A 72,089-nucleotide genomic window follows, 5' to 3' on the forward strand; every position below is an offset into this window, starting at 1 on the left:
GTTGTGTTACAATACGTACAATATACGTACATAGGTACAGAAGCTATACATAGTCTAACACTACTACAGACTCCGGATAAGAACCGACCGTGTGTGTGTTACGTGTGGTCCGCCCTAACATGTGTCCCTTCGATGTCTGATGGCGCCCTGTGTCTTGGGCTACATCCGGCAAAACCACGGACGCTCGAATGGGGGTATACATGAGCTGATGGATCCATACATGATACATGCATGGGTCGGGGTCAGGGTCAGGGGTACGGCCGGTTTGCCAAGTTGGCCTGCCCAATGATTCGAGGTCTCATCCAACTATGCCTTCACATGCCATTCGTTGTCTGAAGGGTCCAGATAACCTTTTGATCTGGCAATTTTATATGCACATATTCTCTGGAAAGGCTGTGTTGTTGAGCACATATGTCTTCCCTTCCACAAAACTTTATATATACTCTTCGCGAGTGAGGGGCCTCCGAAGAGGACATAATGAGGTGCTTTTTATCGCGACTGATTTAATTTCTTCTTGTGTGCAGGTGCAGCTATATGTTGCGGCTGTGAGCGTCGTACAATCTTTGATTGATTCGGGTGAACCATGCAGAAGAAAATCAAGGACACGGGACATCTCCCTCTCTGGAAAGGAATTGCTTTCCATCGCTGTATGGATTTCCTTTAATCATTCTTTTTGAGGAAACTTCATCTGTGGTCCGGCTGTGGTCATGCTGTGCTGATTGTTTCGGGTGCGCAGCATATCATGTGGTGATGTGGCGGATTGATCGATCGCCCTGGTCTAGCTGCTGCCTAGGCTAGCTCCTAGCTAGCTGGGGTCATGCGTGCTCATGCAAATCAAGATCCAAATCGTCAACGACCTGCCAAAGCAACAGCGTGGACATGGTACCGTACAAAAGCGGTGGTCGGAATCGGATCACGTCGATTGCATCGGGTCAGCAAACTGCGGACGCATTGAAGGACCATCGAGTTGGATCTGTTCTGGAAGTAAGTAGCTGTTCGGCATGCATGCGTGCTGGTGCTATCGTCTTCGAACGTGTAAGCTGAGCTGCAAATGCACCATACATACATGCGTGCATACGTCCGGCGGGATAGCATGCACGTGAATGGCAGACCGGCACGTACGAACGTACGCACGCTACGTAGAGGTACGACTGTAGGTTGTAGGAGCACGCAGCACTACACGGCGTCTCTTCGCGCGTCGTGTGTCCTTATCCAACTCGTACCTACAGGCTACAGTCCTACCCCTACTGGCGGCCTGGCCGGATGTGGTCAAACATAGTCAAACCCATGCATGCATGCATGCGCGCCGATCCGTCTCAATCGTAATCGGGTGACCGACGGCTCACGCGGGCTCGGCTGGTGGGCTGAAACGGGGTACGGCTTCTGAACAGATCAGCGCGCGCAGCCGTACGTACTGCGTGTACACATACGCGTCGCCTAGGCTACATATATACCGTGAGGTCTAGAAGATATACATTGATGTACGTAGACGGGCTCATTGAAGCCGACCGTGCATGTTATAGCTAGTATATACGTGTATGTAGAGCGTCGACCGGGCAGTGTGATGGCGGTGTCATGGAAGTCTCGGCTCTACGTATATGTACGTAGATGCGTATTATTGATCATGCCATACATAGTACATGTACAGGGCAGCCGGCAGCGAGGAATAGCTGGCTATGGCACGTAGAGTATAGATGCATTTGTGGATCACGTGGCAATGTTCATCCGCCCAGAGCATAAAAGTTGACCCGATGGATGCAATGGCATCAAAGTTTGTTGTTCTTTTTAAAGTTAGTCAATGGCTTCCAGGGTGTATATCCAAAGGCAGAGTAAATTGCACAGAAGTACCACAATTGGGGCATTGGAAGCAGATTGGTACCAAGATTGGTAATTTTTACATGTCAGTACCAAGATTGGGGCGAGCCGTTGCAAAAAAGACTAAAAGTGTGTTTTATACGTATTGACAGAAAAGCTGACCGGTTGGGCCCGCCCGTCAGGCGACATGCTGGCCAGTGCGCGCGTGCCCGCGCGCTGACTGGGACGAGGCCGACTCGCACCGTTTAGGTTTTGCTGGTGCGATCGAGCCAGACCCCGACCCCGCTCTGCCCTCTTCCTTCTCCTCCTCGCCGGCGGCTGCCTCCCCGCCCGCCCCGCCGCCCGCCACAGCATGCCACCGTAGTCATGGATCGAACTGCTTAGGCGTTGTCACCTCACCCGCGGCTGCTCGTCCCCCGCGCCCTCCTCTCCCCCGCGGCTGCTATGCCCTAGGCGACGATGGCCTCGGCTACCCCGGTAGGCGACGATGGCCGGGGCGATGCGAGCGGCGGTGACCTCCCCCGCTAGGCCTCGATGGGAGTGGCTGCTACTCCAGCTCGGAGTACAGTAGCGAGGACGAAGATTTTGCGGAGCCGGCGTTGTCGATGGAGCAGAGGCTGAAGATGGTGCGAATTTGGGTGGCCAACCCTAGCACCGCCCATCAGTGGACTCATGGCATAGGTGGTGTTCTGTAAGTGTTCCATTGTTCCATCTTTGCAAACTGAAATTGGGGATTAGGGTTAGGGTTTACTGCCTGGTTTACTGTCTGCATGTTTAGCACTCTAATTGCTAGTTCCTAAGTAGAGCAGAGAAGTATAGTGGATTACATGAGTCCTAACTAGAGCAGAGCAGAGCAGCATTAGTGGATTACATTGTTATTTCTTAGTCCAAATTGTCAGAGCAACATTAGGTGTTACCTAGTTAGAGCAGAGCAGAGCAGAGAAGCATAGTGGATTAAATCATTCCTAACTAGAGCAGAGCACCATTAGTTAACTTAAACAAAGCTTTGTTTATATGTTAACTTAAACAAAGCTTTGTTTATATGTTAACTTAAAAAATTCCTAACTAGAGCAGAGTCCAAATTATATGTTAACTTAAACAAAGCTTTGTTTATATGTTAGCCTATCTGTTAAGTAAAAAAATTTATTAGTCATTTTTTCTGTTATTTCATTTTGCAGTTTGTATGATGACATTTTGGATGTTAGGTTCTATTTTGATGCTTCAGAAATGTTTGAGCTGAAGCTCTGCAGTTCAGATGTAACATACCTGAATATGATTGCAGTGATGGAAACCCAAGGATTTAGTGAATATGATCTGCTGTTTCACATTGAGAATCCACAATTAGGGGAGAAAGGATTGGAGATGGTAGAGTGTAATGCTGAGTTGCAATTAGTAAAGAAGCAGGTTGAGGAGTCTAAGGTCTTAAATTTGCTAGTGAGGGCATGTCCACCTCCTTGCAGCCAGTTTGAGAAGCAAGAATTATCCACTGTTGTGTATGAAGAGCCTGTGTTATATGATCTCAGTGAGCCACCCATCTATGCTTTTAATGAAGAAGGAGTTGCATTTGAAAGTCAGAGTAGCAGCTGCAGTGTAGCTCATGGTACTGGTGTTTGCACACAAGAGAGCAAGAATGTAAAAGGAAAACTGAAAGCTATTATGGAAATAGAAGAAGAAGAGGGATATGTTGGCAGTGGTGGTTCTGATTGTGAAGGTGAAGAGGACATTGATGTACCACCTTTTTATATGGGTGATGCTGATGACATAGAGATGGCTGAGGGAAAGAAACAGAAAGAGTATGATGAAATGGAAGAGGAAGAAACAGATGATGAAGAATCTGAGGAGGAAGAAGTTGTGCATTATGAGGGTGACACAGAGGTTGAGGAACCTTTTCAAATGGATGAAGATGACAAAGTTGTTTCACAGGATGAAGAAACTGTAATTGTACATGAAGAGAAGAAGAAGAAGAAACAGAAGCTTCCAGTTAGGAGAGGGCCTACAACAAGGTCACATTCAAGTGTAGTACCAGAGGAGGAACCTGATTTCAAACCTTTATCTGATGAAGAAGAGAAAGGATTGTTGAAGGAGGCTGATGATGATGGTTTTGAGCCATTGTCATTTGTGCTGCCAAAGAAAAGGAAAAGCAGGGCAAAGCAGAGGCCTCCTAGAAAATGGTACAATGAGAAAATGGATGCACCACATGAGCAATTATGTCTACACATGTGTTTCTTGGATCAACATCAATTCAGAGAGGCTTTGTTGAACCTACACATCACTCAAGAAAGAAACTTCAGATATCATAGGAACTCAGATCAAAGAATAATTGTAGAATGCAACCAAAAAAATTGCAACTTCTTTATGGTGGCAACAGTTATAAAAGGTGAAACTACTTTTGTAATTAAGAAGATGAGAATTAAGCACACTTGCCCTACTAGTACAGAGACAACAAGGGTAAGTGCCAAGTGGCTTGCACAGAAGTATGAGTCACTGTTCAGATCTGATCTAACAACTGGCATTCAGAAGAAAGTCACAGTTGGGAGAGGGAGAGGTGCATTCTCTGCCCCAAGACAATCTGGTCCCTCCACATCTACTGCTCCCTCCACATCTGCTGCTGGGAGAGGTGCTGGTGGTAGACATACTGGATGGGGGAGGTACTTCTATGCAAGTGGTAACTAGATACTTCATGTGGTGGTGTACAATGTCATCTTTGCTTTGGTGGTGTACTTTAAGAATCAATGTTATATATGGCTTTTGTTGATGTGGATGCAACTTATGAGTGAATGCCTGGAATGGACTATCTTGATATGCTGGAGTTATTGATTATGCAAGCTTGGATGGTTCTTTTTATGATTGATATGTTGTCTATGACAAAAATGGTTCTTTTTATTATTGATATGTTGTCTATGCTCAAAATGGTCCTTTTTATGTTGTCTATGTTTTGGTGGCTCGGGGTCGACGGAACCACCTAAAGCCATCATTTTGGGTTTTGGTGGCTCGGGGTCGACGGAACCACCTAAAGCCATCAACTAGGGTCTAGGGTGTCTCGGGGTCGACGGAACCACCTAAAGCCATCATTTTGGGTTTTGGTGGCTCGGGGTCGACGGAACCACCTAAAGCCATCAACTAGGGTCTAGGGTGTCTTGGGGTCGACGGAACCACCTAAAGCCATCATTTTGGGTTTTGGTGGCTCAGGGTCGACGGAACCACCTAAAGCCATCAACTAGGGTCTAGGGTGTCTCGGGGTCGACGGAACCACCTAAAACTATTCCTTTTGCAAATGCATTTAAGCATTTAAGCATCACTCTAACATATGTAACTATTCCTCAAATGCATTTAACCATCATTTTCAGTCTAACATAAGCAAATGATACTAACTGGAGTTCAACACATTATAGGAATACACAACCATTGTTCACATTACATAGTGGAGTTCAAATGCACAATCCATCCTTTTCTCACAAAAGGATGAATAGCATATTAGTAGGTACATAAACAACCAGAGTTCACAATTAGTTCTAGAACCATACATTACACTATCATAATTCTAAGTTACTAGGCCATTGCACATCCATCCTTCCCAAAAGGTCTGCAATGCCCACTAATCTTAATTCATCTTGTTCATTTCTCCAGGATGGCCTGGATCCCCTTGATCTTCTCCTTCAGCTTCTCCTCTGCCTTCATGAGCTCAGTAATCTTAAACTCTTGCATCTGCTTCTCTTCATTATGGTTTTCCTTGAGCTTCAGCAGATCAGCAACCTGGAACTTCAACTCTAGCTTCTCTTGGGTGAGCTTCTCCTCAAACTTTGTGAACTCTGCATTCTTCAGCTCCAAATTCTCTTGAGCCTCAATCCTCAATTGCTTCTCTTTCATATTCTTCAACTTGAGGTTTTGGATGGCAGTTGCTTGAGCACTTGTCAGGTTGCACAGGATTTCAAACTTCTGTTGAAGCTTCTCTAGAGCTGCATCTTTCTTTGCCATTTCTGCATTCATACCAGCCACCAATTCAGCTGTGCATTGATGCTGATATGTGACAGCTGACTGCAGATAACTGAAATCCACAACCCTATCCTGCTGAAAGTCCACAAGTTGATGCACATCTTTCACTAACTTGTCATATTGTGCATCCAGCTTCTTATTTTCTTCTGTCAAATGGTGAATAGTTAAAGAACTTTGAAGATTATCATCCACCCTAGCAGACTTGCTCTCTTCAACCATTGACCAAAGCTTCAGCAATGCATTCTCCATTGTTGGGGGCCACTGCTTATCAACCCACTGAACAAACCCACAATTCTGACCTTCCTGGAAAAATAACAAGGCAAAATTTAGTACAATACAACTACTAATAGTAGTAAGCAACAATTAGTTCATGCCAGTAGCTAATGTTGGTACTGACCAACACTGAATTTGCACATCCATGTGCTAAGCAAGAGGGTGATCAGTATATAATTAGCAGAGTAACACTACATTCAACTTTGCATAATAACCAACTTACAATTGTCCATTAATATAATGGAATCCTACATTAGCCTAGCTAAATACACTACATTAGCCTGCAGGAACAAACTAGCTAATGACAGTACCTACTGTCAGCAGTAAGCAACAGTTACTTATTAAGAGTCACACATCAGCTAATGGCTAATGTGAGTACTAAGCAACATTGCATACAACAGAGCATTCATGTGCACACAACAAAGAATGCTTGAGCCTATATTTAGCCTAAATGCACTCCACTGACCATAATATTCACCATTCCTACAATGAGCACTACAGTATGGCATATATGACTAACAAAATTACCAATCACATAACTGAATAACAATTGGCAAACAAGACTATGTGACTTCCAATGAACATATCCTGTGCATAATCAATAAGGCAAGAAAATTACCGGCTCTGCACATGCTAAGAACCTTCTCCCAGTCATTGTTCCTTCAAATGCAACAAGCTTCTCTGATGGCTTCCCATGCTTCTCGCACAGCACTATCAGATCTAGCTCAAGACCATTGTAATCCGGGTCCTGAAGAGAGAAAGGCACCTGCCCAAGCAAAATCCAAGTTAGCATCATGTGCAGAGGACGAGGACAAAGCAAATCAAACGAAATCCTCACAGCAAAGATCACCTAGACAGAAAAATCCCCAAATTTTCCTAAACCTAGCCCTAACCCTAGCTCCAATTGAGTAACTGACCTGATTGAGCCCATCGGTGGAGGTTTCGGAGTGCATGCACGGGAGGCTTGAGTTCTCGTCGCTGCTCTCTTCTTCAAAAACCATGGCTGCGGCAGCGTCGTGTGGCGGCCGGCGGGGGCGGGCGCAGCCGGCGGCGAGGCAGAGAGAAGGAAGAAGAACGCAGAGCAGAGCGGGGGGAGTGAGCGGGGTGTGGCTCGACCGCACCAGCCGCGGACTAAAAGGGAGCCGGCCTCGTCCCAGTCAGCGCGCGGGCACGCGCGCACTGGCCAGCGTGTCGCCTGACGGGCGGGCCCAACCGGTCAGCTTTTCTGTCAATACGTATAAAACACACTTTTAGTCTTTTTTGCAACGGCTCGCCCCAATCTTGGTACTGACATGTAAAAATTACCAATCTTGGTACCAATCTGCTTCCAATACCCCAATTATGGTACTTCTGTGCAATTTACTCCTAAAGGCATGCTGGGTGTTTTGTGGCAGTTTATCTAAAACTAAAAGAAGTCCAGAAAAGAAGAAGAGAGGTTTTGCCGTGCGATCCATCCATGCATTCATCAAGCGATTCAACATTGAGGCACAGATCGACATGGATGCGTGTCATTGATTCGAGCTGCTCTACGGCTGTGGTCGGAACATGGAATTCAAAGTGGCAAAAGTACGGCAATTCAAAGCTGCAGGGCGGTGTGCGCGTGTGATCAAAGGCCCGCAGAAAGAGGTGCACGCATGCAGAGTTGGTGCTTGCTCTCGGCGGTACCCCGCCCCGCCGCACCGGCAATGTTGACGGGGGCGATCGAGACAGCCGTGGGGAGAAAACGGAGTGAAAGTATCTCCCTGTTCGATGCTTGTGCCCTTCTTGTTAGTACTGCTACCTGCTATTGACACTAAAATCATGCGACTGCACATGAAAACGGACGCAACGAAATCGTTCCGGCGTTTCTGAAGGTCGTGCAGCACAGTGCTGTCTGCCTGTACGTGCCCTTCTTGGTTTGATGGAGCCTGGCGTGTTGCTTGTGCCGGTCCCGTTCCTGCCGTCGGTTCCGGCACGGCAAGGCGTCCCGAGCTCTACCACCTGATCTCTCTTGTCCCCTGGTCAATACGGAGTACTACTTGGAAGAGTTGGACGGGTCTACGCACAGCGACGTGGGCGGCAGACTGCAGGGTTTTGTTCAAGACCTTGATGCTTTCACCTGTCAATTTGTAGTGTCAATTATTGTCTCTTTTCTTGTTGAGTCAATTTGTAGTGTCAATTATTGTCTCTTTTCTTGTTGAGAGGGTCAATTATTCTCTTTGTATGTGAGCATTGCATATGACCTTGACGCTTTCACCTGTGACTGATTTTACGGGGAAAAGGCCAAGGCTTCACCTCCAGCCTCCGGGCTTATGTCCCCATTGCCGATGCGTGCACGCTGAATATTGAAGAAAGCTAGAAAAGCCATGGCTGCTTCTAGTACCTGGCCATTCGTGAGTTGTGGCCATGACGCGGATAGCTTAGTGCCTGCTGAAAGATAAAAAATAATATGTTCACTGAAACGAACGCATCTCGGTGCTGGGAAATCAGCAACCCGATTCTGACTCAAATGATCGTAGCGTGCTGCCGTCCAGGAGAGAGGAGAGGGGCGCCTTATTGTCGCTGGAGGTTACGACGGATATCGCATTATCGCTGCTTCCTTTTCCCTCCCCGTTGTTGCTTGTGAGCCGTCACCGCTTCTAGACGAACAACCGGCGACGCAACGCGATGGCAATGGATCGTACCGTATGGGCCGGAGTGTAGCGTCCTTGGGCGACAGCGGCGCTCCCAGACACGCCGTTTCGCCTGTCGTTTTGCTGCTGCTTCCGTCTGATGCTGATCACGACAGTGGCAAGGCCAAACTTGGTTCTTTCTCCTTCATCCGAACCCGGTTCGGTGACTTCAAAAATTGACGCTGCGGTTGGTGTACAACGCACATTTTCAGTGGCACGGATCAACGGATATGTCCATTTTTTACGAAAAAGGGCTATATCCTGATCACTAAACAGCTAGGCAGAAACCATGGATCAGAGGCTCCGTGCAGGTTCGGAGCTGCGGCCGGTTCCAGTAGACATGCCACTCTCCTTCTAGAAGAGCATGCATGGTCCCTGAAATGCAGTTAGAAAGAATGGGCAGCAACGGGGCTCTTGGCTAAGCTCAAAAGGGGTGTGAAATGACTTGCATTATGTGACAAAATTAACTGTACAAAGTACAATGCCATTCACAGGAAAAATGCCAGGATAACTCCTCACGCGCCCATATACCGTTACCAAAAAAGTGCACTTGGGGGGTTTCAGGTGTACATTGCTGAAACCTGCAAGGCTATACTTCCGGGGTTCTTTGGTTGGGAGGTTTCATCAAGCCTGGCGACACGGACATGGCCTGTAAAGAATAGAATCTAATACTCTTTGGCCTTCTTCCGCAGCTCGCTTAGCTCCTTCTCAATCTCCGTGTCTCTGAAAGGGCTGCTCGATTTGCTGGATGTGTTTCGGCCTGGAGGAAGTTCGCCTTTCTGTATGTCATGAAACTATAGTCATTTATATAACAGAATGGGCGGCATACAGGCTATAGCACATTCATTTTTGCATTTATTACAGCTGGCTGGGATCCATTTTTCCATATTATAATCTGGTGACGTGTGTGTATGTAGCAAATTGCCAATGTCAAAAGAAGACCGGTTTCTTATTTTTACTTGAAAACCACTATATTTTGAGTCCAAAATGAGAAAACATACCAAAGAGCTCCCGGACAGTTCTTTTCTCATTTGTGCAAAATCATCATCCACCGATGTAGTCTCAAGCATTGCAAACTGTGCACGAAACTATGAGTCAGATCTTATTACCACAATGAATATCTTTAGAAATTAGTACGCACTACCCAGTTTACCTTTCCTTCTAGATCATCAGCACCTAACTGACCAAGGGCCTCAGCTTGGGATTCCATAGTCATAACTGACAGGACAAAACATGTAGCTATTAGTAAGAATAAAATATACAAATAATTTATCACCAGATACCACTGGTCGGCTCGCTGATAACACAGCCAGTAAGAGAAACTAGTGGCACATGTAATTTCCCGACCAATAGAAGACACATAACATTCACTAGACAAGCAAGAAAATTAAAACATAATTTACAAAGGTCATACTCATAACAACTCAAATAGGACTATAGGAGATGATACAACACGTCAATCAAAATATTCATCATAAAACGTTAGATTCTGTTGAAATCATCAGCCTTTGTGCAAGTGGCCAAACTATCCACTGCTTGAAAACTAGATGTGTAATGTAACCATTCAGATGATTTTTGGCAACAACAGAAAAAATCCAGATGCATTTTGATGATACAGCAACTGGCAAATGTGACAACTTATGGAGGAAAAAACAGTACCACTACCAAGTTCCAGTTGCTACCTGATGCATTTGAATATTAGGCCACTGATAGTTTGACATATTTTGAGGTTCGACTCTCTACTGGGTCATTAAGGTTGCTGAGTGAGTACTCTAGCATCTTTTGAGCTTGCATCTGGCCTAAGCCCATATCAGTTCATACTAACTGTGCAAACAAGAGGGTACTTAACAAGATAAATAACACTAGAGGGAGAAAACCACTAACGAGGAAAGTACCTTTCTCCTCCATCTTCTCAAATGCTGACAGGGCACCACTTGTATTTACATTTCCCAGCATTTCACTTACTTTTGTTGCGGTCCTAAAGAAAAGCAAGGCCAATTATCACATTAACAAAACTAGGAAGTAATAGGCGCCGAAACAGAACCAACGAATGAATGATGCATACTTTGCTGATTGAGCACGGGCTTTTAGGGTATCCTTTTTCTGCTTGGCCTCTGCTATCTTGCTCTCAAGAAGCTACAGAATGACATATTATACATGTTTTAAAAAAGATGAAAATAAAGCCAAAAAAATACAAATAGGTAGTGTTCAGAAAAAATATAAATTTGTATTCAGAAAAAGAGCTTTCCTGCAGTTAAAACTAATAAACTCACCCTGGTATTTGAAACAAGATTTTCAACGACACTCTTCTGCTGATCAAGCTGCGCCTTTAATGAGCTTGCATTTTCCTAAGCACAGAAACACATAGCAAACTGTAACACAAATTTAGCATACGAATTAACACAAGTTGACATAAGATATATATAGCACATACATGTTATTGCCAGTCAAGGAATTGGAAGGCACAAATGTATAATGCAAGCATTCGATAGGAGTTTATTCTAATATAAGTTGCAGTCTACACTCTAGTAACAGTGTGACTGGGCAGACATTTGATCCAGCACACCAGATCTACATGACACTTACAGCATATGATTTACGCCGTTTAAGGGCTTCACGAGCAAGATCCTCTTCACCCTTTTGAAGAGCAAGTTGAGCCCTCCGATACCTAAATTTAATAGAAAATGGCACTGTAAAACAAACAGATGACAGGGGTCAATGTAATCTTTTAGTTACCCATAACATTACCAATCAGCATCAGCTTGTTCGGCAGCTTTATACTTGTTCTCAAGCCGCTTTTGAGATGCCAAGACCTTCCAAAACAAAAATCAGTGTTATCAGGTTGAATGCAAAAGAATATTGTACAATAGGCTTGTATTTCCATTTTACATCTAAATACATGGCACCCTCTGTGACAAGAAGATCCCACAGAAGCTAGAGATTCAAACTAACAAGAAGCTGGTAACACAAGAGGCAGCTAACCAAAACTAGCATCAACACCACAATTTTTTGTATTAGTGGCAACAACAGCAGAACTGAAGTTGTTAAAAATGTACTGTCACTGGTGAAATTTCAGGATTAACAATAAACACAACAAACCTGTGCAGTGGCCTGCCGCATCTTTGTTAAATCATCATTCATCTCCAAGACCGCTTGATCTAGGATCTTCTCAGGGTCCTCAAATGAACTCAGAATTGCATTTGCATAGGACTATAAAAACCAGCAAGGCACAAGCACTTAGTTAAATAAACACAAAACTATGCTTACTGTGTAACAAAATATTGACAGAAAATGGCCTTACTCACCCTGACAACCCTAGTTAGTCTATCGAAGAGGTTACTCCGTATGGCGTTGCACTTAAATCTGTTGACATTTGATTGGCGTACTTGCACAGCTCGAAGAGAGACTGCAGAGGATTTAGTTAATTAGAGGTCACCAACATGGCCATTGGCACAACACCAAATAGTACAAATATGCAATTCGATAAGCTCTCTACTGCAAACATATTAATGTATGTTACCAGCACGAGTGACTGCCTGACCATGTAAGCGAAGAAGATTAGCAGACATGATAAAATGTAATATCTGGCATGCTCTAACAATACATGCTTGTTTGTAGTTGGAACCGCAAATTAGCACGCAATGGCTTCAATGAACATGCTATTGGAGATTTGGAGGTCAACCCGGTTCGTTTCAGAGCAAGTTCCACAACCATAAGGAAATCACAATCTCCCAAACCTTCGGCCTATCAGCCTTCCAATTTGGACCTCTGTGTTAACATACATGTGCTCACTAGCTAATCGAATCTACAGCTACAAGTTTATCACAGCAATCTCTGCCACAAAGCGCATGAAACATGGGGGGAGCAGGGCACGAGCTCGAGAAACGCACCGCTGCTGTTGAGGAAGGAGGTCCGGAGGGAGGCCGAGCGGAAGCTGGCGGTGGCAGGCGGCGTCGCGAGCCTGAGGCTCGTCGGCGGGGCCCTGATCTCCATCGATTCGGGGCGTAGCGGAGGACCAGACAGAGAGGAACCCTAGAGTTGCAGACCCTGGGATTTCAGAACCTATGAACCAATGGACAAGGAAAAGAGGAGATCGTGAAGAGGAAGCGTACCTGGAGCTCCTGTGGCCGGAGATGGAATTGGTTGGGGCTTGGGGTCGCCGGAGACTGGCGGCGCGGCTCACCTGACAGGGAGAGCGGGCGGCTTGGGTCGATTTCAAGGTTTGTTTGGTGAATCGGCTGCGGAACGGGGGCGTTGTCGCAAAAGTGGCTGAACCCTCTCCACAGCCTCGATCTGGACGATACACGCTGATCGGACGGCACACGAGCTCGCTCGGTGTGCGCCGGTGCACCACGCAGTGAGTTTTTTCTTTTTTTTGAGGCAAATCACGCAGTGAAGTCAGTGCTTAAAAAAAAATCTATTTTGCGCGCGCCGGACCGGGCAAAGACCCTCCTGGAAATGCTAAGCCTGGGCCTGGCATGATGGCCCAAAAGAACGCATTGCCTTAGCCCTAAGCATTTTGGAGACATTCTATAAAAAATAAAAGCATTTTAGAGACATTAATTTTATTATTTTATGGTAAGTGGATGAATTATATAGAACTAGCAGGAAAGCTTCAATGAGAGGTATGGCAAATCACGAGAAAGGTGAACACTCTGTCTTGAATACCCTGGCAGCTGGTTGGCGCACCCGACTTTCTGCCATGAACGAAGAGACTCACAACTTGGTGTGGTCCGCGATTTACGACACTACTGGACGCCATGTGTTGATTGGGTGATCCGCCCCGCCCTCTCACCCCCCCCCCCTCCCCTCCACTATTTTATGATACACATTGAAGATTTTTTTTGCCCAAACAATATTATGTTGGTTTCACATTTTTATGCTTGAATATGGTAACCACCATTAGATGACTTAATAGATATGATGTTCTGGCGAAGTTTTGGCTCCTGAGCTCATGTGCACCCAGATAAACAAAATGCAAAAGTAGGGATTAACAATAAACATATGTGCATGTTCTAGTTGCGTGCAAATTTTCAAGGAGAAATGACATTGACATTCCTACATAAAAATTATAGTGCTACGAAATGCTTATTAGAAAGTTTTTAAAGCACCTTTTTTTCCCAGACCACCACAAATGCTATTTCTTCACCAATTTTCGCACAATCAAAACAAGCATACAATTTAGTTACCAAAAAAATAGCATTTTATTTTATTTTATTGCCATTTTCCTTGTTGCTCCATAAAAATTATAGTGCTAATAAAAGCTTATTTTGAAAGTTTTTTACAACACCTTTTTTCTCTCAGACCACCACAAACGTTATATCTACACCAATTTTTGCACTGTCAAAACAAGCATACAAGTTAGTTACCAAAAAATTAGCATTCTATTTTATTTGTTCGTCATTTTCCTTGATTTTATTGTCATCCGGGTGCACATGAGCTCAGGCTCATAATTGAACTTTTGTTAAAAGGTCTAACAATATTGCACACTAAGATGATGGTTTATAAGGTTGAACTGTATTGCACACTAAGATGATGGTTTGTAAGGTCGAACTATATTGCACAAACCGATATTGTCAACAGAATTTCATGTAATAGTAAAAAACACAGTGCAAACTAAGCATTGACTTCCTGCTAAAAATACAATTGCACCTCTGGCAAAAGTACTCCCTCTGTAACTTAATATAAGACGTCCTTGCAAAAAAAAACTTAACATTAGATGTTTTTTTTACACTGTCATGGACTTTAATAACGTCTTATAAAACGTCACAGATATAGTACATGGTTTTCAGAGCAATTAGTCGCTTTGGGCAGTGGCTTACATTCCCTACTTGCATTGGTGACCTGTGATGTAAACAAAAAAAAAAGCAGTGATTTTCAAGTAGTCGAGGCGGAGATAGCCACGTCCGGCTATGCTGCAGCAAAATGATCCGAGGGACAGGAAGGCGTTGCGCCGATGGACTAGAGCCTGATACTTGCCGTTTTTCACGTAACAGTCAAATAGGGTGGTTCGATTCAAGCTGCACGGATCAAGGCGGCGTCTGTTATCCGATCCATCCTCCCCTGTTGACTAGGACAGTCGTTGCTCTCTCTGGAGTGCTAACCATCCTCCTCTATAAATAACGGAGCAAACAAGAGTATACGCAGCTGAAAGGCGGCTTCGATCGATCGGTCAGATTAGAAACTTTCGAGAGAGAATCATGGCGGCGATGAGCATGAAGACGATGATGGCGCTAGCGCCGCTCTTGTGCCTGGCCGTGGCCGTGTCGCTGGGCGGCGTGGAGGCGAGGAAGCACCCCGGGAAGGAGACCCTGGGGTACTACGAGCTGCGCAGGGGCGAGTTCTCCATGGTGGTCACCAACTGGGGCGCCACCATCCTCTCCGTCAGGCTCCCCGACAAGAACGGTACTGCTTCCTATTACTACTTCGAATTCTCTCTTTTTCCTCTTAAGATGAGATGGAGATGGAGATGCTGATGCATGCATCCATGGTTAATTGGCAGGGCGCATCGACGACGTCGTTCTTGGCTACAAGACCATCGGAGGCTACGTGGTGCGCTGCTTGATCTTGAACTGTTGCTTAACTCCGGTGGTGCCGCCGACATTGATTAGTTTGTTTGATTCTTTCTTTTTTCTTGATTGGCGCAGAATGACACCACCTACTTCGGCGCGCTGGTGGGGCGGGTGGCGAACCGGATCGCCGGCGGGCGGTTCACGATCAAGAACCACCCCTACCACACCTACACGAACGACGGCAACAACACGCTCCACGGCGGCCACCGCGGGTTCAACCAGGTGTTCTGGTCGGTGCGGGAGCGGGCCACCGGCGCCTTCCCCTACATCACCTTCTACTACCGCAGCGGCGACGGCGAGGAGGGCTTCCCGGGCGCGTTGGACGTGCTCGTCACCTACAAGATCGACGGCGACTACTCGTACAGCGTCACCATGTACGCCCGGCCCGTGGACAAGCCGACGCCCGTGAACCTGGCGCAGCACACGTACTGGAACCTGCGCGGGCACGGGCGGGGCACCATCCTCGACCACTCCGTCCAGATCTTCGCGTCCGCCGTCACCCCCGTCGGCGGCGACCTCATCCCTACGGGCGCCGTCACGCCCGTCGCCGGCACGCCCTTCGACTTCCGCGCCCCGACGGCGCCCGGCGCGCGCATCGCGGAGGTGGAGGGGGGCTACGACATCAACTACGTCCTGGACGGGCGCGACGCGGACGGGCAGGGGGTGCGCAAGGTGGCGGTGGTGAGCGAGGCCACGTCCGGGCGGGTGATGGAGCTGTGGGGCGACCAGCCCGGCGTGCAGTTCTACACCGGCAACTTCCTCAAGGGCGACGAGGGCAAGGGCGGCGCCGTGTACGAGAAGCACGGAGGGCTGTGCCTGGAGACGCAGGACTTCCCCGACGCCGTGCACAACCCCAAGTTCCCCACCGAGATCTACCGCGCGGGCCAGGTGTACAAGCACTACATGCTCTACAAGTTCTCGATCGCCGGCAAGTAGCCGGGATCCGATCCGGCCGGCAACAAGTTTTCGATGTTAGTACGTAGTGTACTACGTAGCAGTAGCTAGAGAGGATACTTGACTTGATCATGCATGTTGCCGGTGGAATAAATAAACATTACGTTACGGCCGGTGAGGGCCCCCTCATGTCATGTCTCACTCGCTCGTCCTCCCGTGCGCTCGGCCCTGCTGCCGATCCGGGGAGCTCGTCATCGTGCCCTGCTTGGCGTCTAGGATTGTGTCCTCTTTTGTTCAGAACCTCAGATGGGCATCCATATTTTAGAATTCACGTCGATCGTGTCTCGCATATACCTTCGGCCTTACTGTCTCCGTCTCCCCAGTCTAATCCTAGCAATCTCCCTTACACTGCCACTCCCGCACACTTTGAATTTAAAGCACACTAGGAGAGGCAAAAGCCGAATACCCATGTGTTGCCACAGAATAATAAAAATATAAACACATCGATCAAATTATTCTTTCAATTTTGAAATACGGGTTAAGCATGGTTACATCCGGTTTTCATCATGCAACAATGATTATAAATTCTCTTCCACTTTTCTCGACAATCTCTCTATCTCCTTAACCAGCCAAATCACTCGCCACCCAAGAACTTATAATTGGATATAGATCGTCCATTTTTATATAGTATTAATACTCCCTTGTAAAGAAATATTAGTGATCTAAGCGCTTCTATTTCTTTACGGAGTATCAATCAACTTCACGCATCCACGTGTCACTATTACATGGTACACAAAGATTGGCACTATTACAAGGTACATAAGGATTGACAAACAGTGGCGGAGCTTGGGCCTAATCTTTGGAGGGGCAATGGGCTAACACTACTAGGGAAAACCTTATACACAGAATGTTACCAGTAGCGTTGTACAAAATCATACGCTACTGCTACTTAATAGCAGCGCGCGTAAATAAACCGCGCTACTGCTATGACTTTAGCAGTAGCGCGTACTAGCAAAAAGCGCTGCTGCTTTGTTTGACATGGGCGCACATGGCTAGCCCAACCTAGCAGTAGCGCGTATACTGGCCCAGCGCTACTGCTACTCTCCTTAGCTGTAGCGTGCTTACGTGTAAGGCGCTACTGCTAACGGAAATAAAATAAAGTGAAAACAAGTAGAAAGGTAAATGAAAATGAAAGAAATAGAAAAAGGAGAAAGGAAAAAAATAAAATGTAAAGAAAAATAAAAGAAAAAAGGGAAAAAAGGAGAAAGGAATAGCAGTAGCGGGTTTCAGGAACGCGTTGTAGCTAAGTTAGCTATAGCGCGCTTTCGGAAACGCGCTACCGTTATGTTTCACTTAAACAGCAGTTTCCCCCCGCCCCCGGCCACCACACACTTCTTCCCCAAATCCCTCGCCCTCGCCGTCGTCTCCCCAATTCGCCGTCGCCCCACTTCGCCGCCGTCTCCTGCCGGCGTGGACGCCCGCAACCTCATCGTCTCCCCCCGAGGCCGCCGTCATCCTCACCGCCGCCGCCCGAGGCCGCCCTCAGCCTCACCGCCGCCGCCCGAGGCCGCCCTCGATGTCACCGTCGGCGCCCTCCACCTCACCGTCGCCCGAGCCCGCCCAGGACCGCCGTTGCCCGTGCCCGAGCCCGCCCTCTTCGCCCCTGCCTCCGTCACCTAGCACCTCCCCGCCACCATCTCTCCCCTCTCTGTAAGTCCCCCACCCCTCCCCCCCACTCCTCTCTCTCTGCATTTTAGAGAAAAAATTAGTAGAGCAACAATTTGTTTATAGCAAAAAAATTAGTTTAGAGCAAAGGATGTTAAGTAGTAGATGTTAGAGCAAAAATTAGTTTAGAGCAAAAAAATTGGTTTAAAACAAAAGTTAGTTAGGGCAGTAGGGTTTAATTAGGGTAGATGCTGCTTGTATAGTATATAGTGATACTAGTAGATGTTAATTAGGTTAGGGCAATAGTGCTACTAGTAGATGTTAATTAGATGTTTTTCAGTTAGGGCACTAGAGTTTTGCTAGGTTAATTAGGTTAGTAGTGTTGCTAGTAGTAGTGGTACAGTAGGTTAATTAGGTGGTGCTAAATGAATAACCTAAATGAATGAAATTAGTAGTTAACTGAATTTTTTTTCCTTTCATCATTATAGAGCACTAAAGTTAACTGAATTTTATTCTATTAGTAGTTAAATGAATTTTCTTCTACACATTGTTTTTGAATTAGCTTGTGAAATTTGGACATGTGGTTGCTCGTGTATATTTGGACATGTGTTGCGGTGTCGAAGAGGGATATTTGAACACTGTTTCCAGGGAATGATGCTGAGTGGCCTATGTTTTGCCGGAATGTTGATTCATTTTTGTTCCGACAAATTTCAGGTTTTCGATTTGTCCACTTTTTAGCAAAGGTCATGCCGAAATTTTCCGTGAATTTCGGCATGACTTGTGCTACAAACTAGGACATATCGAGTGCCCGGGATTTGCCGCACCAGGAAGGAGTCAACATTCCTGCAAAACAATAGGCCTTTTTTATGTCATTATTTATTTTATTAGGTCTAGAATTAATTGACTAGATTTAATCATAGGAAACATGGCTAGCAACGATGAAGGATAGGGTTCTGGTGATTGCGACGACGTCTACCGGGCGGCAGACGAATTTTTTAGCCTTACCGACGATCAACCAATGTTGTTGCTGGGCTCACCGGTGGCATCGGGGACTGAGATCGAGACACAGACCGGTGCTGAGACTGAGACCGGCGCTGAGATTCAGACCGGCATCGAGACCAGCGCTGAGACCGGTGCTGCCTCGGGGAGCGGAGCTGGTGTAGAACCGAAAGCAAAGAGGCAACGGATTCCTAACAAACTCAGGACTACTAGACTGGTGGTCACGTAGGTGGACGACGGCAATTTTGAGCCAAAGGCGCCTGAGGAAGCGCGCACGTGCTACGGCAATCAAATAGGCTGCATCGTACGGACAACCGCCACCATCAACGATGAGAAACTTCAGAAGATAGAAAATATGAGGAGCTCCCTCCTAAAGAAGTTTCACCAGATATTCTTGTTCCCGGGCCGGAATGAGAAGGATTATGAAGATGCAGACGAGGACCCGACAATGAAGAAGATAAACAAACATGCCATGACCAAGTTTAGCGACGCGTTGGCCGCCTGGAAAAATCGAGTGAAAGCAAAGATCATCGACAGGGAACCCTACTCCGAGATTGTAAAGGATAATCCGACAATCACGGAAGAGCAGTTTCAAATATTCAAGGAGGCTTGCGAGGCCGAAGCTGCCAAAAAAGTCTAAGTACATGAAGGGGCTTCAAAAGAGGAACATTGGGAGCCACCACCTCGGAAGCCGTGGTTACGGCGGAAAGAGGTCCAAATGGGCCAAGGAGGACGCGGAAGCCACGAGTCTGGGCATCCCAGACCCCTTGGCGGATTTCACCGTCCCGCAGGAGCGTGACGTCCTGAGGGCCCGGCACCATTGGGACCCAGTGAAGAAGGTTTACGAGACAACACCGGTCATTACGGAGTTCATGAGACTGCTGGTAATTTTAGTTTCTAATCAATTCGACTGCACATGTTAGTCATATTTGTAAACGATCCTTGTGCCTTTTGCAGAGAGAGTAGCACCGGATTGCGGCTGAAAGCGACTCGCCGTCTGAGGCATTGGCGAGGCCCAAGTGGGACACTCCATTCAACCGGGCGTTGAACAATTGAAACGACAACCGGTGGATACTCGATCGTCGTATGGACACGTGCACAGTGTCGGAGACGGCGCCACGTGGAAGAAGTACTACCGTGAGACCACGGAGGAGAGAAAGGAAAGACGGAGGTTAACTGAAGAAAACATCGACAAGAAGGTTGAGATTGCGGTTGAGAAGAAATCATCTCAGACAGTCGCAACAGCGGTAGCTGCCGCAAAAGAGGTGGTTGCAGATATGTCTACTTCCTTGGTGACGGGCGTTTTCACTTGGACAAGGCAAAATCCAGAAAAAAATACAGAGGACTTTCCCCTTGCTGACTTCTTGGGAGCACCGGCTCCCGCACCTGCTCTCGGCTCCCGCACCGGCTCCCGCACCGACTCCCGCACCGGACGTGCTCGGTGGTGCCTCGTCTTTGGCTGAGCTCGACGCCCTCACGGTATCTGTCACACCGGCCCCCTTCAATATAAATATATAATCTCCCGTTTTCGTTGCCTTTCGGATGTCTCACGTCGCAGACTTTTCTTTGCAGGCCGACGAAACCCCGTGCACCATATTGCACACCATCGGCGAACAAAAGGTGGACGTGGGGAAGGCGACGATAATGAAGCCGAAGGAACCATTGTTCCACAGCAGGCCGATCCCCCCGAACGTCTTCAAGGTTTCCGTGGCCAGTGTCAAACCGGGCCACAAGAATTTGCCTCCTCTAATACTAGTGGGGGATGACGACGAGACCCCGCGGCAGCTTGGTGACTGTTGCAATGGGTGGGTCCTGTTGTGGCCAAAGAGTCTGCTTCGTCTGGAGGCGGCCGGGAGCACACCCACGAGCACACAGCCTCAGCAAGGTATGAACATCAACACCCCACCTACCCAATTAGCGTCGGGTGTTGGGTTGGGTGATAGCGGACGGCGTAAGGAGGAGGCTCCATTAGTCGTTGATGACGTCGCCATGGATGAGGATGAGGATGACGATGGCGCTGAATAGTATGTCTATACTAGCGCCTCCTCAGGGTTTGAGCGTCATGAGTCGGTGCCTGAATTACCGTCTCAACGTATTATGGACGACCTTCCGATAGTAAAGAAGTCTAGGAAGAGAGCGAGGAAAGGTAAAAAAGCTGATTCTATGATCCAGCTGCCTCAGCAGCCTCGGCTTCAGGACCGTATAGATATCCCCGATGCGGATAAATGGCATATCCCCGGTCAACCAATCCTACCTGCAATAGCGCTATGGGCTAGATTCGGCGATCTAAGGAGACTTCATGACGATGTGCTGTGGGTAGAGAAAGGCCTCATCGCCTCGAAAGATCCAGGATACCCACTCTACGTGGTTAACGTTCCACGGCAAATGTCGTACGTCTACAGCATCCCCGCGGATAAGTTCTTCCTCCGATTCGATTACATATTCGGCATGTTTCATGTGAAGAAGCTGGATTTTATGTTTGTCCGCCTTTATGCCTTGCACATGAACTACATCATTGGGGTTGACCAGATACGTCATATCTGTGTCGCTGACCCGTACTACATGCACGAGGGCTTCTTGAGAGTCTGCGCAGAGCAGCGTGAATACGCGAGGGATTACATCATCAGTTTCATGCTCGCCAATAAGGACAAGGAGGCGATTCTCGTGCCTTATCATCCCGTGTAAGTCATCCGCGCTGCTATCCTTCCTTCGATTTCAATAATTCATTTGCACGGTGGAGGCTAATTAATTTGAGGTGTACTTATTTTGCGCAGCGGCGGGCGCGCCGTCCTCATCATCCTCTACCCCCGATTCTCCCACGCTCTTTACTTGGACTCGTCGAAGAACATTCACAAAAAGGATTACACCCACATCAAAGATGTTCTCGACAGTGCTATGTTTTACTACCAAGCAAGGGGTGGAGAGGTTAGGGACAAGAAGAGTAGGGGCGGCAGGGTCGCCTTCAGCCATAAGACCGACTTCTGCTGTATCCAGCAACTGAACGATTCTCTTAATGATGGATTCTATGTCCTACACCACATGCTGGAGTACAGACGGGATCACCAGAACCTTCACATGTCACCTAGATCTGGCGATGCCCATATTCTGCAATGGGCAAAGGACATAGGAGATATCGAGGATCATCGACTTCGAGCTGAGTTCTATAACATCCAGCATGAACTTGCCCAAATCATCATGAAGGAGGTCGTCGGAAAAACAGGGATGTTCTACGAAGAAGGACAAATGTCGTGAGAAGACGTCCGAACATGGGTAGCCGCTCAGCGTCTCGACCTGAAGCCTTTCACTAGGCTCGGGGACTATCTCCCTGACGTTGATGGATGGCACGACATGTTGGAGTGATTGTCGATATATGACAATGTGTCCGTTTAGTCCATACTTTCTGTATGACAAAACTTTGAGTTATGCACGGTGAAACTTTATTTGTGATGTAATTAAACTGTCCTCCTCCTCGACTAGCAAAAATCACTCTAGTTAGGGCATTTTGGGTATGATGAACTTTGTTATTTATGCTTACGATATGTTGTTTCTATTTTTGCCAAGTCTGTCTCTTTCTGTTGCTCAACTATATATGTTGCATATCATCAACTCATGTGACGATGCAGGTGTATAGATCATAGATGGCGAAGAAGTGCTATGCCAGGAGTATATATACGACAAGTGGCCGGAGTGTCAGGCGCAGGTGTATCGGTTTCCGGTTTCCGAGCGAGAGGCAGTAGTTAGTTTAGGTTCACGCTAATGCGAGAGAGGGATACAAACTCATGTACTCAAAGTGATAGCTCTTCTTGCGTATATCATTGTTTAGATGGATGACGATGTATTTGCAAGTAATCAAGACTTGTATCGCTATTTTCAAGATTGATGACGAGAGACCACTTTGTGTTGGATGATGATTATGATGATGACATGATTTGATGAGACTAATTGTATGTATATGCTATGATTACATTTGTATGTGTATGATATGCTAAAGATTATTGTATAAAGCCTATTCAAATACAAAACAAATATGCAGGAAAAAAACTAATAAAACTAGTAGTAGCGAGGGGGGGAAATTTAGCAGTAGCGCCGCCTGACCAGTAGCGCTTTCCTGTAAACAGCGCTGCAGATAATATCAGCAGCGCCCTTTCCTAAAGCGCGCTACTGCTATTCATGTATAGCAGTAGCGTGGGACAACAGGCGCTACTGCTATACGTTAGCTGTAGCGCCTTATTAGTAGCGTCGGCACCCGCGCTACTGAGAGGCCCAAAACCCGCGCTGCTGCTAGGATTTTCCCTAGTAGTGTAAGGAGGGGCAAAACTATGAGGTTTAGCCTGTTTTTACTTAACATCCAGCACAAAAACTAATGTGTATTAGGTGAATTTTTCTTGGGCTGGGGGGCCACTAATGAAGCCATGTACCTAGGGTAGGGTCATGGACCTGTCTAAGGTACCCTCCCCAAGGACACCTCTAGAAGAAACTGTCTTTCAGTCGACCTGGAAGGATTCCACTCGACGGACTTGAAGACAGTCGACCATGAAGACTCACTCGACCACCAGGAGATCTAGGGTCACTCTGCATCCAAACGGTCTGTTATTAAGTAGTCTTTATGGCCATGATATCGCTTTATGTAAGACGTTACCAGTAACGCCAGGCCTTTATGTACATTGAACCCTTTGCTACGTGGGCTGGCTTGGGTCCTGGCGCACTCTATATAAGCCACCCCCCTCCACAGGCAGAAGGGTTCGCACTCCTGTAACTCACACGCATATAATCCAGTCGACCGCCTCCGGGCACCAAGACGTAGGGCTATTACTTCCTCCGAGAAGGGCCTGAACTCGTAAAACTCTTGCGTGTACAACTACTCCATAGCTAGGATCTTGCCTATCCTTTAGTACCCCCCTACACTATTGTCATACTTAGAACCACGACAGTTGGCGCCCACCGTGGGGCGGTGTCTTAGCGACTTATTGGAGAAGTTGCAATTTTTTCCGATCTCCTTCATCATGGTTTCAGGCGGAGTTTTGGTTGAGGGCCGCGAGATCCGTCTCGGCGCGCTCACGTTCGTCGCCGACGACTCTGCCTGACTTCAGGAGGCTCCGCTCGACGTCGACGCGCTCCCAGTCTGCGGAGCGACACACTTCCGCGCGTGCGTCCGCGGCGTCCTCCTACGGCAACCGTCGACCTAGTATCGACCGGTTTTTGTGTCATCCTCCCTCCCAGCTTCCCGCATGCGCAAGCGCTCCGGTCGGTCGAGGCTTTAGCGGTGGGTGAGGCACGCGGTGGCTCGCCAGTCGACCACCGCCCAAGTCGCGGCAATCGAGCCCGACAAATCTCTCTACGGCCTGTTCGACCTGTCGACTGGCTCCGCGGGGACTGCATCCGAGTGCGACAGCAGTGATCCAGCGGCAGAGGTCCTGATGGTCAATGGACCACATGGTCCCCCCGGCTTTCCCGGTGCCGAGGTAGGCGACGGCGGAGGCGATCCGTCGCACACCCACGAGGAATACCTCCCTGAGCCCCTCAATTCGCTGCAGAGGGAAGAACTTCGCCGCCGGAACATGGATGCACTTCACACTCCTATCGTTGGAGAAACCCCTGAGGCTCGCGCCTTAGAGGACGCACGCTTGGCCAACCTGGCTGAGCACACTCGACTGGAGAACCTTCAGCAAGCACTCGATGAGCGTGCGCGGCAACGGGTCCCGGATTCCAGTCGATGTCAGCTCTTTCCACCTCTGACTCAGGTATATCGAACTCCAATTCAGAATTTAGCAGCTGCAGCCCGTATAGCAAAATCAATTCAGCCTTCCCAGTCAGAGGCCGGTAGAGGCTTGATGCAGATCAGAGATTTGCTCCGGGAAGCAGGAGATCAAAATTCAGCTATATCACAGTCGCGGAACAGGATTCATAGCAGATCCGTGGCTGCGAATACGGTCCAGTCGGCTCATAGCCCCAGATCACCCCCGAGGCGTGAAGGGCGTGGAGACCGGCACGATCAGTACAAGAACCGTGAGCAGTATGATCACCGATCCGATCACGATGATCGACGTCGAGTGCCCACCCCTCCCCCTAGGGGTGGATCCTACATACCTCGACAGCAGGATGATAGACGCCAACACAGTGGCGGGCGAAGAATTCCGGTCGACCCAAGGGAACCAGGCTTTGATGCGAGATCCATCATCGTTCAAGGTCTGGTCGACCGGAACAGAGCTCACAGAGAGGGTCACAACAGAGATGTACCCACCAGCAGCCAAGTACATGTCTCCGGACCAGAGTGTTTCAGCAGAGCCATCAGAGCCGCAGTGATTCCTCCCAACTTCAGGCTGGCGACTGGAGTCAGTAAGTTCAACGGTGAGTCTAAGCCCGATACTTGGCTTGAGGACTACCGAGTGGCTGTCCAGATCGGCGGCGGAAATGACGAGGTGGCCATGAAACATCTGCCTCTTATGTTGGAGGGATCAGCCAGGGCATGGCTGAATCAGTTGACACCCAGCAGCATTTACACGTGGGAAGACCTCTCCCGAGTGTTTGTCAGAACGTTCGAAGGAACATGCAAGCGACCAGCAGGACTGACAGAGCTGCAATCTTGTGTGCAGAAGTCGAATGAGACTTTGAGAGATTACATCCAGAGATGGATCACATTGCATCACACAGTAGAGAATGTATCTGATCACCAGGCAGTCTGCGCCTTCAAGGAAGGCGTTAAGTACAGAGAGCTAAGCCTGAAATTCGGTCGAACCGGAGACATGTCTCTGAGTCGAATGATGGAGATAGCCACCAAATATGCCAATGGTGAGGAAGAGGATCGGCTCCGGAGCGGCAAGCACAAGTCAGTCGCCCAGGAAACCGGAGGAGGGAACTCCAGTCGGAAGCAAAAGCGGAAAGCCGAGCCAGCTGCTCCTGGAGAAACCTTGGCCGTGACTCAAGGAAAGTTCAAAGGAAAGCCCAAAGGGCCTTGGAACCCCAAGAAAGTGAAGGATAAAGAAGGAAATGACGTGATGGATTTGCCGTGTCACATCCACACGAAGAAAGATGAAGAGGGTAATTTCATTTACCCGAAGCATACCACTCGACAGTGTCGACTTCTGATACAGCAGTTCCAGGGGAAACAGTCCAAGGATAAGGAAAAGGAGTCAGACAAAGTTGAGGACAAGGGGGATAGTGACGAGGAATACCCTCAGGTCAATTCCACTCTGGTGATTTTTGCTGACGTTGAGAGCAAAAGTCGACTGAAAGTTATAAACCGAGAGGTGAATATGGTTGCTCCGGCGACACCCAATTATCTGAAGTGGTCTCAGACGGCCATCACATTCGACCAGTCTGATCACCCGACGCACATAGCCACCCCTGGGAGGCAAGCTCTGGTGGTCGACCCAGTCGTCGAGGGCACTCGACTGACTAAAGTGTTGATGGATGGCGGCAGTAGTTTGAATATACTGTACGCCGAGACGCTGAAAGGGATGGGCATTCCGATGTCCAGACTCAGCACAAGCAACATGAGTTTCTATGGAGTCATTCGTGGCAAGAAGGCCGCATCACTCGGCCAGATTGCTCTCGATGTGGTTTTTGGTGATTCCAAGAACTTCCGCAAAGAAAAGCTGACATTTGAGGTTGTAGATTTCCAGAGTGCCTACCACACTATTTTGGGCAGGCCAGCTTATGCACGTTTAATGGCTCGACCATGTTATGTGTACCTCAAATTGAATATGCCTGGCCCTGAAGGCGTGATCACTGTTACTGGTAATCGCAAGAAGGCGGAAGAGTGCTTATAGAAAGGCTCAAAGATCGCCGATGCTCAAATGGTGGCAGAAGAGTGGCAGGAACACCAGAGGAATGCAGACCCGAGTGATTTGTTGCGAGCCAAGAAGCCCGCTACGAAATCAGCGTTTCAGTCGTCTGGTGAGACAAAACTAGTTCACATCCACCCGACCGACCCCAACGCCGCTCCGACTAATATCTCCACAACACTCGACCCCAAATAGGAAGAAGCGCTCATCCAGTTCCTCCGTGAGAGTTGGGACATCTTTGCATGGAAACCTTCTGACATGCCAGGTGTACCCAGGGGGCTGGCTGAGCACCGTCTGCGAGTCGATTCAAAGGCAAAACCTGTCAAGGAACATCTGCGACAGTCCACCGTCCAGAAAAGGAAGGCTATTGGCGAAGAGGTGGCTCGACTCTTAGCAGCAGAGTTTATCCGAGAGATTTACCACTCCGAGTGGCTCGCCAATGTTGTCATGGTCCCCAAGAAGGACAAGTCACTTCGCATGTGCATTGACTTTAAACATATCAATCGGGCCTGCCCGAAAGATCATTTTCCTCTTCCCCGCATCGACCAAATAGTCAACTCGACTGCAGGATGTGAGCGACTGTCTTTCTTAGACGCCTATTCCGGGTACCATCAGATCCGTCTGTATGGACCCGATGAGATCAAAACAGCTTTCATCACCCCATTCAGGTGCTCTGTTATGTCACCATGCCATTCGGCCTCAAGAATGCCGGAGCCACGTTCATGAGGATGATTCAGAAGTGTTTGCTCACTCAAATCAGTCGGAATGTGGAAGCATACATGGATGACATTGTGGTCAAGTCACGGAAAGGTTCCGACCTGCTGACTGACCTCGCTGAAACATTTGCCAAGCTCAGGAGGTATGATATCAAGCTTAATCCATCCAAGTGCACATTCGGAGTTCCTGGCGTAAAGTTACTCGGTTTTCTTGTTTCCGAACGAGGAATCGACGCAAACCTAGAGAAAGTGGGCACTATACTCCGAATGAAACGACCTGTGCGTGTGCACGATGTTCAGAAGCTTACTGGTTGTTTGGCCGCTTTAAGTCGATTCACCTCTTGTCTCGGTGAGAAGGCATTACCTCTTTACCGACTAATGAAGAAGTCAGACAAGTTCGAGTGGACTCCTGAAGCTGATGCAGCGTTTGCAGAGTTAAAAACCCTGCTTTCCACCCAGCCGGTGCTTGCTGCCCTGATCAGCAAAGAGCCTTTGCTGCTTTACATTGCAGACACAGGATAAGTCATCAGTACAGTACTTACTGTCGAGCGGGAAGAAGAAGGGAAAACCTTCAAAGTTCAGCGCCCAGTATATTATATTTCTGAAGTCCTGACCCCATCAAAGCAAAGATACCCTCATTATTAGAAGCTTGTATATGGGATTTATATGACCACGAAGAAAGTTGCTCACTATTTCTCTGACCATACCATCACAGTCATCAGCGACGCCCCATTATCAGAGATTCTGCACAACAGAGATGCAACTGGTCGAGTGGCAAAATGGGCGATTGAACTCCTTCCCTTGGATATTAGATTTGAGGCAAAGAAAGCTATCAAGTCCCAAGCAATAGCAGATTTCCTCGCCGAGTGGACTGAACAGCAATTGCCGACTCAAATTCACTCGGAGCACTGGACCATGTTCTTCGATGGCTCTAAAGTGCTGAATGGTTCCGGTGCTGGGGTAGTGTTTGTTTCCCCCCGAGGAGATAAGCTCAGATATGTACTACAGATTCACTTTGACTCCTCCAACAACGAAGCAGAATACGAAGCACTTTTGTATGGGTTGCGTATGGCCATTTCACTCGGTGTCCGTCGCCTCATGGTCTACGGTGACTCGGATTTGGTGGTTAACCAAGTGATGAAGGAGTGGGACATCAGAAGCCCAGCTATGACTGGTTACTGCAACACAGTAAGAAAGCTGGAAAAGAAATTCGAGGGGTTAGAGCTTCATCATGTACCCCGACTGAAAAATCAAGCAGCTGATGACTTGGCGAAGATAGGTTCCAAAAGAGAAGCCATTCCCAGTGGCGTGTTTTTGGAACATGTCCACGTGCCGTCAGTTCAAGAGGATCCTTTCACCGAAGAAGCCCTGCAGCCAAAAAGTGCCATGAATCCGACTGAAGTTGAGGTCCCAGCTGTGGTCGACTTAATCATGGAAGTTCTGGTTATCACTCATGACTGGACAGTGCCTTACATCGCGTATATCATAAGGAAAGAGCTCCCAGAGAATGAAGAAGAGGCTCGGCAGATCGTCCGTCGATCCAAGGCCTTTACTGTCATGAAGGGACAGTTGTACAGAGAAAGTGCGACTGGAGTCAGCCAGAAATGCATAACGCCGGAAGAGGGCCGAATGATTCTCACCGACATCCACTCGGGGACCTGTGGCCATCATGCGTCCTCTCGGACCATCGTGGCTAAAGCATACCGAGCGGGTTTTTACTGGCCAGAGCAAATGAAATGGCGAAAGAGATAGTCGACAAGTGTGAAGGATGTCAGTTCTACTCCAATATGTCACACAAGCCCGCCTCAGCCTTGAAGACCATTCCAATCGTCTGGCCTTTCCCTGTTTGGGGGTTAGATATGGTTGGACCACTGAGAACTGGTAGGAGCGGCTTCACCCATGTACTGGTGGCAGTCGACAAGTTCACCAAGTGGATCAAAGCCAAGCCCATTAAAAATCTTGATGCTGGCACTGCCATCAGCTTCATCAGAGAATTGATATTCAGATATGGAGTTCCGCATAGCATCATCACTGATAATGGGTCAAACTTTGATTCCGATCAATTCAAAGCCTTCTGCGCTTCTCAAGGCACACGGGTCGACTATGCTTCAGTCGCCCGCCCCCAGTCGAATGGACAAGCAGAAAGAGCAAACGGCCTAATTCTCAAAGGACTGAAACACCAGTTGATGCGTGACCTCAAGCACGCAGCAGGCGCGTGCGATGAACTTCCATCAGTTCTTTGGGGATTGAGGACTACTCCAAATCGGTCGACTGGGAGAACTCCGTTCTTTCTGGTCTACGGAGCTGAAGCGGTTCTGCCAAGTGACCTGCTTCACAATGCACCGCGAGTCGAGCTCTACTCTGAAGTCGAAGCAGGACAAGCCCGGCAAGACGCAGTCGACCTTCTGGAAGAAGAAAGAGAGATGGCCATGATCCGATCGACCATCTATCAACAAGACTTGCACCGATTCTACGCCAGAAATGTGAAGAGCCGAGCCTTCCAAGAAGGAGACTTGGTCCTCCGAGTGGACCAACAAAAGACACACAAACTCGCCCCTACTTGGGAAGCCCACTTCATTGTTACCAAAGTTCTCCCCAACGGAGCATACCGTCTTTACAACGTCGATCGCCAGATTGACGAGCCACGAGCTTGGAATGTGGATCTGCTCCGCCCCTTTTATACTTAAGTATTCACTCGGATGAGTTGTAATAAAAGTACTTCTGTAGTTTATTTATCAAAGACAAGAGTTTTATAATTTTCCCAGTGATTGTTGTTACTTTTGTCCACATAAAGCAGTCCCCCAGTGGGTGGCTTAGCTGCGAATCCGTTTCGCCTAAGTTTGTAAAAAAAAATCCTTACCGAGTGGTGAGCCAGCCTCCCACTCGGAGGCTTAGCTGTGAATCCGTTTCGCCTAAGTTTAAACAAAATCCTACCGAGTGGAGAGCAAACCTCCCACTCGGGGGCTTAGCTGCAGCCCAGTGCTCGCCTAAGTTTTTGAAAATCCTACCGAGTCGAGAGCAAACCTCCCACTCGGGGGCTTAGCTGCAGCCCAGTGCTCGCCTAAGTTTTTGAAAATCCTACCGAGTGGAGAGCAAACCTCCCACGCGGGGGCTTAGCTGCAGCCCAGTGCTCGCCTAAGTTTTTGAAAATCCTACCGAGTGGAGAGCAAACCCCCCCCTCGGGGGCTTAGCTGCAGCCCAGTGCTCGCCTAAGTTTTTGAAAATCCTACCGAGTGGAGAGCAAACCTCCCACTCGGGGGCTTAGCTGCAGCCCAGTGCTCGCCTAAGTTTTTGAAAATCCTACCGAGTGGAGAGCAAACCTCCCACTCGGGGGCTTAGCTGCAGCCCAGTGCTTGCCTAAGTTTTTGAAAATCCTATCGAGTGGAGAGCAAACCTCCCACTCGGGGGCTTAGCTGCAGCCCATTGCTTGCCTAAGTTTTTGAAAATCCTACCGAGTGGAGAGCAAACCTCCCACTCAGGGGCTTAGCTGCAGCCTAGTGCTCGCCTAAGTTTTTGAAAATCCTACCGAGTGGAGAGCAAACCTCCCACTTGGGGGCTTAGCTGCAGCCCAGTGCTCGCCTAAGCATGACGAGGTACAAGTCGGTTGCAATTTGTGCTTCGTCCCTACCTGCAAAAGTGCATCACAAACACTAGTATATATTCCGAGCGAAGGACAATGATCGTTCGAAGGCGGATGCAAACATATTCAACGGCAAACCCAAGTTCAGATAGCGTCCTACGGATCCAGAAGTGCTCAGGCACCAAGCCTGTTAAAGTTTTATCAGTTACAAAAACCACTCGGCATTCCGAGGCAAAGTTAAGGCATCAAGCATAGAAGTTTTTTACTCCTCCTGCGGAGGACTGAAAGGCGCAACGAACTCGTCCAGGTCGATTCCATCTGCGATCCGAGTGGCAGCAGCAATGAAGGTCTCCATGAAAGATTGGAAGTCATGCTTCTTGGTATTGGCCACCTTGAGAGACGCCAGCTTGTCCTCTCGCGCATCCTTGCAGTGAACACGGACCAGAGACAGAGCAACGTCGGCACCACACCTGGCAGAAGACTTCTTCCATTCTTGCACTCGACTTGGAACTTCATTCAGTCGAGTCATCAGAGACTCGAGGTCATTCTAAAGTGTTTCTCCTGGCCAGAGTGCTGTGTCGATGCGCGATGTTGCAACCTTCAGTCTCGCAAGATAGTCGACCACAGCAGCAACGCGAGACTCGAGACGGAGCACGTTCATGGCGGCTTCATCCTTCACAGGGGAGTTGATGGGATCCAATCCAGTCTCCACTCGACTAGTCTCCTCTTCAAAGTTTTGGCAGAATTCTGTGGATACGATCCAAGGATGAGCTAACAGTCCTACAATAAGTCAATGATTACAAGTCAGTCAGATATAAGGGGTTACCTTCGAGCATGAGGAATAACTTCTTGGCGAGCCCTCCCAGATAAGCCTCTAAGTCGTTCTTCTTTCCCACCAGTTCGCTAGCCTTATCACTCAGGGCTATCTTGTCATTCTTCAGTCGGCTGACCTCCTTGTTGGCCGTGTCAAGAGCTGCTTTCAGATTGGTATTCTCCTCTTCAAGTTTGCTGATTGAAGCCAGCTTTTCTTCTGCGAGTTTCGTCTTGTCCGAAGCCGCTTTCTGCGCCTCGGCGAGGTCAAGGTCCTTCTTCTTCGGAACATCCTTCAGTTTATCTGCAAAATGACAGTGAGATCAGACTCAGGAATGGACAAAAAATAAGGGCAGTCATCAAGGTTCTCACCAAACATACCTTTTGCCTCCTCCTTCGCCTTCGTGAAGTTCTCCTGGACAAGCTTCAGATCAAGTTCGAGCTGGATATGCTTGTTCTCCAACTCAGTATAACGAGCCACAAGCTCGCAAGATTTCTGCGAAAGATCAGTCGACAGACATCAAAGACAGGTCACTTCCGAGTGACTAAGAGAAAAATCGTAGCATTTCTAAGACTATAGCCGAATCAAAATATTCAACCGTAGTCTCGGGGACTACACTTAGTGGGTGAACTCAGCATGCCCCCACTGGTTCTACTGGCTCGGATCGATCAGTCAACCAAAAGAGACAAAAAGGTTATGATCATAAATCATAGCTAACTGCCAACAGTTAGACACAGTTTCAAAAAAAAGAGCAAAGTATTCTTCAGACCATAGCCGACTACCAGCAGTCGACCACGGTCTCGGGGACTACACCCAGTGGGTGCACTCAGCGTGCCCCCACTAATCCAGACATTTCAATCGACACACCCAGTGGGTGTATGACAAATACTAAGATTTCCAGAAAGAAAAATTGTCAGGTATCATATCCTAACAGAACAGGCGGTGGTCAACTAACCTGGACATTGCTCTGAAGAGCTGAACTTGCATCATAAGCTGCTTGGCTGGCGTCTCGGATCGCCTTCACCTGCTCCATCATGACCCCCGCCTGGCATATAGCTTCCTTGGTAGCACCTTCTTGGTTCTCTGGGACGTGGTGTGTGGAGAAGAGGGAAGGTGGATCAGCACTCGATGATGGAGGGCGGGCACTCGTCAATGGCACCGCAAAAGACACGGTAGCCCGAGCAACATTGTCTCCCTCCGGAACCAATGTCTCAGGTGCTGACGCAACCTGAGCAGTCTTGCCAGTAGACGCTTTCCTGTTCCTCCTTTGCCTTAGTGGCTCCTCATCGTCATCGTCAGGGAGATCGATGATAATGCTAGGTGGAGCTACAGAAAAGGTTCAAAGTTAAAAATGAAGATCTGATCGACCGAAAGTGAAACTGCACAGATCATACCAGGATGGGAAGTGGAAGCATCCTCCATTTCTTGGTCTTCATGCCTGGCTGAGGTCTCAGAAGTAGCAGCACTGCGATTTCAAAAATCAGTCGGTCAGTGATCGGGTCGACCAAGAATATATCCATGTTGAAAGAGAAAACATGAGTTATGCCATTACCCAGAAACAGTCGGAATCTCCATCCTCATCTTTGGTAGGGCCTTCGCCGGTTTTGATGGTGCCGCTCGGGGTTGCTTCGACGCTTTCTCAGTCGGCGCCGGAGAAGTCGCCCGAGGGTGTTTGGTCGACTGCCCAGCAGGCACGGCTCCCTTGCCACGCTCGACTGCAGGATCTTGAGCGAGCTTGGACCGTCTTTCAGTACGGGGAGGCTCGACTACCTCCTCCTCTTCCTCATCAGAGCCAACATCTTCTTCACCCTCGTCGCTGTCCGACTCCCACTCCTCCTGGCTTTCACCTCCACTTCCTTCTTCTTCTTCGGTCCGTTCTCACGCCCTGTTGGGCATCGAGTACATCTCGGTAGTGATCTGGAAGACAACAAACAAGACAAAAGTCAGTCGACCGAATTGCAACAAAGCGGAATGAAGAAAACAGAGTCACAGTCAGAGAAATGTGGTCAGACCTTGTCTGGTTCGTAGGACTGGTCGAGTGGTGGGATCCTCCTGGCTCCACGAGGATTATCTTTGTTCCCTGTGATGGCGGTCATCCACCTCTCCAGAGTGGCATCGTCGACCTCCTCCGGGTGGACCCGAGTGGTGTCTTCGGTACCAGAGTACAACCACATCGGATGGCCCTGATATTGAAGTGGCTGAATGCGCCGTCGAAGGAAAACCTCTAGAAGATCCATGCCCATCACTCCGTCACGAATGAGCTGGACCACACGCTCCACCAACATCCTAACCTGAGACTTCTCCTCCGGAAGCACCTTCAGAGAAGATGGCTTGTTCACTCGGTCCATGGAGAACGGGGGGAGGCCAGTCGACTGGTCTTGGCAGTAGAACCAGGTCGACTGCCACCCTCGAACTGACTCGGGAAGGGTCATGGCTGGAAAGGCACTCTTACTCCTCATCTGAACTCCAAGACCCCCACACATCTAGATTACTTGGGTTCTCTCATCACTCGGGCTAGCCTTTTTCATCGTCTGAGAGCGACAGGTGAAAATGTGTTTGAAAAGGCCCCAGTGCGGCCGACGAACCAAGAAGTTTTCGCACAAAGACACAAAAGCGACGAGGTAGGCAATTGAGTTGGGTGTGAAGTGATGGAGTTGTGCTCCAAAGAAGTTCAGAAACCCCCGAAAGAAAAGATTCGGCGGCAGAGAAAAACCGCGATCTACATGGGTGGCTAAGAGGACGCACTCACCCTCCTGAGGCTGCGGCTGCCACTCCTTCCCCGGAAGCCTCGCTGACCCATGGGGGATCAGTCCTTCGTTGGCTAGGTCGTCGAGGTCCTTCTGGGTGATGGTCGAGCGGATCCAGTCTCCCTGGATCCAGCCTTGCAGCAGTCCAGACCGCGACGAAGATCCGCCCCGACTAGTCGCTCTCCCCTTCGCCTTCGCCGTCGCCTTCTTCGCCCGCTCCAAAGCCGCCATCTTTTCCTTCACCATTGTCGCCGGCGAGGTGCGCAAGGAGCAGCAGGGCGGAGGTGGAAGCGAGCGCAGCGGACGAGTTCGAGGAAGAGGGAGAGGGGAATGAGGGCGCACTGTTCGAAAAACCCCCGTCCAGCGCCTTATATGGAGTCTCTTCCGAGTGGCTGACTGGTAGGCCCGGACGATCCTGTCAAATCCTGCAACAGGCGCGCACGCGATATGTGGCGAAAAAATGGGGTGGAGATCGAGGCGTCTTTGCCTTATCCCATCCGAGTGTCGCGGCCTCCTCCGCTTCACGCGCTTCCCGAAATTCGGATCCCGTCAAATCCGCGAACAACAAAGCAACTTGTCAGACAGCAGATTTCCTCCGATCCGTCGCCCGAAAATCCCCAAGTTTGTAAAGTTCACTCGGTAGATGCAAAGAATGGATCAAGGTGACTGAAAGAGAAGTTGACGCCATCACTAAAAAGTCATTGGTCCAGAGTAAGACACTCTCGCAGCACGAAAAGCAGGTCGGAAGAATTCTCAACTCCTTCCTCACTCAAACCTCAATCCATTCAGGGGCTAATGATGAAGCCATGTACCTAGGGTAGGGTCATGGACCTGTCTAAGGTACCGTCCCCAAGGACACCTCTAGAAGAAACTGTCTTTCAGTCGACCTGGAAGGATTCCACTCGACGGACTCGAAGACAGTTGACCATGAAGACTCACTCGACCACCAGGAGATCTAGGGTCACTCTGCATCCAAATGGTCTGTTATTAAGTAGTCTTTATGGCCATGATATCACTTTATGTAAGACGTTACCAGTAACGCCAGGCCTTTATGTACATTGAACCCTCCGCTACGTGGGCTGGCTGGGTCCTGGCGCACTCTATATAAGCCACCCCCTCCACAGGCAGAAGGGTTCGCACCCCTGTAACTCACACACATATAATCCAGTCGACCGCCTCCGGGCACCGAGACGTAGGGCTGTTACTTCCTCCGAGAAGGGCCTGAACTCGTAAAACTCTTGCGTGTACAACTACTCCATAGCTAGGATCTTGCCTCTCCTTTAGTACCCCCCTACACTACTGTCACACTTAGAACCACGACAGCCACCACCCAGGTTGGCCCCCATGAAGCTCCGCCATTGTTGACAAATTCATAATCCTCTGACTCCAGCAATAATAGCACAAGCACAATTGATGCAACCTTCAATAATAAGCTCACTGTATGTAGGAAAGGTTTCATTTATCTTGAATCAAGATTTTTCAATAATATGTTGGATATTTATCTAATGTTTCCGAAGCTGGGGATGTATACAATTAGGATCTTTATTACCAACACAATGGTCATGATCATGGTCGTTGTCACGGCAGCATGCGTCGAGGTCTTCACAGCACCACCGCTCTCCTTCCGTGTCTCCGCCAAGTTCAGAGACAGTGCGACAGCAGCAAACCTGTCACCAGCCTTTAGGTCCGCCAGCTTTCACACCAGCCACAATGGCTAACCTCGCACCGGGCTTCAACTTCTTCAGCTGCGCGATGGCGGATGCCTCGCTCTCCCTCGGAAAAACCATGATGGCCACGGTCAACCCTGCCCAACCCACCGGCATGGTCGCCATCGCAGGCATCACCTTCCCCCGTCCAGCCCGCGCTCACCGACCGTCTCTCCCACGACCCGCTCCACAACTTCCCGACTCCTGCTTCCATGAAAACGCCATATATTTCATATCCACAAAGAAGCAACAGAAGTAAGATCACTAATTACATCCTAGTATGATGAACCATTTATGCCATTTATATTAAAATATGAACTGATACTGTATAAATTAGGAAGACAAAATTGAACTATGCACCATTGAAAGAAAAATTAGGGAGTCTGCATTTTTGCTGAGACATATAGCAGATTTATATTAGCATTCAACATCTATTCACAGAAGACAAAAAAGGTCGGTCGATTTGCAAAGCACACATCTGCATGGATATGTCAAAGTTATATGTTTGTCTTAAGGTTACAGAATGATGATCAATTCTCAGGGTAAAACTAACTGTAACATGCCTCTCATTATTAATTTTGTTGGAGAATAAGTTACATTTGTTATGTACTAAAAGGCACCAGGTAGCATATTACGTCATCTGATAATCTTTTGGACTGAGTTCCTACTTCCCACTGCTTCACTGATTTCTTGTAGTTGCTAGAAAAATGAGATTTCTGTGTCAAACAGAAGCTTCCTTCCGCCGGCCACTACCATGCCACCAACGATGTGTGAATATAACATGAGCAGCTACAACCTTTTTTAAGGATGACACGATGAGCAGCTACAACCTTCCTGGTCATCTCATTCTTCTCATACTTCCAAAGAAAATAGAAAGTCAAACTCATGCATTTCAACCCGGCCCCTTCTTCACATAAACTTCCAGCTTAAATGAAAATACTATTTTTTCGATGAAGGGCGCTTTATTACTTAAAAGGTTTAAGCACCACACTTGGCCTCTTCATAAATGAAAATACTAATAGAAAGTTAGCAACAAAAAAATTGAATAAGAAAACTCCGACAATATGGACCAAGATTGACTTGGTAGTTGAAGAAATCACAGCGTCCAATCTTTGCTCAATGAGAACTGAGGAGGAACTCTGTAACTATCCTACTCCACACTGATCATTGCATGACATCAATATTTCTCTTTTACAAAACTAAATTTGGACAACCATGTAAGCTATAAACATTGTTCTTGATTAAAAGGACAAAAGATACAAAAATGGAAAATCTCACCATCAGTACTCAATAATGTTTGCATGCAATATCTTTGTCTGAATAACAACAATCAATATCCATTACATCCACACTTGCCTCAAGAGGGAGAGTAAACCTCCTGCGAAATAGTATATGAAAAAAAGGATAAAATGAGAACAGGGACAATAATAAGGCATAGAGGAATCAGTAGGCCAATCACACAAGACTTTCATGCAAGAGGAAAGAACTCACCACGTACACTTAGATATAAATATATTACTTCAAGTATATGCAGTAAAGATACATGTTGAAAGAAAACGGATCTATGCTAGTACTCTATACATCAAGTTTACATCATCTCAAAACAAAACGAACATGCTAATTACTCTATTAACCAGCATGACCCAAGCAGTTTAAACTTTTGTCATATTACCCAAATTGTTGGGGTTCCAGTCATTGGGTTATCTGTGGGTAACTTCTATAGATCAACAACATGGACATCATTCCGATTTGAGGCACGGGCAAAAACATCTCACAATGCAAGTATTCAGGTCATCGTATCCCGTTGTTTTTTTCTTCTGCAATGAATATGTTGAAAGTTGAGTTACCTTTGAGGAAGAGACTCAGCTCTTAAGTGTCCGTAGCTGAAATCACTGTATCCTCTTTCTGTCAACCTTCTTTATCTTTGAAACCTTCAAGCTCATGTCATGGTATTTGCTTCAAGGACAACAAACAAATCAGGTATGTGATCCAACAAGAGAAAGGCAATTTAACAAATCCATTCAGAAACTGAGAAGATGTTAACATTTTATTTATGTGATGACTGAGAACAAAATCCATATATCTTGGGAGATGTAGGGCACCAATCAGAACCATATTAAAGCAGCGGACAAAGAGGTCCGAGAAGAAGAAATAAATGCAAGAACATAAATAGGGAAATGGAAAAGGAAAGTGAAGTGTATTGATGCCTCGACGAACATATGCCTCGTCCCCTTAGCACCTACAGTGCAACACGGAGGAACGAAGAAACAATTTGTAGTCCCAAGACTGATGGTGGATTCTACATCGTTGAATCTCTAGATGCATTAGTAAGTGGATATATAATGAAACTGCAACAACACAAAGCTAAATAGATTTCTATAAAAGGATTAAATAATCAACTTAAGGCATGTCTGAAGATGAAAATTATTTGCGTCAGACCCCATCAGAATTAGCTTTTGCCATGTAGTTTATGAGTTAAAACTGAGCATTTACTAATCGATAAAAAGCATTGAGCATCATCGGCTATAAAACAACTAAACTTTCCTAATAAGATGGCACAAGCTTGAAATACCCAACGAAGCAATCATAAGAAATTTGAACCTACCTCGGGTTGCCATTGTGTAAATAGGAGGTATTTTTGTCTATGTAACCCTGAGAGCACAGAACCGAGCATGAGAATTCTGAACCTTCCTGGAGTTTCCTTTGTGTAAACAAGGAATTGAAATCCTTTGCCACACATCTGAACCTTCCAAGAAGCTGCTATCAGGGTTACACAAAGGCAACAAAAACTACTCTGAAAATTTCATTGATGGACACATATATTGGTCCTGACAAGCAAAATAGACAGTCATGTTTTTATTTGACAAAAAGATCTAGCATATTTACCTCAGTTTAATTAAACCTCCAACAGAGACTAACAAATGATGCATCCATCATTCCAAAAGCTTCGCTAGCATCAAAAGTTGGATCACCCTGCTGAAAGGGATAAGATACTCTTATCCTGTCATTGTAGTAGAAGAAACAGATACGTTCATGTTACTAAATAGCAAGGGTTGTGCAAGTGGAATAAACATATCTTTAGAAAAACATCAGCACTGGTCGAGAATACCTAGCGCGGCAGTCGCCTGCGTATGGTGGCTGGCCATCCGGGCGACCACGGTGTGCATGGGATCGAGGCAAAGGTGGAGTCACCGGTGGAGGTCGGTTGAAGGTAGAGAAGCGACCGGTGACGAGCATGAGGACAGCGGAAGGAGGCGTCCTCAACAAGCAGGGGCGGGGCCAGCCATGCAGATCGAGTCAGCGGGCGTCATGACCTGCGGCGCTTGGCAAGGAGCTATGCGGGGCGGCACCATGCACGGCGGCGGTGACGATGGGGCTATCAGCTGCCCGCCGGATGGGGCCACATCTCATGAGCGCGCGATGACCGCAACAGTCACCACTCACCATGTATCAAGGTAGTTGTTTTAGCCAGACATGAATCCTTCCCCGTCGTTGCTAATTCTTGAGCTTGCGTTGGTTTTTCCCTTGAAGAGGAAAGGGTGATGTAGCAAAGTAGAGATAAGTATTTCCCTCAGTTAGAGAACCAAGGTATCAATCCAGTAGGAGATAACGCACAAATCACCAAGACCTGCACAAACAATCAAACAATTGCACCGAACATGATAAAGAGTTTGTCAATCTCTTCATGGTTACTTGCAAAAGTGAGATCTAATAGAGATAGATGAAACTAAACAAAAGGAAAAGTAAATATTTTTGGTATTTTTGGTCTATAGATCAGAAAGTAAAAGATTGCAAAATAGTAGATCGGAAACTTATATGATGGAAAATAGACCCGGTGGCCATAGGTTTCACTAGTGGCTTCTCTCAAGATAGCAAATAATACGGTGGGTGAACAAATTATTGTCGAGCAATTGATAGAAAAGCACAAAGTTATGACGATATCTAAGGCAATGATTATGAACTATAGGCATCACATCCGTGTAAAGTAGACCGACTCATGCCTGCATCTACTACTATTACTCCACACATCGACCGACTCATGCCTGCATCTAGAGTATTAAGTTCATGAAGAACAGAGTAACGCATTAAGTAAGATGACATGATGTAGAGGAATAAACTCAAGCAATATGATGTAAACCCCATCTTTTTATCCTCGATGGCAACAATACAATATGTGCCTTGTTGCCCCTACTGTCACTGGGAAAGGACACCACAGGATTGAACCCAAAGCTAAGCACTTCCCCCATTGCAAGAAAAACCAATCTAGTTGGCCAAACTAAATTGAAAGTTCAAAGATAATTACAAATATATCAAATCATGCATATAAGAATTCAGAGAAGATTCAAATAATATTCATAGATAAGCTCATCATAAATCCACAATTCATCGGATCTCGACAAACACACCGCAAAAGAAGATTACATCGGATAGATCTCCAAGAACATCGAGGAGAACATGGTATTGAGAAGCAAAGAGAGAGAAGAAGCCATCTAGATACTAGCTATGGACCCGTAGGTCTGAGGTAAACTACTCATGCTTCATCGGAAGGGCAATAGAGTTGATGTAGAAGCCCTTCGTGATCGAGTCCTCCTGCGGCAGGATGCCGGAAAAGGCCCCTAGATGGGATCTCACAGGTATAGAAGGTTGCGGCGGCGGAAAAGTGTTTTCGTGGATGCTTCTAGTGGTTTGGGGATATTTGGGAATATATAGGACGAAGAGTTAGGTCAGGGGAGTCATGAGGGGCCCACAAGGCAGGGGGCGCGCCCTACCCCCCTGTCGCCGCCTCATGGCTCTTCTATCTTGATCTCCAAGTTTCCGGGGTGTCTTCTGTTCCAAGAAAAATCATCATGAAGGTTTCATTCCGTTTGGACTCCGTTTGGTATTCCTTTTCTATGAAGCTCAAAAACAAGGAAAAAACTAAAACTGGCACTGGGCTCTAGGTTAATAGGTTAGTCCCAAAAATAACATAAAATAGCATATTAATGCATATAAAACATCCAAAATAGATAATATAATAGCATGGAACAATAAAAAATTATAGATACGTTGGAGACGTATCAAGCATCCCCAATCAAAAATATAATACTATGATAAAAACAGAACTTTTGATGTGGAATGCTACCTAACATATTTATCCATGTAATTTTTCTTTATTGTGTCATGAATGTTCAGATCCATAAGATTAAAAACAAAAGTTTAATATTGACATAAAAACAATAATACTTCAAGCATACTAACAAGGCAATTATGTCTTCTCAATATAACATGGCCAAAGAAAGTTATCCCTACAAAATCATATAGTCTGGCTATGCTCCATCTTCATCCACAAAATACTCAAATCATGCACAACCCCGATGACAAGCCAAGCAATTGTTTCATACTTTTGGTGTTCAAACCTTTTCAACTTTTGCGCAATACATGAGCGTGAGCCATGGACTTAGCACTATAGGTGTTGGTTGTGGAGAAGACAAAAGGAGGGAGATACTCTCACATCAACTAGGCATATCAACGGGCTATGGAGATGCCCATCAATAGATATCAATGTGAGTGAGTAGGAATTGCCATGCAATGGATGCACTAGAGCTTAAGTTTCTGAAAGCTCAAAAAGAAAAACTAAGTGGGTGTGCATCCAACTTGCTTGCTCATGAAGACCTAGGGCGATTTGAGGAAGCCGATCATTGGAATATACAAGCCAAGTTCTATAATGAAAAATTCCCACTAGTATATGAAATTGACAAAATATGAGTCTCTGTATCATGAAGACCATGGTGCTGCTTTGAAGCACAAGTGTGGAAAAAGGATAGTAACATTGCCCCTTCTCTCTTTTTCTCTCATTTTTTTGTTTGGCTTCTTTGGCCTCCTTTTTTTATTTCCTCACGTGGGACAATGCTCTAATACGGACGATCATCACACTTCTATTTACTTACAACTCAAAAATTACAACTTGGCACTTAGAACAAAAATATTACTCTATATGAATGCCTCCGACAGTGTACCGGGATGTGCAATGGCTCAAGAGTGACATGTATGAAAGAATTATGAAAGGTGGCTTTTCCACAAATACGATGTCAACTACATGATCATGCAAAGCAATATGACAATGATGAAGCGTGTCATAATAAACAGAATGGTGAAAAGTTGCATGGCAATATATCTCAGAATGGCTATGGAAAAGCCATAATAGGTAGGTATGGTGGCTATTTTGAGGAAGGTATATGGTGGGTGTATGATACCGGCGAAAGTTGTGCGGCACAAGAGAGGCTAGCAAAGTTGGAAGGATGAGAGTGCATATAATCCATGGACTCAACATTAGTCATAAAGAACTCATATACTTAATTGCAAAAATCTATTAGTCATCAAAACAAAGTACTACGCGCATGCTCCTAGGGGGGTAGATTGGTAGCAAAAGACCATCGCTCGTCCCCGACCGTCACTCATAAGGAAGATGATACGTCCATTTTGCATCATGCTTTTATATCGTTGCATTATGGGGTGTTATTACACGCTATATCACAATACTTATGCCTTTTCTCACTTATTTTATAAGGTTTACATGAAGAGGGAGAATGCCGGCAGCTGGATTCTGGACTAGAAAAGGAGAAAATATTAGAGACCTATTCTGCACAACTCCAAAAATCCAGAAACTTCACGTACAATATTTTTTTAAACTCTAAAAAATATTGGGTGAAGAAAGCACCAGAGGGGGCCGCCTGCCATCCACAAGGATGGAGGGCGTGCCCTACCCCCTGGGTGCGCCCTCCGGTCTTGTGGGCCCCCTGGCAGGCCCCCGATGCCATCTTCTGCTATATGGTGTGTTTTGACCTGGAAAAAAATCAGAAGGAAGCTTTCGGGATGAAGCGCCGCCGTCTCGAGGCAGAACTTGGGCAGAACCAATCTAGGGCTCCGGCGGAGCTGTTCTGCCGAGGAAACATCCCTCCGGGAGGGGGAAATCATCGCCATCTTCATCACCATCGATCCTCTCATCGAGAGGGGGTCAATCTCCATCAACATCTTCACCAGCACCATCTCCTCTCAAACCCTAGTCCATCTCTTGTATCCGATCCTTGTCCCAAAACCTCAGATTGGTACCTGTGGATTGCTAGTAGTGTTGATTACTCCTTGTAGTTGATTGTAGTTGGTTTATTCGGTGGAAGATCATATGTTCAGATCCTTAATGATAATTAACACTCCTCTAATTATGAACATGAATATGCTTTGTGAGTAGTTACGTTTGTTCCTGAGGACATGGGAGAAGTCTTGTTATAAGTAATCATGTGAATTTGGTATTCGTTCGATTTTTTTGACTGAACACTGTGAGGTAAAATCCCCACAGCCCTTTATTAACATAGAGCCCCAAGTATTACAGAAAAGGAAAAAGAACGAATCTATCTAGGAGTTTAAAAGACCTACCTATGAATATACAACAATATATACAAATGTACAAGAATTGACATGCCACTTGGATCATGGCAGGGCATTGATCCAGTGAAGGAGCAGAGGCTGGATCGAATCCGTCATCTTATGGGAGTGCAGGGTGATGTCATGAATGAACTTGGCCTTCCATCCCCCAAAAGTTGGTTTGATGTGCCTGAAAATTCTATCGTTTCTCATAGTCCAGATGCTCCAAGCGGCAAGGTAAACTACTTCAAAGAAAAAGGGGTGTTGAAAACTCCTCTTAGCAGCCAAAATACATTCTCTAGGAGATAGCCCCGCAAACCATGTAATCTGCAGATAGTTCCAAACTCTGGTACTGAAGGTACACTTGAAGAAGAGATGATCTCCTCCTTCATGCAAATGAGCCACACACATAGTACATAAACTTTCATCCTCCTCAGACCTCCAATGCCTTCTAAGAAGCATATTATACTGAGACTATCATTCAACATTAACCATGCAAAAACCTTGATTTTCATAGTGCACCTGCTCTTCCAAATCCATTTACAGGGATCATCATCTGGCAGATGTGCATGTGCCTGTGTATAATAACTTTTAGCAGAGAAAGGACCTCTACCAGGTGTCCAAGACCAGGAATCAGGTTCATGGGGGCTTCTTTGCAATCCATGTAAGGCAACATTAAGAGATAACAGCTCATCCATTTCCTCATGGGATAGGGGTAACTAAAAATATGTGGCAATATCAAAATCTTCAATAAAATCCCTGACATAAATCTTGTCATCAAGTGTAAAAGAGAAAAGCCTTGGGAATCTCTCCTTTATAGGCAGATGACATCCACCCAAGCTCCAAGCTCATGCCAGAATAGAGAGTTGTTTCCATCATTGATGGTGACAACAAAATGTGGTCTATAAACCTCATTTAACTTCATGATGTCCCTCCACCATGAAGAGCCACACTGAACTGTTGAATGGGGAACCACTCCATTATAGTAAGTGGCCCAAATCAAAGAGACCCAAGGTATATCAACCTTGTTGTAAAACTTGTGTAAATGCTTAGTGAGCAAAGCCTTATTCAGAACAGCAAGATTGATGATACCCATGCCCCCCTTATCTTTTGGTTTACAGACCATTGGCCATGCTGCTAAAGACTGCTTTGGGGTATCAGAATTTCCTCTCCATAAGCATTGCCTCATTATTCTTTCCAGTTGTTTAATAATAGCAGCTGGTAAACTGAGACTAAAAAGGAAATAAATGGGCATAGAGGAGAGGACTGGCTGTAAAAGTTGTAATCTGTCACCTTGGGAAAGAAGAGAGGAACTAGCAGAGAGCCTCCTTTCAACTCTGTCAACAACAGGCACCAGATCTTGAACTCTGGGCTTTGTAGTACCCACACACAAACCAAAATAGGTGAAGGGGAGAGTTCCAACCTGGCAGCCAAAAATTACAGCTAATCTGGTTGCTTCCTCATGTGCAACATTGATGGGCAAAATGCAAGACTTATGAACGTTGACCTTTAAACCAGTTGATTTAGAGAAAGCAATCAACATATTCTTGAGAGCTATCAGTTGGGTCTCATCAACTTGAACAATCAACAAAGTATCATCTGCATACTGAACTATTGGGAAGTCTGGGTCATTAGATGGTATTGGGAGTGAGAGTAAACCTGTGCTGGGGCATTTGGTTAACCACAGATTGCAGCAGATCAGCAGGCAATAACAAAGAGGAGAGGTGACAAAAGATCTCCTTGCCTTACACCTCTTTTGCAATTAAACTGTTTGCCTGGTACACCATTTATAAGGATGGAAGAAGATCCAGAAGAGAGGAGTTCCTTAATCCAACCAATCCATTTTGCATCAAAACCCTTGTACTTTAACATAAGCAAGATCAGATCATGTTCAACAATGTCAAAAGCTTTAGCAAAATCAAGCTTAAGAATAAGAATTGTCCTATTAGATTGGTGACACTGATGAATATATTCCAAACTCCAGGCAATGCAGTCTTGGATAGACCTTGATTTAAGAAAACCATATTGGTTTTTATGGATGCATGTGAGAATAACTTTCTTCAGTCTATTTGCCATAAGTTTAGTGAGGAATTTGAGGCAGGTATTTGTGAGAGAAATTGTCCTATAATCGTTTGGCCCCTCAGGAGATAGTATCTTGGGAATGAGTGTCACTAGGGACCCATTTATACTCTGTAGAGAAATTCTTCCTTCATAAAAGTTAGAAAATAACTTGAGAAAATCATCCTTAATTATATGCCAACATCTCTTAACAAACAACCGAGTAAGCCCATCTGGTCCTGGTGCTCTGTCTTGGGGTAGGTTCTTCAAAACCTCATTTATCTCTTCATCTGAGAAAGGCTCTGACAAACTTTCAAGTCCAGGGACAGGTTGAATCAAATCCTCTAGGTCAAACAACATATCAATCCCATAAGAAACTCCCATTCTATCTTTATATGAAGACCAAAGAAGTCCAGCCATAGCATTGTGAGAGGACAAAGAGTAAGACAAACCATCATCATTAATTAAACCGGAGATAGTATTCCTTCTAAATCTCTTAGTAGCCATTGCTTGAAAGAACTTGGAGTCCTCTTCCCCCACTTTTATCCATCTGATGGTGCATCTTTGCTGCCAATAAATGTACTAAAGATGCAAAAGCTCTTCAAGATGTAACTTGACAATCTTTTTGAAGTTGAATCCTGGCCTAGATAGGGGTCTTTGCTCCTCCATATTATCAAAGGCTAGAATAACTGCATTACAGGCATTCATCAGAAGTTTTAATCTGGATAAACCTGTATGCCATTTCTTAAGGCCTGTCCTTAGCCTTTTGAATTTTTTAGTGAGAGTGGTAGAAGAATTAGTCTTTTTTGTGGGGGCAGACCAAGAAAGTTGAACACACTCCATAAACCCTGGCATGTCCACCCAATAATTTTCAAAACGAAAAATCCTTGCTTTGGGTATGGAGGTGGAAATGGAGACCACATATGGCACATGATTAGAGCTAGTCTTAGCTAAAGGGTACACCATTGAATTAGGGTATTCCCCAGTCCATGTTGGTGTGGTAAAAGACCAATCAAGCTGCTCCAGAAGAGGTGTTTCCTGCATGTTTGACCAAGTGTATGATCTTCCCTTTAAAGGCAGCTCATTAAGACCCAGGTGGCCAATAATTTCATTAAAAATGAACATACCATTGATATCACCTCCTGGCATATTTCTATTATCCATAGATCTGATAAAATTAAAATCTCGTAAAAATAACCAGAAATCATCTTGTGGGATCTGAATGTGATATAACCAGTGCACAAAAGAGTTTCTGAGTTCACCCTGGCAAGGTCCATAAACATTAACCAAAGTCCAAGCTTGGTTATTATGGGTGGAGGTGAAATTTATGATGATGCCAAAACTTTGTATGTCAACCAGGGTACCAAATAAAGCAGAGGAGCACCATAGCACAATATTACCTCCAGAAGCAGCCACAGAAGGAGAATAAGCAAAGTTATCAAATCTTTTAGGGAAAAATTTCTTGATAGATCTCTGATCAAAGAAATCACACTTTGTTTCTTGTAAACAAACAACAGAACATTGGCTTTCCTCAATTTTGTCTCTCACATCCCTCTGTCTAATTTTAGAATTGAGACCTCTGACATTCCAACAGAGTACTTTCCAGTCCTTATTAATAGATGTACTCATTATAAAACAATGAAAGATAAGGAGCCAAACACATATCACATAATAATACTGGCACACAACATAACCAGAACACTGCAAAAGATAGTTTAGTACATCCTCAGAGCCCACTGAGCACTCACATAAGTCTGGTAGGACACAGAAAAACCCAAGAGAAAATAAATGACAGGACAAAGGGCCTGCCTCCATGAACTATAGCTACAAAGTTCACTTATCATTGGGCACACCATTATTTTGAGTCTTCTTGGGCTCAGCCATAAGCTGCTCTACAGATAATTTCTTAGGTGGGATGCCCAAGGAAGCGCCATGGTTCTGCATAACAATGATAGGAATGGGAGCAGGGCCGTCATCTGACACCTTGGGACTGGGCTACTGGTCATTACCCTCCTGGAGCTTGGGCTTCTTCGCACGTGGCTGTCTTGGCGGCTGAGGTTTAACTGGAATTGCAGAAGTTGGCTTGTAACTCTGCCATTTTGCAGTGCTGCGAGTCATTCTTCTGTTAGAAAAGTATGCCCTAGGAGCCACCAAGGCTTTAGGCTTTCTGGCTCTCTTCTTTGTAGAAGTAGAAGCACCCACAAAAGGGAGTGTAGCTTGCACATTATCAACAGAAGTTGATTGCTTGGGAAGATTGGATGGTTCATCTCCAAAAGTAAACTTGCATGCTATCGGCCTAGAAGGGGAGGGCAACAGAGGCAAGGACTGGAGCTGACTCTGCAATTGAACAGGGGGGCAAGAGAAGTGCATTTCTTCAGGAAAAGCTTGCAGCCAAGTTCTCTGCAGTGAAAAACTATCAACCATGTTTGCCATCTCTCTGGGCAGATTAGAAGTCAAAAAAGAGGGCAATAGTGACTCAAAAGATCTCTTCCAGATCATCTCAGGTGGTAAAACTAGGCCATACACAATCCTGGGAGCTCCAACAAATAGAGGTGGCTGGTAAGGAACATGGCAAGATTGTTAGTTTGCTCAGGCACAACAAGGTCCTCCATAAGCTGGTTCTCATCCATATGACCATCAACCACATTGTCATTCTGAATATTCTCAACAAAGATCTCTGCAACAGGTAAATTGTGTGGTTGAATTGGGCCAACATGGTCATTCACAGCAACTGCCTCCTCCTCAAGATTCTGAATAAGTGAGCTAATAGGCCCGTCTCCTACCTGTACTGGCTCAATCACATGAGCATGGCCCACTGGGGGCCCATCAAGCACAAACTGGTTGTCTTGGTGGGAGGAATCGTTGGAGCCCATCGAAGGATTTAAAACCATGGAAGCTTGATCCTGCTACACTTGTGGCTGCTCATTAGCAGGCTCCTCAGCTAGTGCATCCCAAGCACCCCATCCATCTTGCTGCTCATCCTGGTGCTGTTGTGGCTGATCATGGTGCCAGGGCTGAGGAATATCATTGCAGCCAAGTGCAGGGTAGGGTGGCACTGCACAGAAGTTCTCATTGGGCTGAAGCTGACTGGGCATTGGATGAGGATTACCATCAATGGGCATCACATCTTCATCTTGAGGTAATTTTTCAGCAAATGCAGTAGTGAGGATGTGGCAAGAGGCGGTCCATGAGACAACAGCACCTCGAACATTTGCAAACTTACGAAAAACAACACCTCTTGGCACAAGCAGATTATCAGGGAAGGAAGCATAGACCAAAGAACGGACCAAATGATCATCCTCATGATTCCAATAGTGAAATTGCCCGAATGTACCCACAACCTCAGAAAGGATCTCTTCATTGCGGTAATCAAGGGGGACACCAATAAACATGAGCCTATCTGTTCTATGTCCATGTAAATCTCGATAACCCTCCCATTATCATGGGTAATGAATCTAACAAAATTCTCTTCTCCATGCTGACCAAGCGGCCAGGGCACATGGTTAACCAAAGCGCTATGAATAACTGGGTCTTGCATCTGATACAACCCAACTCCCTGGAACCAGGTCTGGGAGGATAACACTAGAAGCTGAAGTTCATCGATGATGAAATCTCTGACCTGTTGGCGGAGGAGAGGCACATCCTCCAGCTGTGGGATGGGTTCCATAATCCCCACCATGTAGGACTCATGGTGGCGGAGAGGGGAGTGTGCTGGCGTGTAGAATGTGTGAGGGAGTCTCTGCGGACTAGCATCCACAATGTCATGACCTGCCGACAAGAAACGCCGCGGGTCGAGCTCGTAGTTCACCATGGGTGGTGGCGATGGAGGCGGTGCACAACTATTGGGTGGTGTGTAGCTTGATGATGGAGGTGTGGAATAACTAGGCAGCAGAGCAGGGGAGGCGGGGATTTTGGCAGGGGATCTTAGCACTGTTTGGGAGCATGAAGGGTCCGGGTATGCTTGAAGGCGCGGGACTTGAGATTGGTAGCTGGGCTGCTACGTTTGGGAACCCAAATCTTTAAATTAGGAGGTGACCGCGTGCAACCTTTTTTAACGTGACCGAGCCGGAAACAACGACGACAATGGACTTTGTTCATGCACCGGTCCAAGGTATGTCCCATACCCAAACAACATGGACAATCCCAAACTAGTGCAACAATTTCTTCGACAACTTCATCTAAACCTTCCAAATCATGAACAATTTTCAAAGGTGACTTGTTTGTCGATTAAATCGGGCTGACAACCAGGCTGACTGAGGTGCCAGGGCCCAGTAATGTACTAGGAGGGGTAGAGCATAGCCCATCATCATCAGAGTCGTCATCCGAGAGAACTAAAGGATTTTGCATAGAGCCCACATAAGGAGACGTGACGGAGACAATATCAGGCGAAAAGATTATCCTACGGCTGTTATCAGAAATCGTATCCCGAGAAAGACGGGCATCTAACAAAACAGATCCAAACTGTAATCCCAACACCGACTCCGGTGAGGAGGCCACCGGCGGCGAGCTATCAACTTGTGAAACATGCTCATGGGATAATAAACTAGCATTTGAGACTATTAATTTTTGAGGATCCAGAGTATAACCCGCATCTTGCTGAACCATAGTGATGTCTTCAGCAGAGGCATTATAACGGTAACCTTTGCATGCATCATAATTAAGAAAAGTAGCAAAACGCAAACTCTTGCGAGGATGATTACTATCCTTGGAACGCAAAGAGGATTTTGCAGGGGCATGCAGCATAGAAGCTAGACCTAGACCTGCCCTTCGCTTAGACGGGCTAACTAGGATCTATTCCTCAGTACATTCATGTTGCTAAGATCTAAACTCGTTGGTCCAATCTGGCCCTCCATGACCCCAGAGATGAAAATGACACTTGAATTGAGGGCAGACATGATTGCGTTGATGCAAGATGAAAAAACCAACCTTTTTGCATGGGACATGAAAAGAGAAAACACGATCATGTAAACATGATACCTTCAATGAAGAACAATATCCACCAATTGCCGCCTCAAGAGCTAGGGCAACATTCTCCTTAGACAGGCAGAAATTATGCCTTACAAAAGAAACCACCATGATGAAATGACCAGAGCCATCATTGGGGTGCACCGTGTGCCTCATGGATCTCCAGATCTCTGGCGAGAGACCCATCCCATGAGAGAAGTCAAAACCCAAAGCAATCGAAGCCTGAACCGCCATGGAGATGAGAGCCCCAGGGGGTAAACCAGTATGCCAGAGAGAATGGTTGGAAGGGATAGTGATTTCCATGGTTGGGGGTGGAGATCACTGGAGGGTGGCGGCTAGGGTTACGGTGGGGTGGGCGGGGTGGAGCTCTCCATTCTTCCCTCATGGGATGGGCGGGGTGCGCCTCATGGATCTCCAGGCCCGTGACGCAGTTACTTCATTCGATATTTTGATGAGATGTATGTTGTCTTTCCTCTAGTGGTGTTATGTGAACGTAGACTACATGACACTTCACCATGATTTGGGCCTAGGGGAAGGCATTGGGAAGTAATAAGTAGATGATGGGTTGCTAGAGTGACAGAATCTTAAACCCTAGTTTATGCGTTGCTTCGTAAGGGTGTAATTTGGACCCATATGTTTCATGCTATGGTTAGGTTTACCTTAATTCTTCTTTCGTAGTTGCGGATGCTTGCAAGAGGGGTTAGTCATAAGTGGGAGGCTTGTCCAAGGAAGGGCAGCACCCAAGCACCGGTCCACAAACATATCAAATTATCAGAGTAACGAACGCGAATCATATGATCATGATGAAAGACACATCCGTGACATTTTGGGCCGAACGAAAAAATATTCTATCATAGTTATGACACTTCTATGATGATAATTGTGACAAAACCCGGTATCATCATAGATGTGGTGGGCTCCTACTTCTATGACAAAAAATCATGACAGGAAATGGGCTTTTCGTCCTAGGCGGGCCGGAGACGCAACTGCATGGCATTCTTTGGGCCGTCCATGACGGAAAAACTGTGGTAGAAGCGAGGGCGAGGAAAATTTCGGGGAGTTCCCGATTATGGTGGGTGGTCGGGGGCCAAGCGATGTACGTTTCTCTCATACACGTACGTGCGTGTGTGCGAGGCGTTGAGCTCTAACTGAACCCGAGCAAGGCGTCACCTAACTGAACCCGAGCGATTGCACTGCAGGCTACGTGTTATTGAATCCGAGCGATCAAGCGATTCCTTCGCTACTGCTGCTAACTGAAGCCGATCGATGCTGCCTCTGGATGAACAGTGAGTGTTGCAGGGGGTTTGGATGAACATGAGCGTTGCGGGGGGGGGGGGGGGGGGGGGGGGGGGGGGTGGATGAACAGTGAGCGGTGGGGGTGGATGAACAGGACCCCGTGACATTGCCTTTGGATGAACAGGACCCCAATCGATCGAGTCAGTTGGGGCTGGATGAACAGGACCCCGTGGAGGGCTGGATGAACAGGACGACCCCGTGGAGGGCTGGGTGAACAGTAGATGGTGGAGGGGTGGATGAACAGTAGCCCGTGGAGGGGTGGTTGAACAGGAGCCCGTGGAGAGGTGTAGTTGAACAGTAGCCGGCGGAGTACCGTGCGGTGGAGGCTGGATGAACAGGAGCCCGTGGAGGCTGGAGGAGGTCGACGGTGGATGAACAGTAGCCCGTGGAGGCTGGAGGAGGTCGACGATGGAGATGAACAGTATCCCGCGGAGTCCCGTTTTGCGGTACGCCACACCCCTCCCGATGAACAGGACCCCCATTTCAACCATAGCGCTCCAACACAAGTCCGTTTCGTCTGTTTTGTAGTACACCACACCCCTCCCAATCAATAGGACCCCGTTTCAACCGTAGGAGGTCCAACACAAGTCCGTTTCCTCCGTTTTGCGGTACGCTAGACCCCTCCCGATGAACATGATCCCGTTTCGAACATGGCTAGTCGAACACAAGGCCGTTTCCTCCGTTCTGCGGTACGCTAGGCCTCGTTTCCATCGGCTGTTCCGTCCAAGCCCTCCCAATGAACACAACGACGCATTCCGTTCTGACCCAGCCGGTAGGCTCCCCATGAACATGAAGACAATGTTGTTTCTCTGTTCTGACCCAGCCATGTACACGAGCCCTGGCCATACGTATGCGCGAGTAGGCGTTCAAGACCCCGCCCGTATGTACGTACGTGGCCGTATTTTCTTTCTTGCACACTGGCCGCTGTACGTACGTGTACATGCTACGTGTGCGCCTCTACTACGACACGTGCGCGCCTCTACATCCACTAGTATGTACGTACATGTTCACAACCAGAATGACAACACTACGTACGCTTCAACCAGGTGGGTCCCGACTGTTAGACACTTCCTTGCGTGCGAAGATGTAGCTGGTGGGTCCTAGTAGTCAGGGGGCGAATCGTTTTTTTGTTGCCCGGGTGCACTTTGTTGCGTGTGAAGATGTAGCTGGTGGGTCCCAGCAGTCAGGGGGCGAATCATTTTTTCACGAAATACGGTGGCCCGTCCGGTGGGTCCCTGCTGTCAGGTGGATGAATAATCATTTTGCGCGTAATAAGGAGGCACTTCCTTGCGGCTGCTGTGGACCCAGCTGTCAGCCTCTCCACATACAGTACTCCGATGGAAGCCGTTACTTGACCATGTTGACCATGCCGCACAGAGAGCACCTGGGCGGTGGACAACGACGAGGCCTAGGAAGGGGATGATGTGGAGCCGGAGAAGACGTGGCAGTGGAAGCCCGCACGGAGTATGAGGGTTCACTGGTTTGGCTGCGGTGTTAGGCTGCCGTCGCTGCAGAATAACAGGGGGTGTGGGTGAGTAGAGGGATGGCCTGGCCAGCGGTGGGAGTAGTAGGGGGTGGTGAGGCCTCCACAGCATCACAGTCGGCCACGGGAGGCAGGAGCACGCGACACGACCGGCGCTGGTTTGGGCAGCTGGAGCAAGAAGACCAGAGGTTGAAGAAGCACTACGGCCGTTGGATGAACATTGTATGGTAACAAGAGCTAGAATCGTTCATATTGACTAAGTTGACAAAGCCCTCCATCCCCGTCAACTTGGTAGGCCCACAAGTCAGCCTCCCACTATGCTGGGTTCCAGCTGGCAGGGGGAGTATTCATTTTTTGTGCGTAATAAGGAGGCACTTCCTTGTGTGCGAAGATAGCTGGTGGGTTCGACCTGTCAGCGGGGGCACGTTTTTTTCGCGAAATACAGAGGCCCTTCTGATGGGTCCTAGATGTCAGGTGGAGGAATCATTATTTTGCACGTAATAAGGAGGCATTTCCTTGTGTGTGGCTGTGGACCCAACTGTCAGCCTCTCCACGCACAGTCTACTTCCAATGGTGTCGTTCAATGACGATGTTGACCACGCCGCGCCGAGCGCATCCAAGGTGGTGGACGACGGCGAGGCCCCGGACAGCAACGAGCCAGAGATGGGAAGACGCGGGAGTAGAGTCGCAGACGGAGAGGTGTACGAGGGTTAACTGGTTCTAGTGCGGTGTGGTTCGGCAGTCGGTGGAGAAGAACAGGAGGTGTGGAGGGGTGGAGGGATGGCCTGGCCAACGGTGGAGTAGCGCTTCATAGCGAAGCGTGCTAAGCAGAGCTGCTAGCAGCAGGAGGCGGGAGGTGGTCTCGGCGGTGATGGAGGAAGAAGACGAGAGATTGAAGATGGATACCGGTCGTTGGATGTAAATCTAATGGCTAAAATGTCAGAATCATTTGTTGACTAAATTGACAACGACTTGCGTTGGCTTCGACCTATTGGCCCCCATTTCAGCCTCCAAAAATGTGGCACGTATTCAACCCATTTTTTCAGAATTTACAGTCTTTTTTTTTTGCGCGGTAGAATTTACAGTCAATTTGATATATATTTTTGAATTACAGTCCATTAGCTGGGCTGGGTTAACAAATAATATAGCCTCCATGCAGCCCATTTATTTTATTTCCTGAAAAATTACAGGCCATTTGCACTTTCTCGAATTACACGATTTTGCTGGGCTAATTCTAATTATAATGTTGGGTTGGGCCAGCAATGTTATCAAAAAATAAAAAGGGGCTGAGCATTTTGTTATAAATATATTTAAATAATAAGTGATATTATTAAATTCGTCCTTAAATCTTACCAAGCTTTTGTACACAATCACTAGGATTTTCGTGCCAAAACTATCCAGGATTTTATTGTTAAGAAATTATTTTTACAAGTTAATAAGATGTGGGATATTGTTTTCTTACATATGTAAGTATCTGTTAAATATATGATGACAATAAAAATAATATATAATAACATATAAAATAATATATATATATATATAAATATATATATATATATAATACAGTTAGAAGGGAAACATAAGTTGGACCTCGCATTCCTATTCTTATATAGAAAAATAGAACAGACCTCTGCGTTTTCTTCAAAAAATACATAAGTTGGGCTGCCGATGTTTCAGGAAAAATAAAACCTCGGATGGGAAGGTCCATAGGCCGGTCGATACATGATGGCCCTCAAGAAAATACAAACAGGCCTATGGACCTCCCATCCGAGGTCGTGGGCTATGCATGTTACAAATGAAAGCCTAGACAGGGCAGCCCAAAACCCAGTTGATACTCGCTACCCCAGTGATAATAAATGATACCTGCCAGCTCCCCGGCTTCGTTGTGAATTTATCTCCTGTAGTAACTATGTTGAAGCACCTAAAAAATGTAACTATGTTGACAAACCCGTGGGCCCCAATGTCAGTATAGCATTAGGAGGAAGTATTTTTTCAATGAGGCACTTGCTTGCGTACGGCCATATACCTGGTGGGTCCCGACTGTCCGCCTCTCCACGTACAGTCCTCTCCAGATTCCTCTCGTTTGTTCACCATGTTCACAACGGAAGACAGCAGCGTCGCGGCGAGCGCTGATACGTCTCTGTCGTATCTATAATTTTTGATTGTTCCATGCCAATATTCTACAACTTTCATATACTTTTGGCAACTTTTTATACTATTTTTTGGGACTAACATATTGACCCAGTGCCCAGTGACAGTTCCTGTCTGTTGCATGTTTTATGTTTTGCAGAAAACCCATATCAAACGGAGTCCAAATGGGATAAAAACAGACGGAGAATTATTTTGGAATATTTATGATTTTTGGGAAGTAAAATCAACGCGAGATGGTGCCCGAGGGGGCTACGAGATAGGGGGCGCGCCCCAGGGAGGCAGGCGTGCCCTGGACTCTCCTGGGCCCCCTGTAAGGCGGTTGACGCTCTTCTTTTGCTGCAAGAAAGCTAATTTTATGAGAAAGATCTGGGCGAAAGATTCACCCCAATCGGAGTTACGGATCTCCGGATATAAAAGAAACGGTGAAGGGTCAGAATCAGGGAACGCAGAAACAGAGAGAAACAAAGAGATAGATCCAATCTCGGAGGGGCTCTCGCCCCTCCCACGCCATGGGAGCCAAGGACCAGAGGGGAAACCCTTCTCCCATCTAGGGAGAAGGTCAAGGAAGAAGAAGAAGAAGGGGGGCTCTCTCCCCCTTGCTTCCGGTGGCGCCGGAACACCGCCGGGGCCATCATCATCACCGCGATCTTCACCAACACCTCCATCATCTTCACCAACATCTCCATCACCTTCCCCCATCTATATTCAGTGGTCCACTCTCGCGCAACCCACTGTACCCTCGACTTGAACATGGTGCTTTATGCTTCATATTATTATCCAATGATGTGTTGCCATCCTATGATGTCTGAGTAGATTTTCATTGTCCTATTGGTGGTTGATGAATTGCTATGATTGATTTAATTTGCTTGTGGTTATGTTGCTGTCCTATTGTGCCCTCCATGTCGCGAAGTGTGAGGGATTCCGTCTATAGGGTGTTGCAATACATTCATGATTCTTTTATGGTGGGTTGCTTGAGTGACAGAAGCATAAACCCGAGTAAGGGGATTGTTGCGTACGGGATAAAGGGGACTTGATGCTTTAATGCTATGGTTGGGTTTTACCTTAATGAATCTTTAGTAGTTGCAGACGCTTGCTAGAGTTCCAATCATAAGTGCATATGATCCAAGAAGAGAAAGTATGTTAGCTTATGCCTCTCCCACATAAAACTTGCTATCGGTCTAGTAACGTAGTCAATTGCTTAGGGACACTTTCACAACTCCTACCACCACTTTTCCACACTCGCTTTATTTACTTTATTGCATCTTTATCTAAACAGCCCCTAGTTTTTATTTATGCGTTCTTTATTATCTTGCAACCCTATCCAACAACACCTACAAAGTACTTCTAGTTTCATACTTGTTCTAGGTAAAGCGAACGTCAAGCGTGCATAGAGTCGTATCAGTGTCCGATAGGACTTGAGAGAGTATTTGTTCTACCTTTAGCTCCTCGTTGGGTTCGACACTCTTACTTATTGAAAGAGGCTACAACTATCCCGTATACTTGTGGGTTATCAAGACCTTTTTCTGGCGCCGTTGCCGGGGAGTCATAGCGTGGGGTGAATATTCTCGTGTGTGCTTGTTTTCTTTATCACTAAGTAATTTTCATTTGCTGTTCTTAGTTGTTTTGCATCTTTAGTTATGGGTAGGAAACGCAAAATACCAAAAAATTTAGTTGTACCTACTGAACCAATGGTTGAAGAACCACTCAAAATCTATCTCATTCCTGAAGCTTTTTACTTGGATCATCTTCGATCCCTTTGTGCTCTTGCTGAAACCCCAACTAGCTTAGTCGAGGACAAATCTTTAGATGAGCATGCTTGTTATGTGCGACACCGTATATCTAAAAAAGGGAAACTTTTACTGGATCAAATTCATCGTTTGCAATGCTATGCTTGGAATTTATGTGAAATATATGATATTACTTGTTGTTCTGAAAACCCTAAGAAACACCTTCCCTACCAATGTGAGTTTATTGATAATGGAATCGTATCTTCATATGCTAAGGGTGTTTATAATTACTATTATGTTCAACAAATTGAAGAATTTGTTGCTTTTAAGGGTGCTTATGAAATTGCTTCTTTGATTGAAAAGTATGATGCTACTCTCTACAAATCTGAAAATTTTGCCATACTTGAATATTATTATGATAATTATGCTTCTAATGCCTATGTTAAACTATATATTGAGAAATTCTCCGCTGTCCAAGAAGAGAATAATATTTTGCAGGAAGCTATGGAAGAAGAAATTGATGAAACTGTGAGCTCATTGGATGAAAAAGATGATGAGGAGAGCGAAGAACAAAAGGAGGAAGAGCGGATTGATCACCCGTGCCCACCTTCTAATGAGAGTAACTCTTCAACTCATACATTGTTTAATTCCCCTTTACTATGATGATTGCTATGATCCCGTTGATTCTCTTGAAATATCCCTTTTTGATGATGCTTGCTATGCTTGTGGCTAAGATGCCAATATGAATTATGCTTATGGAGATGAACTTGCTATAGTTCCTTATGTTAAACATGAAATTGTTGCTATTGCACCCACGCATGATAGTCCTATTATCTTTTTGAATTCTCCCAACTACACTATATCGGAGAAGTTTGTGCTTATTAATGATTATATTGATGGGTTGCCTTTTACCATTGCACATGATGATTTAGATAGATATAATATGCATGTGCTTGCTGCTCCTACTTGCAATTATTATGAGAGAGGAACTACATCTCCGCCTCTTTATGTTTCCAACACGATAGAATTGCAAGAAACTGCTTATACTATGCATTGGCCTTTACTTGGTGTGCATGAATTCTTTTATAACATGCCGATGCATAGGAAGAGAGTTAGACTTCGTTGTTTCATGATATATGCTACTTTGTGCTCACTACTAAATTACAAATCATTGTTAATTAAAATTGGCTTTGATATACCTTGGGATCCGGGTGGATTCATTACTTGTGCACTATATGCCTAGCTTAATGGATTTAAAGAAAGCGCTGCCAGGGAGACAACTTGGAAGTTTTAGAGAGTCATTTATTTCTGTTGAGTGCTTTTATATAGTTTAAAACCAAAAAAATAAAGAGGGGAACCCTAAAACTTTTCAAAAAGGAAAGTGAAAGTGAGAAAGACAAGCATTGTTGAAGTGGGAGAGCTCCTTGAAATTTGTTCATGCTCACGGAAACTGTGTGAATCTTGATTACAGAAACTTTTCATCAAAAATAATTATCCCCTTGTACAATTCCATTGTATTATAAAAATAATGTGCCAAGGTTTTCCTTTAGGATGTTTACAATGCTTGTTGGTTTGTACGGTGCATGACAGAAACTTTGGCTGTAGTGCATGATTTTACATTTTTAACTAGTACGTCAATTGGTTCTGATTCCTTTTGCACTGTATTTCTATACAACTTGTTTATTTGTCCTAATTTTGGTAGAAAGTTTGGGATACCAGAAGTATGGTGGATGTTCAGATTGCTACAGACTATTCTGTTTTTGACAGATTCTGTTTTTGATGCATAGTTTGCTTGTTTTGATGAATCTATCAATTTGTATCAGTGGATTAAGCCATGGAAAAGCTAGATTACAGTATACACAATGCAAAAACAAAATATGAATTGGTTTGCAATAGTACTTAGAGTGGTGATTTGCTTTATTATACTAACGGATCTTACCGAGTTTTCTATTGAAGTTTTGTGTGGATGTAGTGTCTAATCGAGGATGTCTCGATATGAGGAAAAGGAAGAGAGGCAAGAGATCAAGCTTGGGGATGCCTGAGGCACCCCAAGTAAATATTCAAGGAGACTCAAGCGTATAAGCTTGGGGATGCCCCGGAAGGCATCCCCTCTTTCTTCAACAAGTATCGGTATGTTTTCGAATTCGTTTCATTCATGCATTATGTGCAAGTCTTGGAGCGTCTTTTGCATTTAGTTTTCACTTTTCTTTTATGCAACATGCTGGTGTGAGATAGTCCTTGGTTGATTTATAGAATGCTCATTGCACTTCACTTAAATCTTTTGAGTATGGCTTTATAGAATGCTTCATGTGCTTCACTTATATCATTTGAAGTTTGGATTGCCTGTTTCTCTTCACATAGGAAACCGCCATTTATAGAATGCTCTTTTGCTTCACTTATAATTGTTAGAGCGTGGGCATATCTTTTGTAGAAAGAATTAAACTCTCTTGCTTCACTTATATCTATTTAGAGAGATGTCAGGAATTGGTCATTCACATGGTTAGTCATAAAATCCTACATAAACTTGTAGATCACTGAATATGATATGTTTGATTCCTTGCAATAGTTTTGCGATATAAAGGTGGTGGTATTAGAGTCGTGCTAGTTGAGTAATTGTGAAATTGAGAAATACTTGTGTTGAGGTTTGCAAGTCCCGTAGCATGCACGTATGGTGAACCTTTATGTAACGAAGTTGGAGCATGAGGTGCTCTTTGATTGCTTTCCTTATGAGTGGCAGTCGGGGACGAGCGATGGTCTTTTCGTACCAATCTATCCCTCTAGGGGCATGCGTAGTAGTACTTTGCTTCGAGGGCTAAGTAGACTTTTTCAATAAGTATATGAGTTCTTTATGACTAATGTGAGTCCATGGATATACGCACACTCACCCTTCCACTTTGCTAGCCTCTATTGTGCCGCGCAACTTTCACCGGTATCATGAACCCATTATTTACCTTCCTCAAAACAGCCACCATACCTACCTATTATGGCATTTCCATAGCCATTCCGAGATATATTGCCATGCAACTTCCATCATCATCGTATACATGACTTGAGCATTCATTGTCATATTACTTTGCATGATCGTAAGATAGCTAGCATGCTGTTTTCATGGCTTGTCCGTTTTTTTGATGTCATTGCTATGCTAGATCATTGCACATCCCGGTACACTGCCGGAAGCATTCATATAGAGTCATATCTTTGTTTGAGATATCGAGTTGTAGTATTGAGTTGTAAGTAATAAAAATTGTGATGATCATCATTATTAGAGCATTGCCCCAGTGAGGAAAGGATGAAGGAGACTATGATTCCCCCACAAGTCGGGATGAGACTCCGGACTTTATGAAACATAAAAGAGGCCAAAGAAGCCCAAGTAAAAAAAAGAGGCCAAAGAAGCAAACCAAAAAGAAAGAAAGAAATAAAAAAACAAAAAAATAAAAGGAAAAAATGAGAGAAAAATAGAGAAGGGGCAATGTTACTATCCTTTTACCACACTTGTGCTTCAGAGTAGCACCATGTTCCTCATATAGAGAGTTTCTTGAGTTATCACTTTCATATACTAGTGGGAATTTTCATTGTAGAACTTGGCTTGTATATTCCGATGATGGGCTTCCTCAAATGCCCGAGGTTTTCATGAGCAAGCAAGTTGGATGCACACCCACTTAGTTTCCTGTTTGAGCTTTCATACACTTATAGCTCTTAGTGCATCCGTTGCATGGCAATCCCTACTCACTCACATTGATATCCATTGATGGGCATCTCCATAGCCCGTTGATACGCCTAGTTGATGTGAGACTTTCTTCTCCCTTTTTGTCCTCACAACCACCACCAAATACCACCATAGTGCTATGTCCATGGCTTGCGCTCATGTATTGCGTAAGAGTTGAAAAAGCTGAAGCGCGTTAAAAAGTATGAACCAATTGCTCGGCTCGTCATCGGGGTTGTGCATGATGGGAGTACTTTGTGTAATGAAGATGGAGCATAGCCAGACTATATGATTTTGTAGGGATGAGCTTTCTTTGGCTATGTTATTTCGATAAGACATAATTGCTTGGTTGGTATGCTTAAAGTATTATTGTTTTTATTTCAAATGATAGACTATTGCTATGAATCACTCGTGTCTTAATATTCATGCCATGATTAGACATATGATCAAGATTATGCTAGGTAGCATTCCACATCAAAAGTTATCTTTTTTATCATTTACCTACTCGAGGACGAGCAGGAATTAAGCTTGGGGATGCTGATATGTCACCGTTGTATCTATAATTTTTGATTGTTCCATGCCAATATTCTATAACTTTCATATACTTTTGGCAACTTTTTATACTATTTTTTGGGACTAACATATTGATCCAGTGCCCAGTGCCAGTTCCTGTCTGTTGCATGTTTTATGTTTTGCAGAAAACCCATATCAAATGGAGTCCAAACGGGATAAAAACGGACGGAGAATTATTTTGGAATATTTATGATTTTTGGGAAGTAAAATCAACGCGAGATGGTGCCCAAGGGGGGCAGGAGATAGGAGGGCGCGCCCGAGGGAGGCAGGCGCGCCTTGGACTCTCCTGGCCCCCCGTAAGGCTATTTACGCCCTTCTTTTGCTGCAAGAAAGCTAATTTTATGAGAAAGATCTGGGTGAAAGATTCACCCCAATCGGAGTTACGGATCTCCGGATATAAAAGAAACGGTGAAGGGGAAGAATCAGGGAACACATAAACATAGAGAAACAGAGAGATATATCCAATCTCGGAGGGGCTCTCGCCCCTCCCACGCCATGGGAGCCAAGGACCAGAGGGGAAACCCTACTCCCATCTAGGGAGAAGGTCAAGGAAGAAGAAGAAGAAGAAGGGGGGCTCTCTCCCCCTTGCTTTCGGTGGCGCCGGAACAACGCCGGGGGCCATCATCATCACCACGATCTTCACCAACACCTCCATCATCTTCACCAACATCTCCATCACCTTCCCCCATCTATATTCAGCGGTCCACTCTCCCGCAACCCGCTGTACCCTCTACTTGAACATGGTGCTTTATGCTTCATATTATTATCCAATGATGTGTTGCCATCCTATGATGTCTGAGTAGATTTTCGTTGTCCTATTGGTGGTTGATGAATTGCTATGATTGATTTAATTTGCTTGTGGTTATGTTGCTGTCCTATTGTGCCCTCTGTGTCGCGCAAGCGTGAGGGTGCTGTAGGGTGTTGCAATACGTTCATGATTCTTTTATGGTGGGTTGCTTGAGTGATAGAAGCATAAACCCGAGTAAGGGGATTGTTGCATACGGGATAAAGGGGACTTGATGCTTTAATGCTATGGTTGGGTTTTACCTTAATGAATCTTTAGTAGTTGCTGACGCTTGCTAGAGTTCCAATCATAAGTGCATATGATCCAAGAAGGGAAAGTATGTTAGCTTATGCCTCTCCTACATAAAACTTGCTATCGGTCTAGTAACGTAGTCAATTGCTTAGGGACACTTTCACAACTCCTACCACCACTTTTCCACACTTGCTTTATTTACTTTATTGCATCTTTATCTAAACAGCCCCTAGTTTTTATTTACGCATTCTTTATTATCTTGCAACCCTATCCAACAACACCTACAAAGTACTTCTAGTTTCATACTTGTTCTAGGTAAAGCGAACGTCAAGCGTGCGTAGAGTCGTATCAGTGGCCGATAGGACTTGAGAGAGTATTTGTTCTACCTGTATCTCCTCGTTGGGTTCAACACTCTTACTTATCGAAAGAGGCTACAACTATCCCATATACTTGCGGGTTATCAAGCACACAAAGGCGCAGGAGGGGATCCGACCACCTGAGGAAGTGCCTTATTATTAACTAAACTACTGAACTAGCCTAGTGGCCAAGTGACACTACCCGACAGCTGTTCCGCCCGGGTTTGATTCCACCCGTGCAGGGAAAATATCTCCAAATTTTTTGCCTATGCCTTTATTGACATGTGGGTCCCCATTGTCATCTACGCAAACCACGTCCAACACTTGCCAAAATTTCGTGCCTCGTTTTCTCTATGTTTCGCACACTCGACATTGTGTGGGCATTTTGACTGTGCATCATATGAAGATGCGCTATGCATGAATGTTGATCAGCATGATGTTAACTGGCTGGTAGTTCCATTTTCAACCATGAATAAAACTTCCAACATGATGTTAATCCTATTTGAAAAGGCCGTGTTAATATAAATGCTCTGTCTCTGAAAGTTGCAGTTTCTTATCTGAAAGTGAACTTGCAGTTTCTTATCTGAAACTGAAACTTGCAGTTTCTTCTCTGAAAATCACATTGTCTGCAGTTTTATACTGCTATGAAACTACATTTTTTAAGTGCTAAAAATAGATCTCTAGAATTCATAAAATACTTCATATGCTCAATACTGCAAATCTGAAATTCAAAGGACATTCATATCTGAAAGTACTCTCAAAATACACAACACAAAACACAATTCACAACCTGCAAATACTGACAACCCTAAGCTCCTCCTGACAATTCACAACCTGCCCGACTATTGGGCTGGGGGGGGGGGGCAGTCCCATCCTATTCCTAGACGGCAGACAACCGCCCCATGAGACGATGTGAACGGCGAGGGAGAGGATGGTCGGGAAGCGTCGTCAGGCCAACTGCTTTTCTCCTCTTGCAGTTGGGTCGGTCGACAAAGACTCCATCGGCTCGGTCTGGCAGGACACCCTCACAAACGGCACCCTGTAGATGCTCGATCCTTCAATCTCTGGTGGATGCTCCATCTGGGATCGATACTCCCACCACCGCTCCCTCACGATCGGATTTGGTGAATCTCTTTGCTCCATGGCCCAGAGGAGCAGCTCTATGTACTCCCGCGTGACTCCCTCCGGGAGTATCGCTGTCTTTTCGCTCTGTTGGAGATATTTGGCCATGGATGTCGTTGTCGCCACTAGTTGGTCCTTGTTGTTAAACCAAGACTGTATCTCCAACATCCTAGCTAGCTTCACAGGGTCGCCATCTGCGGTCCTCACGTATCGGTTGTACTCCTCCATCGATCTACTTCTCCACAGCACCTTCACTCATCGGTGGTGGTTTTTGAATGGAAGGGAGAGGAGCAGCGTTGGTTTTGGATTAGAACGGGAGAGGAGTAACGCTGGTTTTGGACTAGAACAGGAGAGGAGGGGAGGTGGTTTTGAAATTTAAGAGGAGAGGAGCGACACTGGATTTAGATTGGAACAGGAGAGGAGCGGCGGTGGTTTAAGAGGAGAAGAGCGGAAGAGCGGTCGCTGGTCTTGGAAGTATTTTTTTGTTGTTTTGCGTATTTTGGGTCAAAGTTTGACCACGTACTGTATTTGACAAGCAAAATGTGAATGCATGTCACCAAAAATTGTATCGTTTGGTTCGTATCTGAATGTACTTTCAAATTATATTATTTTTGCAATGTATAACATATATTTTTATGTGCGAAAATCATGGTCAATTATGACCCAGAATAAAAGGGAGCCTAGTTAATGTGGGGTCGCTTTCTTAATTGAAGGGTAAGTTGATTTTGATTTTGATCCAGTCACAGCGCGCCGGCCCTCTCGTCCAATCCTAAATCGCTGCCGCACGCTCCTCTCCCTCTTCTCCGTTGCAAAACCACCTCCTCTCCGCTCCATCATCTCCATTCCAAAACCACCGTCTCGCCTCTCCCTCTTCTGATCTTCTCCATTGCAAAACCACCTCCTCTCCTCTCCATCATCTCCATTCCAAAACCACCGTCTCACCTCTCCCTCTTCTCTATTGCAAGACCACCATTTCTCCTCCCATCTTCCAAAGCTAGCACCGGACCACTCAGAAGGACATCTATGGAGAGGATGCAGTAGCGAATCAGGCAGATCGCCGGCGGCGACCAGGCAAAGTTAGCCAGGTTGAAGGAGGTCCTTACTTGGTTTGACAATGAGTGGGAGATTTCGAGGACGGTGCAAGCCATGTGGCAATGTATGCGAAAGAGCGAGATAGCGTCGATGAGGGCGGTGATGTACATGTACTCCTCGGCGGCAGTCACGCCGCAGTCCTCTAAGTTCATCGAGTATCTCCTCTGGGCGATGGAGCAGACAGATTCGCCTGAGGCGACAGTCAGGCGGACGTGGTGGGCGTACAGGTCGTAGTTCGAGCACCCAGAGGATACTGAATCGATCGAGTATGGTGTGCCCTTCGTGAGGGTGCAGAGCCAGCCAGAGCCACAGGAGCATTCATTCTCCCACCGCAAGATGAGGCCGGATGGCGCGACGTAGCTTCCCTGCTGTTCTCCATGGTTCCCACGACGCTCGCCTCGTTTCAACGGCGGCGGTAGGGTTTACGGTAAGCTTCGCACTAACCTAATCTTCCACCTGCTCATGCTTACAATCAGTGTGACAACTAATGAAAATCATGCTTACAATCAGTCTCTGAGTACTACGCCAATCACCCTAAAATAGCTCTGGACCTTTGGGTCAAAGTTGTGACACAATGTACAAATAAAGAAAAATATATTGGTGCTTCTTTCAGAAAAGAGTACTCCCTAGAAAACTGCCAATATAAGCTACTGGTATTTGGTTAGAGGATTTGCTGCCGAGAAAGATCCGTCCACAGAGAGCGCCACACATCCCACTGGTGGTGGTGGATGCCAATGCATGCATGCAGCATGGTTGGTGTCGGTAATTTTTACTTGGCACACATCGCACTCTACATATATGCCAGTTCCGTACGTACATTTGTGCAGTTCCACCAAAATGCAGCTGAATAAACCCTGTTTACACAGATAATGAAGAAGCGTGATTACATTATAGTGGCACTAGTTGATGAAACACACAAAATAAATATAAGAAAATATTGCGATAGTATCTGTTGGGGAACGTAGCAGAAATTCAAAAATTTTCCTACGTATCACCAAGATCTATCTATGGAGAGACCAGCAACGAGTAGAAAGGAGAGTGCATCTACATACCCTTGTAGATCTCTAAGCGGAAGCGTTCAAGTGAACGGGGTTGATGAAGTTGTACTCGTCGTGATTCAAATCACCGATGATCAAGTGCTGAACGCACGGCACCTCCGCGTTCAACACACGTACAGCCCGGTGACGTCTCCCACGCCTTGATCCAGCAAGGAGAGAGGGAGAGGTTGAGGAAGACTCCATCCAACAGCAGCACAACGGCGTGGTGGTGATGGAGGAGCGTGGCAATCCAGCAGGGCTTCGCCAAGCACCACGGGAGAGGAGGACGACTTGGGAGAGGGGGAGGGCTGCGCCAGGGGCAAGGGTCTAGCTCCCATGCGCCTCCCCACTATATATAGGGGTGGAGGGGGATTATTTCTTGCCCTCCAAGTCCATTGGGGCGTTGGAAAAGGTGGGAGGAAAGAAATCCCATCCTTTCCTTTCCCCACCGATTGTTATCCCCCTTTTTTAGGGATCTTGATCTTATCCCTTCGGGATATGATCTTATTCCTTATAAGGGGGGATCTTGGTGCGCCTTGACCAGGGGTGTGGGGCCTTTCCCCCACTACCCACGTTCATGTGGGTCCCCCCATGCAGGTGGGCCCCACTCCGGAACCTTCTAGAACCTTCTCGGTACAATACCGAAAAATCCCGAACATTTTCCGGTGGCCAAAATAGGACTTCCCATATATAAATCTTTACCTCCGGACCATTCCGGAACTCCTCGTGACGTCCGGGATCTCATCCGGGACTCCAAACAACATTCGGTAACCACATACAAGCTTCCTTTATGACCCTAGCGTCATCGAACCTTAAGTGTGTAGACCCTACGGGTTCGGGAGACATGTAGACATGACCGAGATGTTCTCTGGTCAATAACCAACAGCGGGATCTGGATACCCATGATGGCTCCCACATGCTCCACAATGATCTCATCGGATGAACCACGATGTCAAGGACTTAATCAATCCCGTATTCAATTCCCTTTGTCTATCGGTATGTTACTTGCCCGAGATTCGATCGTCGGTATCCAATACCTTGTTCAATCTCGTTACCGGCAAGTCACTTTACTCGTTCCGTAACACATCATCCCGTGATCAAATCCTTGGTCACATTGCGCATATGATGATGTCCTACCGAGTGGGCCCAGAGATACCTCTCCGTTTACACGGAGTGACAAATCCCAGTCTCGATCCGCATAAAACAATAGATACTTTCGGAGATACCTGTAGTGCACCTTTATAGTCACCCAGTTACGTTGTGACGTTTGATACACCCAAAGCACTCCTACGGTATCCAGGAGTTACACGCTCTCATGGTCAAAGGAAGAGATACTTGACATTGGCAAAGTTCTAGCAAACGAACTACACGATCTTTGTGCTAGGCTTAGGATTGGGTCTTGTCCATCACATCATTCTCCTAATGATGTGATCCCGTTATCAACGACATCCAATGTCCATAGCCAGGAAACCATGACTATCTGTTGATCACAACGAGCTAGTCAACTAGAGGCTCACTAGGGACATATTGTGGTCTATGTATTCACACGTGTATTACGATTTCCGGATAATACAGTTATAACATGAATAAAAGACTATTATCATGAACAAAGAAATATAATAATAACACTTTTATTATTGCCTCTAGGGCATATTTCCAACAGTCTCCCACTTGCACTAGAGTCAATAATCTAGTTCACATCGCCATGTGATTAACACTCACAGGTCACATCGCCATGTGACTAATACCCAAGAGTTTACTAGAGTCAGTAGTCTAGTTCACATCACTATGTGATTAACACTCAATGAGTTTTATGTTTGATCATGTTGCTTGTGAGAGAGGCTTTAGTCAACGGGTCTGAACCTTTCAGATCCGTGTGTGCTTTACAAATCTTTATGTCATCTCCTAGATGCAGCTACCACGCTCTATTTGGAGCTATTCCAAATTACTGTTCTACTTGGAGCTATTCTAAATTGTTGCTCCATTATATGTATCCGGTCTCTCTACTCAGAGCTATCCGTATAGGTGTCAAGCTTGCATCAACGTAACCTTTACGACGAACTCTTTTACCACCTCCATAATCAAGAAAATTCCTTAGTCCACTAGTTACTAAGGATAACTTTGACCGCTGTCCTATGAGCCATTCTTGGATCACTCTTGTACACCTTGACTGATTCATGGCAAGGCACACTTCAGGTGCGGTACACAGCATAGCATACTGTAGAGCCTAGGTCTTAAGCATAGGAGACGACCTTCGTCCTTTCTATTCTGCCATGGTCGAGCTTTAAGTCTTAACTTCGTACCTTACAACTCAGGCAAGAACTTCTTCTTTGACTGGTCCATCTTGAACATCTTCAAGATCATGTCAAGGTATGTGCTCATTTGAAAGTATTATTAAGCATTTTGATCCATCCTTATAGATCTTGATGCTCAACGTTCAAGTAGCTTAATCCAGGTTTTCTATTGAAAAACACTTTCCAAATAACCCTATATGCTTTCTAGAAATTCTACGTCATTTTTGATCCATAATAATATGTCAACAACATATACTTATCAGAAATTCTATAGTGCTCCCACTCACTTCTTTGGAAATACAAGTTTCTCATAAACTTTGTATAAACCCAAAATCTTTGATCATCTCATCAAAGCGTACATTCCAACTCCGAGATGCTCACTCCAGTCCTTAGAAGGATTGCTGGAGCTTTGCATACTTATTAGCATCTTTCGGGATTGACAAAACCTTCCGGTTGTATCACATACAACCTTTCCTCGAGAAAATCGTCGAGGAAACAATGTTTTGACATCCTATCTGCAAGATTTCATAAATAATGCAGTAATTGCTAATCCAATTCCAACAGACTCTTAGCATCGCTACGAGTGAGAAAACCTCACCGTAATCAACTCCTTGAACTTGTCGGAAAAAATCTTAACGACAAGTCGAGCTTTCTTAATGGTGACATTTACCATCATCGTCCGTCTTCCTTTTCAAAGATCCATTTATCTCAATGGCTTGCCGATCATCGGGCAAGTCCATCAAAGTCCATGCTTTGTTCTGATATATGGATACTATCTCGGATTTCATGGCTTCTAACCATTTGTTGGAATCCGGGCCCACCATTGCTTCTCCATAGCTCGTAGGTTCATTGTTGTCTAGCAACATGACTTCCAAGACAGGATTACGTACCACTCTGAAGTAGTACATATCCTTGTCATCCCACGAGGTTTGGTAGTGACTTGATCCGAAGTTTCATGATCAATATCATAAGCTTCCACTTCAATTGGTGTAGGTGCCACAGGAACAACTTCCTGTGCCCTGCCACACACTAGTTGAAGAGACGGTTCAATAACCTCATCAAGTCTCCACCATCCTCCCACTCAATTCTTTCGAGAGAAACTTTTCCTCGAGAAAGGACCTGATTCTAGAAACAATCCCTTATTGCTTTCGGATCTGAGACAGGAGGTATACCCAACTGTTTTGGGTGTCCTATGAAGATGTATTTTATCCGCTTTGGGTTCGAGCTTATCAACCTGAAACTTTTTCACATAAGCGTCGCAGCCCCAAACTTTCAAGAAATGACAGCTTAGGTTTCTTTAAACCATAGTTCATACGGTGTCATCTCAACGGAAATACGTGGTGCCCTATTTAAAGTGAATGTGGTTGTCTCTAATGCCTAACCCATGAACGATAGTGGTAATTCGATAAGAGACATCATGGTACGCACCATATCCAATAGGGTGCAACTATGATGTTCGGACACACCATCACACTATGGTGTTCCAGGCGGTATTAATTATGAAACAATTTCCACAATGTCTTAATTGTGTGCCAAAACTCGTAACTCAGATATTCATCTCTATGATCGTATCATAGACATTTTATCCTCTTGTCACAATGATCTTCTACTTCACTCTGAGATTATTTGAACCATTCAATAATTCAGACTTGTGTTTCATCAAGTAAATATTCTCAACATCTACTCGAATCATCTGTGAAGTAAGAACATAACGATATTCACTGCATGCCTCAGCACTCATTGGACTGCACACATCAAAATGTGTTACTTCCAACAAGTTGCTATCTTACTGAAAACGAGGCTTTTTAGTCATCTTGCCCATGTGGTATGATTTGCATATCTCAAGTGATTCAAAATCAAGTGAGTCCAAACGATCCATATGCATGGAGTCTCTTCATGCGTATACACCAATAGACATGGTTCGCATGTCTCAAACTTTTCTAAAACGAGTGAGTCCAAAGATCCATCAACATGGAGCTTCTTCATGCGTTTTATACCATTATGGCTTACATGGCAGTGCCACAAGTAAGTGGTACTATCATTACTATCTTATATCTTTTGGCATGAAAATGTGTATCACTACGATCGAGATTCAATAAACTATTCATTTTAGGTGTAAGACCATTGAAGGTATTATTCAAATAAACAGAGTAACCATTATTCTCCTTAAATGAATAACCGTATTGCGATAGACATAATCCAATCATGTCTATGCTCAACGCAAACACCAATCTCGATGGTAGAGGGAGCGTGCGATGCTTGATCATATCAACATTGGAAACACTTCCAACACATATCGTCAGCTCACCTTTAGCTAGTCTCCGTTTATTCCGTAGCTTTTATTTCGAGTTACTAACACTTAGCAACCGAACCAGTATCTTATACCCTGGTGCTACTAGGAGTACTAGTAAAGTACACATTAACATAATGTATATCCAATATACTTCTATCGACCTTGCCAGCCTTCTCATCTACCAAGTATCTAGGGTAATGCTGCTCCAGTGGTTGTTCCCCTTATTACAGAAGCACTTAGTCTCGGGTTTGGGTTCAACCTTGGGTTTCTTCACTGGAGCAGCAGCTGATTTGCCATTTCATGAAGTATCCCTTTGTTCCCTTGCCCTTCTTGAAACTAGTGGTTTCACCAACCATCAACAATTGATGCTCCTTCTTGATTTCTACTTTCGCGGTGTCAAACATCATGAATATTTCAAGGATCATCATATCTATCCCTGATATGTTATAGTTCATCACGAAGCTCTAGCAGCTTGGTGGCAATGACTTTGGGGAAACATCACTATCTCATCTGGAGGATCAACTCCCACTCGATTCAAGTGATTGTTGTGCTCAGACAATCTGAGCACAAGCTCAACGATTGAGCTTTTCTCCCTTAGTTTGCAGGCTAGAAAGATCGTCGAAGGTCATATACCTCTTGACGTGGGCACGAGCCTGAAATCCCAATTTCAGCCCTCGAAACATCTCATATGTTCCGCGACGTTTCAAAAACCGTCTTTGGTGCCTTAATTCCAAACCGTTTAACTGAACTATCACATAGTTATCAAAACGTGTATGTCCGATGTTCACAACATCCACAAACGACGTTTGGGGTTCAGCACACTGAGCGGTGCATTAAGGACATGAGCTTTCTAGTGTCCGCATAATCGCTACTGTCAACTTTCAACTATATTTTCTCTAGGAACATAACTAAAACAGTAGAACTATAGCGTGAACTATGACATAATTTGCAAAAGGTCTTTTGACTATGTTCAGGATAATTAAGTTCATCTTATGAACTCCCACTTAGATAGACATCCCTCTGGTCATCTAAGTGATCACATGATCCGAGTCAACTAGGCCATGTCCGATCATCACGTGAGATGGACTAGTCATCAATGGTGAACATCTTCATGTTGATCGTATCTACTATACGACTCATGCTCGACCTTTCGGTCTCCGTGTTCCGAGGCCATGTCTGCACATGCTAGGCTTGTCAAGTTAACCCTAAGTGTTTTCGCTGTGTAAAACTGTCTTACACCCGTTGTATGTGAACGTAAGAATCCATCACACCCGATCATCACGTGGTGCTTAGAAGCGA

General features: G+C 45.9%; 2 protein-coding genes across 4 annotated transcripts; one reads left to right on the forward strand and one right to left on the reverse strand.

Moving 5' to 3' along the window:
- Positions 1-9,166: 9,166 nt before the first annotated feature.
- On the reverse strand, positions 9,167-13,008 carry LOC123066100 (probable membrane-associated 30 kDa protein, chloroplastic). 3 transcript variants are annotated; one of them, XM_044489253.1, is made up of 12 exons: positions 12,845-13,008; positions 12,623-12,779; positions 12,038-12,138; positions 11,832-11,942; positions 11,481-11,545; positions 11,319-11,400; positions 11,006-11,080; positions 10,798-10,868; positions 10,628-10,710; positions 9,886-9,950; positions 9,734-9,808; positions 9,167-9,526 (listed from the first exon to the last, which is right to left on the reverse strand). In XM_044489253.1, the coding sequence occupies exons 2-12, from the start codon at positions 12,723-12,725 to the stop codon at positions 9,398-9,400; spliced, it is 960 nt and encodes a 319-aa protein (XP_044345188.1). In that variant the 5' UTR covers positions 12,726-12,779; positions 12,845-13,008; the 3' UTR covers positions 9,167-9,397. The 3 variants fall into 3 exon arrangements, with proteins under 3 accessions (XP_044345188.1, XP_044345189.1, XP_044345187.1); XM_044489254.1 differs by having other exon boundaries at positions 9,167-9,511; positions 12,623-12,764; positions 12,845-12,996; XM_044489252.1 differs by having other exon boundaries at positions 12,623-12,764; positions 12,845-12,996.
- A 1,856-nt stretch (positions 13,009-14,864) lies between these two features.
- On the forward strand, positions 14,865-16,387 carry LOC123066102 (galactose mutarotase). Its single transcript, XM_044489255.1, has 3 exons — positions 14,865-15,137; positions 15,235-15,284; positions 15,380-16,387. Exons 1-3 carry the CDS (start codon positions 14,933-14,935, stop codon positions 16,238-16,240), a joined length of 1,116 nt encoding a protein of 371 aa, XP_044345190.1. The 5' UTR covers positions 14,865-14,932; the 3' UTR covers positions 16,241-16,387.
- The last annotated feature ends 55,702 nt before the right edge of the window (positions 16,388-72,089 follow it).

The sequence above is a fragment of the Triticum aestivum genome, chromosome 3B, assembly GCF_018294505.1.
Source record: "Triticum aestivum cultivar Chinese Spring chromosome 3B, IWGSC CS RefSeq v2.1, whole genome shotgun sequence".
NCBI lineage: Eukaryota > Viridiplantae > Streptophyta > Magnoliopsida > Poales > Poaceae > Triticum > Triticum aestivum.

Bases quoted from the DNA above. Each gene is read 5' to 3' on its own strand.
- LOC123066100 (XM_044489253.1), bottom strand. From the start codon at position 12,725: ATGGAGATCAGGGCCCCGCCGACGAGCCTCAGGCTCGCGACGCCGCCT. The intron at 9,951-10,627 runs GTACTTTCCTCG...TTGTCCTGTCAG, and splicing joins TGAGAAGATGGAGGAGAAAG to TTATGACTATGGAATCCCAA. The intron at 9,527-9,733 runs GTATGTTTTCTC...AAATGACTATAG, and splicing joins AACTGTCCGGGAGCTCTTTG to TTTCATGACATACAGAAAGG.
- LOC123066102 (XM_044489255.1), top strand. From the start codon at position 14,933: ATGGCGGCGATGAGCATGAAGACGATGATGGCGCTAGCGCCGCTCTTG. The intron at 15,138-15,234 runs GTACTGCTTCCT...GTTAATTGGCAG, and splicing joins CAGGCTCCCCGACAAGAACG to GGCGCATCGACGACGTCGTT. The intron at 15,285-15,379 runs GTGCGCTGCTTG...TGATTGGCGCAG, and splicing joins AGACCATCGGAGGCTACGTG to AATGACACCACCTACTTCGG.